Source organism: Tauraco erythrolophus, chromosome 13, assembly GCF_009769465.1.
Source record: "Tauraco erythrolophus isolate bTauEry1 chromosome 13, bTauEry1.pri, whole genome shotgun sequence".
NCBI classification, from domain to species: Eukaryota; Metazoa; Chordata; class Aves; order Musophagiformes; family Musophagidae; genus Tauraco; species Tauraco erythrolophus.
Genome location: NC_141477.1, coordinates 1,881,814 through 1,942,761, shown reverse-complemented (window position 1 = coordinate 1,942,761; position 60,948 = coordinate 1,881,814). Strand labels below are relative to the sequence as shown.

Sequence of the window (60,948 nt, the reverse complement as noted above, 5' to 3'; positions counted from 1 at the left end):
ACAAAGGTGGTTTATAAATAATTATAATTTCCATGCTTTAAATAGTCTGGTCTCAGAAGAGCAAGGCACGAGGCTTGGCCCTCCACCGCCCTTCACCGTGATGCTGCGAGAGCGGTGTCGTGGGTTAGGCTGAGTCCGGCAACCAAACCCACGCAGCTCTCCCAGTCCAGTAAAATGGAGAGGAGAGAAAAACGTAATAAAAGAGCTGAGGATCGAGACAGGAACAGAGGAGCACCCACCAACCACGGTCCCGGGCAAAAGAGGCTTTTTTTCTTAATGCAAAACTATTTATTAACAGCTACCTAGAAAGAGAAAAGCACACAAAAACGGTTACTTAAGAGAATAACAAGAAAACAAGGCCAGGTCTTAAAAAACAACACCACTCCCCCCTCTTTGCCTCTTCTTCCCGGCTCTACCTCCTCCCCCCAGCGGCGCAGGGGGCAGGGAATGGGGGGGTGCAGGTCAGTTCATCCCACGCTGTTACTGCCGCTTCCCTTAAAGGAGCAGGAGTCCTTACACCATTGTCCCTTGCTCCAGTGGGTCCCCTACTCACGGCGAAAGCGTGAATCCTGCCCGCTGGGGGGCAAATCCTTACCCCATCGGATTTGCCCCAAGTGCGGGCTTTACCAGCCCTGGGCTTTTAAGGAGCTGTAGCCACTCGCCCTGGCGTGGGTCATCAACAAACTTTAAATGCGTCCGGCGTGGGGCGTCATGTCGACCTTAAATGCGTCTCCGTACAGACTTTAAATGCGTAAATGTGTCTCTACCTGTGCCCATGATTCACAATAGGCTCAGGCATCTCTTCCCGACGTGGGTCATCCACTGGTTGCGAGTGGGTCTCTGCTTGCCCCACCGAGGACTGTTTGCAAAGGGGCTGCTCGCAAGGGGGGCTCAGCCGCGGCACACGTTGTTCCGTCCCATCTTCACTGACCTCTGATCCGTGTGGCCGTTTCTCTCAGATTTCAGCCCTTTCTGGGTGAACTCGGCCCGGTGGGCGCCCCGGCAGCGGGGCTCTCCCGAGTTCCCCAAGCGGCTCCGCCGCCGCCATCCTCGACGGGGCGGGCATTCGGCCCGGCCGGGAGCGGGGGCCGTGCCCCCCTCCCGTCTCCTCGCTCCTGGGCACAGGCACACACCTTTCCGGTTCCTTTGTCCGACGTAAATAGGGCAATTCGCAGAGGCGCCGATTGGCTCAAGCCCCGAGGGGGACGGGAGTCCGGTCTGATGGGCAGCTTCTGCCACCCGGACCTCCCCCCCCCACTTCAAACCATAACAAGCGGCGATGCTGCAACGGGCTCCACGGCTGATGTGGAGAGAGAAGTGCCACTGCAGATCGTTAAACAAAAAATATCCACGTCTGGAAATGCTCGGGGAAGCCTTGGGGCAGGCTGGATGCTCCGGCACACAGAGCTCATTTCGTGTCCGGCCAGGCTGGAATTTCTCCTGCTCCATCCCATCCATCATGATTTTATCACTGTAAACTTAAAAGGAGTTAGATCGCTTCCGAATCGATCCCAAATTAATTGCCTATGTGGAACATCATGCAAAGGACCAATTTTTAACCTCGTTCTCTGCCCACGTGGCTGACAGGATGGTGATGGGAATCTTTGCCTGCAGGCAGTGTATTCCCTTAACAACAGCAGCCAAGTCTTCCACTGCCCATAAAACTCACAGAAACTCAGAGATATTACTTATGTTTCCCCATATTCTTTTATATATATATATATATATATATATATTTCTGCATCCAATCAATCATAGCAAATGTCTTCTCTAAGTTCCTTGTATATTTTTTAAAGGTCTGAATGGTGAAACTCCTGAAGGAAGCAAAGGGACCATGACTGTAAACTGGCAATTAGTGGGAAGCAACATTCACTTATGATTTTTTAATAATTTCTGTGAAACATTAAGAGTCATATTGCTGAAACCCGCTTATTTGTCTTGCACTGAGAGCTCATCAGAGGCACTTAAATTGCTAAATTGACCAGCAAGCCACATTTATTGGAGTAATTTAAAATGAAAAATATCAAGTGACTTATAAAATGCAGATGCTCTTGGAGAGGCTTTTACGTTTGTTAGATTTTCATCTTGCTGACACTGAAATCAAAGTTAAAACCAACAACTTTAACAGCAGCAAATCATAACCCTGTGGCTTATAAGGTTATAGCAGACAGAACCAATTGGTCAGAAGCCTGAAATACTTGTGGTATTGTGAGGGACAAAAATAGGACTTGGTCACCACCAAGCCACGACCAAGAAGGAAGGGACGAGGAGCAGCCCTGGTCCTCCATGCGTGTCTCCAAGGGTCTTGTCCTCCAATCAACAAGACTCTTTCCACCAAGTGAAAGGAAATAAAATCACTCGTAAGATGGAGAATCTTGGCTCTCCCCTGCTTTTCTGAGTCTGCTAATGAGAAAGCTAATTATTGCCAATATTAGGGTACCGAGACAGCAGATCGAGGAGGGCATCTTCAGGGCTTCAGGTATTTCGTGAGGCATCCCAGTGAAAACCGACCAAAACCAACTTGTCTGTCTGGTCCCAGCTTGTGGCTGTTCCCTCAAGGCTGTTTCATGCCCTCGGTGGAGAAATAAATAGTGAGAGAAACTGCTACAGGTTCACAAGTCCTATTATTTATTTTTCTGGGGCCCTGTAGCCTCCCTTGATTCGATGAACTCCGTGTAAAACAGGGATACAGCCACTAGCTTAGAAGGGTTGTGAGGCTTAATTAAGGGTCTTTGAAATGCTCAAATAAAAGATGTTGAAGAGCAAACCACTAATGAATGTAGATTATTTAAGGATTACTGAACACATCCTGGTCTGGAAGATCAGCTGAAAGTTGAGACCCTCATGAAAAGAAAAAGGAGGTGACTTTACCACTGATAAAGCCAAAGACAGCTAATAAAAATTAAAAATAAAAAAGAGACCTTTGGATAAGGAAAGAGGAAAAAAAAAAAAAACCACAAACCAATGCAAAACAAAAAAACCAAACCACCAAATGATTCTGTGTTGGCATTTGCAGAAGTCTGGGGACATGCCCAGAGGACTGGCTGTGCTTCAACGGCAGAAGAGCGTGTTTGGGTTTGCTCTTTCCTCCTGCCTGGGCAGGGCTGGGCAACCCCAGCCCTTCCTGGTCCTCGCTCGTCCTCCTGGCTCGTGAATAATTGAGTTGTACAGAACAGTCAGAATTTACACACATCTTCCTAAAGCTGCAGGTATTCTCCACTGGAAAAACCAGTTTAATTGCACTTCCATCTTATTATTTGATCTCGTTACTGTTTATAGTGTAAATAAGGAAGATTGGGATTTTGGATCAGGCTCCCGAAAACCTCAGTTAAAAAGCCACTGCTTCAAAAGCAATGTCTGTGAATTAAGATCTCCAGAAACATAGTTATTTTGCTCGGCTGCTGTGAATACTTTATGGAAATGTCTACTCTGTCAAAGAGAATATGAATTTGCTGAGTGTTGAACGTTGCTGCAGAAATGCCTATTAAAGATTCACAGACCAGATCGCGGGCTTCGTTCGGGGCAGTCTTCCTCAGGATTTTTTCAGTTAATAGTATGCTTCGCGGGCATGAGAAAATGTGTGTGTTCCTTTGACTCAAAAACTGATTTAAAGCGTAGCCCGATGGTGTCATTCGAACAGACAGGGCTTTCAAAGCCGGCAATTAAGAATCCGGGATTTTGGCAAAGGCGTCGCATCCCCACTCCTGAAATATTCCCCGCTCCGTGCTCGTGCTGGGGTTTGTCTCGCCTGCTCGGAGCGAACACTGGATGTCAGCTCTGCAGCTCACCCCAAATGTCTCGTGACGGGGCCATGTGCAGTTGTGGGTCAGCACCCAGGGGGCACCTTTATTCCACATCTCCCTTCTTGAATATAAAATAGAGTGGTCTGGAAAAGCTTGTATGTACATGGAAAAAGTCAGTGCTTTGGGATGGGTGGCCTGCAGGTTATTGCATTGTTTCCACGCCCTGTGGCTTGCGCCGGGACGTGGGACCGCTCGGCCGCGCCGCTATGGGGTGGGCACCTTGTCCAGCGCCAGGGCTGATGCCAGGGCTGGTGCCCGGGCTGCTCATCCGCAGGTGGCAGCGCTGCTTATCTGCAATGCTGCCGTTTTAGATGGTGCATGGGATTTTGAGGTGTATTCTGGCTATCTCGGGTGTTCCAAAGGTGCTTATTTTTACGGCAGCTAAGTGCAGCGATTCCTAACGGCGTGTGTGTAACACAGCACATGCATCTTCTGATGAAATCCTGAATGCTCTTTGTTTTTTGAAGACTAAGCTATAGCCGTATCTGATTTTAACTTGCCTAATTTTTTTCCCTAACAAAGCATGATTTATTTGAATGGATCCTGCAATCAATGACTCAGGGCAGTGTATCCCTCTGCAGTCGTTTGGACTGTTCTGTGTTTTACTGCACTTGTATTTTTTTTTAAGGAAAATGAAATCCTCCACATGTATTAGCATAATTTCTTGTGAAAGTGACTGTGCTAAAGTCATTGACTAATGCAGTTTGCAAAGCAGAATATTCTTCAGGGAGATTAGTTCCTTCTGGGGAGATATGCAAATCCAGTCTTCTTTTTATTCTAATATCTTTGGAATTATCAGTGGGAAATTAGTTTGTGATTGTTCCTGAATTATTATACAAACCTCTTGTACACTGACTGCATATTAAGAGTAGTTATTTATAACACTTAATAAGTCAATTCAACCAAGGTCAGATAATATAAATGGTGCTACTGGATTCACGCAAACGTAATTCGTTAAGGATTAACATCTGTGTAGTAGTAGAGAAACACGAAAGTAGCTACTTGTCCATCACTAATTTCTTCAGGATAAACATCCTCTAGAGTTTTGTGATGTTTTATGTATCGTCTGTGTAATACGGGTCCAGGGAGATACCAAGTATTGACTGGGGTGGTTTGGGACTTTTATAGAGCACCAGGGGTTGAAATGTGAGGAAGCACAAGCCCTCAGCTCTCTGGCTCTGCTAAACCTGGCAGCCCATGGTGATCCAGGGTCCAGAAAAGGAAGGTGCCCTTCTCTTCCTAGAGTGTTTCTGGCCTGATCATTGTTTCAGCAGGTGCTTTTAACATATTCCAGAAAGCACAGGATAATCAAAAGCCAAACCCAGCAGCCCAGAAACAAGGCAAGATCCCAAAGGGTGCAGAACTGGACCATGAGTAAAACAGGAGATGAGCTGAAGTGATGGCTCTTCCATGGATGGTCCTGCACTAACACAGAGATCTGGGAGCTGGAGAGGCTTTTGGATGAGAGGATAAGGTGCTTCTTGAAGAATCATGGTATACAGCTGGTTAAACAGTGGTATCTGATGACAAGATGACACTGTTAAAGTGAGATAAATCCTGGCAATAGGGAAGTATTCCCAATGCGTTCCACAGTACACAGCTAAATAAAGTGAAACGTGACAATATAAAGATATTTTCCATGATCACCACACTATACACTTTGCCACGTGGACAATGTCAGCCCTGTAGCAAGCGTGAGCCAAGGAGACTTGGAAAGAATGGTCCATGTCCTCTCACTTCATACAGCCCACGAGTGACAGGTGCCCATGGAGGATCTCTTTGAGCAGCAGCACTCCTGCTTTCCCATTTCACCATGTAAGATCTGCTTGTGCCTGGACTTTTCCCTCTGAGTAGCAAGAAAAATCTGGTTTCTTGTTGACTTGACAACATCCTTTTAAAATTCAGTTGGAGATGCATCCTGCTTAGGTAAGATGCTTTGCAGGCAGCTCACCCCCTTGGGCGTATCTCTTGTAGGATGGACATTCTCAGGTACAACTAAAGAATAAGATCTTTATTACTACAGACAAGGTAAAAGAAGAAGAGATAAAAAGGGAGAGAGAGGTTGTAGTTACAGGCTAAGCACAGGAGAAAGAAATATTATCAGTGCCTTGAACGACCTGTCTGCCCAGGACGTTGGAAGTCCACCAAAATAAACACTTGGCCAAGGAGATGTGAGCAAACAGACAACGTAAAATTTGTGTTCCTGCAGTTTCTTCGTGTTTAATGAACGTAGTGACTGGACTTCACGAACAGGTTGTTTTGGACACTGTGTTCAGCAAAAGACGTCAGCTGGGCTGCTTCGAGAAGAACAGGTGGCAAAGCCTGACCTGCTGCAAGGCTGCGGAAGCACTTCTCTGTCCTCGCGGGCCAGCAGGACACACGGCCTCAGTACGGGATTTTACATTACAACAGAAAGTTCTTCATTTTAATGCATCGTTACAGTGGTAGAACGGAGGAGCTGTGAAAAGCCACGTTCTGGTTAATATCATGAAGAAACTGCCCCGACGCGCTGATGTGAGCTCATGGTATTCGAGCTATTGGGGGAAAAAGGGTTTCAGTTTCATCGTGAAGGTCAGGAAGGTCAGCGGGACAATCTCCATCCGTTGTTCGGCACACTGATGTCCTGCTGAGTCACGGGTTTGCCATGTGGGTGAGCAGAGCTGGTGGCAGCTGGTGGCACAGGGCACGGTCAGCAGTGCCAGCTCAGCCCCGGAGCACTCTGCCTGACCTCTCATGTCCCTCCTCATGATTTTTGTCTGGTTTTCTACTTTTTTTTTTTAACAGTCAGGCGTAGGGTTGATGTGGCCAACTTTTTTTTGGCGTTTCTTGGCGACAAAAGCCAGCTCCTTGTACGTGGTTGAGAAATTACCTCCATGCCTTTGTCTAACGGACGTACAGGCATGCGAGAGCCATACTGGTTTGAGAGCAGAGGAGCTGTGCAATGTCATTACCGTGGCTGTAAATCTGAACACTAGACTCTCGTATCCCAGTCAGCACAAAGCCTCATCCTCTCAACGGCAGCCAAAAAAACCAACGAATGTCAAGCCCTGGACTGCGGAGCTGGTGGCAGGACCCACCACGGGCTCCTGGCCAAGCGCTGCTGACTCAGCGCCGTGTCCTACACACCGCAACGATGCTCCCGAGAACTCCTGCTCCAGTGCTGAGGAAGATATCCATTAAGAGCTGGCTTTGCTTCCCTGGATGGTTTCCAGCCTGCGTCTACTATCCGCCAGCACAGCTCAGGAGCACCAGGGCTTTCAGGAGGTGCCTTAGTCCTGCTGGGGCAACATTTAGCTACAGGAGTGAAGGATCGTCTGTGCAGGGAGGTCGGTCCGGGCCAGGGAACTGCATGAAGGAGCCACAGTGCAGGTTTGGCTGGTGTCTGCTCCAGCACCACTCAAACTGTGGGAAGTTTTTAGTCCTGTCCCGTGATTAGGCTTCTCACCTTTCATGTTTTGTTCTACAAAATAATAATCACAGAATCATACAATGGTTCAGGTTGGAAGGGACCTTCAAGATCACCTAGTTCCAACCCCCCTGCCATGGGCAGGGACACCCTCCACTACACCAGGTTGCTCAAAGCCTCATCCAACCTGGCTTTGAACACTTCCAGGGATGATGAGAATCCTGACTCTTTGATCATCGTGGTCAAGCAAAAAGAAAATTCCGAGTCTGTTTTAGAAAAGGTTTCCCTCTTTTTATTTAACATATGTGTCTTCTCAGGTGTGGCAAAACCCCCCTGGAAACCATCAGCTTCGTCACTCAGCCAGTGCGTCCTCTGAGAAGAGGAGCCAGGCTGGTGTCCAGCATCCTGCTCTGGTCACCATGGCAACATGATTGCACAGGACAGTGAAAGAGAAATCTTTCAGAAACCTCTGGAGCTCAAGAGGAATCTAAATAATTATCACCCCGGACTTCTCCTGTCTCCAGGGACAACTGTGAAGGACCACAGTGACGCATGCTCTGATGTCAGCTCAGAGCCCCAGCGAACCCACCGTAGGAGTTCGCCGTCAGTGCCGGCTTCTGGCCGCGTCCCCGGCGCCGTCGGTGTCACGCAGGGAATGACGATGAGCAGAGGACAGGTTCACTCCACGTTAGGACCTGGAGCGCTCATGAATGTTAACAGCCCGTGAATCCCGCATGTTAATAACACACCCGGAAAAGCCAGGAGGGATGGTGCAAAAGAAACGATAATCGCAATATTTCAGGGAAAACAAATAGATCAGCTAAAGTGAAAGTTCACTTCATTTGCAAGGCAGAATTTTGCTTTTTGTCTCAGCATGGGATATGATGAAACGCGGGATGACGGAAAATGCGTTTTGCTCTTGCAAAATATCCCTGACATTCCTAGCACAGGCGGCAGACCCGGGTTTAGCTGTGAGGAGGACCAAGGATGAACTAAATTTGGGGACAGATGAGGGCCTGGCATGGCAGATGTCCCCGGGATACATCCACCATCCCTACCTGTGTATTTTTCTCCCCCCATCACATCTGAACACCCAACCAGAGTATCTAGAATAACACGCCGAGTCAACGACGACACGTTCATCGGTCACAGCCAACAGCAACCACCTGTCAACCTGACCTGGCAGGACGTGATGTCCCGAGGTATTAAGAAATTATCTTGCATGGCATTTTACATCAAATAGTTATTTGTTATTCAAACCCTTAGTGCCTGCTCACGCGGTTTGCGCGGTAGCGTTACATTATTGTGGTCGTTTCTCTGTGACATTTCAAGGAAACCACTAGAGCTTTTAAAGAAGCCTCTGAGCAGCTTTTGTGATGCTGATATTCTGGGTTTCTCCCATTCAGAGTGAATTTGTCCTTGCCAGCTCTGAGATACACATTACATTTTTAGCTCACTTTAGGAGAAATCTCATCTTTTCTATCACTCAGTTACCATCGGGGCATATTTCTTTTATTTAAGGACCAGATCAACCAGTGGCCGTGCCAGCCTGAGCAGAAGCTGCCCAGAGAAGGGAAGGAGCAGACCCCAGCGTACACCAGGCGGAGCTGTAGCTGTGGATGCTCACAGGGCTGCTCTTCCAGGCTTGGCACAATTCTCTTTGCCCTTTTTGAAGGGCCAGGGGAAAGGTACCATCCCCAACAGCAGCCATGCACGTGTTTAAATAGTTATTTTAATACAAACCTTTTTTTTTTTCCAGTCCGAAAAGTAATTCTTGCTGAGACTTAAAATGGATGCTTGACTGGAACTAGCAAAGTTCCTCTGATGAAAAAACAAGCTGCAAGATCTAAATCAATAATATGTAATTCTCCATCTTTCTTTATCTCAACAAGATGTTCCTCTAAGGAGAAGGGATGTAGCCACGGAGCGGGTATAAATGCTGTTTCATTGCCAAACCTTGCACAGTGGGGTAAATTTTGCCCAGTAAAGCTGATGGGGGAATATTTCCTCGATAACATGGTTTTATCTGCTCAGTAGATGTGTATTGCCTCTGTCTAGCATGAGGTTGTATTTTGTTTTACATTTCTTTTCTGTCCCTGTGCTGTTACAGCACAGGTCACACCGGGTTGTACTTACCTGGCTCTATTTTTGGGGAAAGGAGGACTTAGGAAATACCTTTTATTTTGCATTGTACATAAAATTTAGAACTTCTTTACAGGGAAACCACCTGGGCACTTCCAGCTCCTGGCATGTCATCTCCAGCTCAGACCATGCTCCCCTTCACACTTGCCGCCCACCTGCACCCCGGACAGCCCGTTTGGAAATTTCCAGCTGGGATTCATCCTACACCACTTCTCCGGGGATCCTCCGGCCCCAACACAGTCATGCAGGGATTTCCTGTCCTTCCCCCAGGCGAAGCGAAGCCTGGGGAAGTGCAGCAGGTTCAGGCTCTGCCAAGGAGTGTTTCTGTTCCCGGTCGGTGCCGCTGAGCCACTGCGCTGCTGGTCGTGGGTCGTGCCTACCCAGATGCTCACCAGTGAGAACCACCACTTAGTGGTTGCCCCCGAAGGGAGACGTGGAAGCTTTTAAAGTTTGGGTCAGGAATGGAAGGAATACATCTGTCCTTGTGCCAGCACACGTGTGCCCTCTTGCAGGAGAGAAGAACACCTGAATCGTTCACGCACCACGTCTCATGTCCTAAACGTCATTCTCGGGATGCCTTGAAGTGGGATGTCCGTTAAAACTGGCAGTTTCAACTGTGCTTTTAGCAAAAGCAGCCTGGAGTTTGTCCTTCCATGCATTAACGTCATGTGCCATTAACGTGTACGCGCCAGTCCTCGCCCGACCCCGTAACGCATCAAGAAAAGGTGGGTAAGATTTCAGTTTACGTAATTTATTGGTAGTTTCAGATGCCTTTAAGCAACACATTAACTAAATTCTTCATTATTCTGACTTAAACAGAAACCAGCAGTCATTTCTTTCCTTCGAGTCTGGGAGCACGAAGTTTGTATCTGCTGTTAAAACCCAGCGTGGACTTGTGGGTTTCGTTTTCCCGAGGGGTCTGTACTCGGTGACTGAGCACCCCAAATATTTACCGGCTCACAGATGACGAGGTGGAAATGCCAACCTTGTTTATTTAGCCTAAATCCCCAGGCAGTGCACATCATGGGCTGCTCTGTTGCCATTTAAATATTTATATAGAGCTATCAGCTGCTTGACCCGTTTCCTCCTGTATTAAATACATCCTCCTTGCGTAACGAAACGTGGCTTCTTCCATCGCTGTTGTGATTCAGAGCCAAATCCAACAGTTTGCTGTGGTTTGTGGGGTGGCATTATATTTTGCCATAAATAATCCTCTGGATATGAACTCTTCTCACCATCTGATGTATCAGTATTCCAATGAGTGTTGCCTTTTCGGAGCGAGCGCCCACGGTCCCTGCCTTGCTTTAATAGCCCTTTGGGAAGCCCACATGGGAAGATGAAAATTGTATCATTTCTTTGCCTTCATTACATTTTAATGGATTTTTTTTATAGCTTTTCTGATTGGTTTTGAGTGGGTTTTTTTAATACACGTTCCCTCTGTCATTTTTCACATCTGCCTGCAGGAAGCAGACACGTTCTGTAGCCTCTACCCCGGCTCTGCCCTCGGTCATTTTTCATTCAGCTCCTCGAGATGATTGACGGATCTTTTCAATTCGGGGTTATTAATGACTCGGCAGGATCCCAGTTAGCGTTTCCACAACAAACTCATAACAAACCTTCTCCCTCTCTAAGCAGAGCGTGGCATACGTGTGTTTTTTTTCTTGTATATCCTCTACTATATTACATCCTCACACCTTGACTCATACCTTGGTGAGTATTTTTGTTCCCATGATGATGCACGTCCGGAGGAGGCAGGTTTGTTCCCACGGTCTGTTGCCTCCAACTCTTGTCCTTTGCTGCCTCCTGCTCCCGAAAAACCCACTGGTGGGAATGTCTCCCCTCTTTACCACCCGGATGGGTGTGCTCGGGTGGCCCTTTCATCTGTTTGCACAGCCTGCTCCAGCCTCAGCTCACCTTCCCCACCTGCTCAAGTGTTTTCCACTATGATGAGACCCAATGCCCGGTGACTCATTAGGTCAAGATTTCATTTATTTACTGGGAAACATGTCCTCGGCTCTGGACGTGTGGGTTTATAAAGCCTTCTGGACTTCTGTAGCTGTTCTTTGGGGTTTTTGATGCAGTTGGTTTTCTTTTTCAAGTAATTTTTTTTTAATTTATGTTTCAAAACCCAACAACAACAAAATCGTTTGCAAAGTGCTTTGAATTAATTTTTTTTTTTTTAAAAAAGGCAAAAATTAAACAAATGGTGACAATTGTATTTCAGGAGACTCAACTTCATGTGTTGCCCTGGCTCACAGGCAAGGCTTTCCCATCTGCTCCTCCGTGGCTCCGGCCATGTGGACAACTCTCCTCAACCTCACCAGGAATCGCACAGCACCTCCAGCTGGACCTCCAAGACAGACCTGCCTCTCCACAGGCCATCAGTTGATGTCTCTTTGGATATGGACTCCATGCGGCTCTGCATGGCCATTTAAAGCTCCTCCATGCGGGGTGTGAAGGTTTGGGGAAGACTCGCTGGCAATCACAGAGGTGCTCCCCACAGGTGGGGAGAAAGAGTTTGGTTTTAGAGGAGAAAAGGCTTCTGGGTCCTAATAAAAAGATGCAGTGATGGTTTGGGTCAAAGAACTTTGCTGAATAGTGCAACTCAGGACATGGAGCCACTTGGCTTCTAACCAAGAGGGTTTGAGTTAGGGATGGCTTCAAGAACAGGCGCCTGCTTGTATTGAACTTTCCATGGATGGTGAGGGGGAGTGAGAATTAATGGCAGCACAATGTTGACAGTCTGTTGATGGCTCTATGGCACAACCTCGATGCTGCAAAAGGCACTTGGCCTTTCCCCAGCGTTACTAATTTCAGCTCTGTTGAGTTTGGGTCTCTCCTTGCTCGCGCGGGGCTGCCTGCCATGTGCCCCCACATCGTGGGGGTCAGCCACCTCCTCTTCCGCTGCCCCGGGGGACACCGGCAGTGTGTTCTGCACTTTTGGGGTTGACCCTGGGCATTCGACCCAGGGGGGCAGTGGGACACCCCAAAGGCGTTGGCTCGGTAACGCTCACGGGAGCGTTACAGCACCCCAGCTCCGAGAGCGAGCTGGATCTCAAGTACCATTTTCCCAGCTCGATGGTGGACTCCAGCCTGAAAATCACCAGAAAATTGGTAAGTGCGTACGTTCGTTACACAGCCATTAACTAAAAATAGCCACTTTGTAACCTTCATCACCAGACTTTGGGAAGAAACAGTAATACGTACCTGTAATAAAAGTGCATCGTGCTGGGCTGCAGCTCAGCTACATCATGATCAGAGGAAACAGGTTTTATTAATCTTGCAGGAAACGTATGGTAACCTCTGCCTAATGAATACTAATAGAACCTTTAAAGCTCATTTACCAAATACATACAATTAAAGGACAATGAGAGGCATTACTTACAGAGCACATTCGAGCGCTACTGAAATATCCCGTTTGTTTATCGGAATAATTGCAAAATAAAATACATCGATTGCTCCATATTTATAAATTCAAGAGCTATTTGGGTCTGCGCGCTCTCTTCCTAACGTGTGATGGAGGTTATAAAAGGAACAAGCATCTTAATGCAAAATACCAGGAAAACTCTAAAACTGCACGAAATTTGAGAAACAAGACACTGTGAGTCAGTCATTTACTCATGTTCTCTCCCACCAAAGCACATGGGCGATGATGCAAACAGGACGGGGGAGGATTTGGGGATATTTATGAGCAGGTGCTCTCCAGCTGGAGTCAATTTTGAAATAATTGCTACCTGGGGGCAGAGCCTGCCCGGGGGATTGTGATGAGCAGCAGAGATGTTTCTGCAAAGTGTCTTCAGATTTACACCACGCTCAGGGCCAAATTTGTCTTCTAGCTTTATTTTTTCTTTTAAATGGCCCCAAGAAAGGTGTTGGCTGGGTTGCATCTATGCCAGTGTTGCTCTGGGCATGGCACTGAGCAGTACATGGAGAATAACAGCAATGAAGAGGTTCTGCTGGTGTGCTGGAGACCTTTAGTCCTACCTTCCCTCAAGGCCCTCTTTATGGGAAGCTGGTGGAAGAGCCCATGCTGCTGAATGGGTTATGGTCCCCAACCTCCCCTCCTTTACACTAAAAGAAAGTAGATTTCCATTAGATATAGAGAAGAAAGTTTTTACAATGAGGGTGGTGAGGCACTGACACAAGTTGCCCAGGGGAGTTGTGGATGCCCCATCCCTGGAAGTGTTCAAGGCCAGGTTGGATGAGACTTTGGGCAACCTGGTGTAGTGGAGGGTGTCCCTGCCCATGGCAGGGGGGCTGGAACTGGGTGATCTTGAAGGCCCCTTCCAACTCAAACCATTCTATGATTCCTGCTGGCGTTCTCAGGGCTGGGGCAGAAAGGGACAGGATGGGTGCAGGAACAACTGTCCTTGAGCCCCAACCTTGCAATAAAAGATTTCCAGTCAAAAGCCTCCTGCTTCCTTTTATTTGCAGGCTTGAGTCATTTTCCATTGTTTCATTGACAAAAAGATGTATCATTGGTTGACAATTTTTTCTGCTTTAGACCAAGAAACAGCTGCAGCACAGAGCAGTTAGTGAGGTCCTGAGGACTTCAGTGGTTGGAAAGGGGTGCCAGAGGTGTGTGCATGGCTGGGCACAGGGACATCCCGTGCGGCGTGATGGGCAAGGGGTGAAATGTGAGCATCACCAGAAGAGTAAAAAACCCCTTTGCATTTAAACGGTGGAGCTGCACCCCTAATCCCCAGAAGAACAATCCAAAATTACACTATTTGTCTTCTGCTGGAAAACATCCAGCAGGCACTTGGATTTATTCTTGGGGCTTTGGGCACATCTCAATGACATCCATCTACCCGCTAGTTCACACACTGCCCCTCCGAAGCCGTGCCGTCCCACCACGGCAGCCCCAGCCCTGCTGGATGCTTCGGTTGTCAGCTGCTGGTGGAGTGATTCGCCTCTCCCAGGTGTGGAAAAGCTGAGACACGTGGTTTCCAGTAGCAGTTTAGTAGTTTTCTTTACTTTTTAACTGATTTCTCTGATTCCACAAATACTATTTGCAGGTTTCTGCTTTAAAACCCCAACTCGCCCAGCCATCCCTCATCTTATTTCAATAAGGTGGTTCAGAAACCACCACCTGCCATCCCGCTGCTCTGGGGGGGATATCAGCCTCTCAAAACTCACACATCACCCCAAAACCGCTGCCAGCCACAGCTGGGCCACAGTGACAGCATCCCTGTGAAACAGCTGGATCGTGAGGAACAGCCTGAGACCCACCAGCCCGTCCTTAACGCTGCTCCTGGGGCAAAATGACTTGGTAAGTCTGCAGAGCCGATGCGTGCAGGGATTTAATAACTTGGCATTTTTTTTCTTCCGAGGATCATTTATTATCTCATTACAGAGCTCTTTGCTTCTCGCTCAGAAACTGAAGCCAGCTTTCTTCACACGTGTGTGTGTGTGGTTATAATGCCATTAAATGTCACGAAACCCCATCAGCGACTATTTGGCCCCAGGTATGGACAACTGAGGAGGAAAGGTGCGACATTTTCTTCCTTGCTTGTGGACCTTTTTTTGTTAATTTAACGAGTTCTTCTGCTTCAGTAGATTTTGAGGTGGGAAACGAGAGGCTGAAGTACCGCACATAGGGACAGCAGCGTGAAATGTGTTCGGGGCAGAGTGTTTACAAAATTTGACTGAATTCATGAATGGTTTCTTGTCCCCCAAATAGTACTTTTTTAGCAAATGCAGAACTTAGATTAGCCAGAAAACCTGCCCTGGGACGGGTGGCAGAAAGCTGTGACACCTCACCGTGGTCCTGCCGCATCTCGTGCACATCCCCGCCGAGGCGTGGAGCCGGGTCATTCCCATGGCAACGTTGGAAGGTATATGCCAGTTGTTAAGTGGTGCTGACACTAATGATATAATTAGCTATGTTAAAAGTCATGTCTGGTAGCATCTACTTTGTTTCCAGGGTGACTAAAACACCATAAATAATGATGCCCAGCAGAGTTTCCATAGAGCTGCTGTCCCCAGCAGGAGCGGGGCACAGGGTCCTTCTTCACGGTCAACAGGCAGGAGATGGACATGGTAAAAGTCTCTGTCTTGCCTCCGAAACCAGCGAAGCCCAGACAAACAGAGCATCTCCAGGCTGGGACCCTTCTTCCTTGGCTTTGCACAGATGGGTGCTGTGTAAATACATCAAGAGTTTGGTCACCAGGAACTCACGAGCAGGAGCCCAAACCTCAGCTCTTGCCCCCATCCCTCCCCAAAGCCGACATGGAGGAGAGGGACATTCTCCAGCAAAACCCACTTATTTTTCAAAATGGGAAAGAACATGGTTTTATCCTGCTCCAGCCAAAGCTTTCTGGTGGAGAACCACTTCTTTGGCAGCTCACTGCATGGGCAGGGGAGCTCAGACATCCAGATCGATGGGTATCATCACCCCACCACGCGTCGCACACGGCCCCCGGGGACCACCGACGTGGGGAAATCCTTGTGGTTCCCCAACTCCTCGCACCTTTGCCATGAACTCACCCCTGGCTGTTGTCTGTCTTCCCAGCTGTATTTTTCATCTTAAATTGCAGGTTGTTTTCAGAAACGTGGAATTTATCATGGATCTGCTGTCCTGATGGTCCTTGTCTGGGGGATGCCCATGCTTTAAGCAAGCCAGGGTTTGGGAAGGAATCTGTCCACAGGAAAACATCACTTGTGTGCTCGTTTTGCCATGTTTCCAAGAGGTTGTGGTTTGCAATTTCAATTATTTCGACTTTTTGCTGCAGCAGAGGCCTCGATGGGGTTCAGCTGCTCCGCTATCTCCATGAACGCTGCGTACTTCATTTTTGGGTCGATTAAATGCACATATCCCCCTTCTCATTTTAACAGCCAAGCAAACCAATTCGCATAAGGAGATAAAAGCAGGTGACTGCCAGCCACGAGCTGCAGCAGCCGGGGTTGAGTCCTGCCCACGGTGTTTGCACAAGGCTGAGCTGCTGGAGGGGTCATCGGCGTGGGCTCTAACGACCAGCCTGGAGGAGGCTGGAAACAGGGAGAAGAGAGGAGGAGGAGAACACGCATTTTTAAATGAAAAGCAATCTCAAAATCTCCCATTCATGTTAAATCAGAAGCAGAAAGACACGTGCACAAGGCTGAGCCTGATCCAACCCCCATCAACATCGAAGGGAGGATTTCTAATGACTTCCAGTGGCTCTACAATTGGCTTTCACAGTGTCTAGGATGCAACTGCCACTGAAAAAAAAACCCCACAAAGCCTATATCTTTAGTCCAATCTTCTTACCTACTTTTTATTGAGCTCTACAACTTAATACTGTAAAACCATTTAAAAAAGGAAGTAGAAGAGGGAGAAAAAGCAGGGGGATGAAAGGGAAGTGCATGAAACAAAGCAAGCAAGGAGCGACCGAAAAATATTTTTAATCTAAAGACACTAAAAGCAGGTTTTAATAAGGACAAATCACTTGTTTTTTACACCTGAAGAACAAAACCACTTCTCATTTTAAAATATTTTCCCTTTTAGTATGTTTTATTGTAGCTCTGCTTCATAGTCTAACTTAATAACCTTGTTGACTTAACAACTCCTTGTTGACCTAAAAACGTGCTTCTCCCACAAGTTTTCCATAGTTTTTGTACTATAACCTGTTTCCTTGTTATGCCCTTACTTAGAAACCATGCAAAAATCTTCACATTTCAGTTCAGAAGAGCAGACAAACGTGCCCCTGGCTGTGTCTCCAGGGGTGGCCTCCGTGGAAGCCAGATGAAGCCTGTGCCTGGCTGGTGGGCGGGCTGTAAAGACTTCTGACGCTCTGGTTTCCTTTAATAAGAGCTGAGAAATTCATTGACTTGAATACATTATTTAATGAAAGGACTAACTGATGCAATAAATTATTTAGAGTTTAGTATTAGACCAGCTGTGCTTGTCCCACACTATTAAATTCAACAACTACGACGCTGTTTCTTACGGTTGTCTTTCTGCCTCTTGATTGAAAACATGACGGAGTGTTTGGGCTGGAACTTACAGTTTAATTAACTTCTAAAGAAGTGTAACGAGTTGTTTGTGCTTCAATACAAGAAGTTCACAGCTCTTTTTTCCGACCTGATGGGATATATAAACTGTTCGAGGCAGGCAATGAACCCAGACTCTTGATGGGAAGATGTCATTACCTGGGGACGGTCAGGGATAAGCAGGTGATCCAATAAAAAGGGAGATATTCCAACATCTCTTTTTATCCTTTAGGCAAAGCTACGAGCTGCAATTTCAGCCTTTTGTCTGGAAAACGTCAGGAGCTGACAAAAAGCTGGAGGAAGAAATTGTTGGCATAAACGGTGAGAGCACCATGGGGTTGCACCAACGTCTTGAGCCCAGACTTGTCGTGCTCCTGCCTCTCCTCCACGGGGAAAACGGGAGGGCAAAGCTGGCACCGGGCAGCTGCCGCGGATGCTGAAATGCCACCGGTTGTGTGTGCGCGGAGATACGGGGACACACGGGCAGCACCACGGTCCTGTCTATTCCGGGAAGCAAACCAGAACGAGTGCGAAATAAATTCGTATCAACAACAGGATGAGAATATTTACAGGAAAATGAAGCACAGGATGGGGAAAAAGAGGCCCGTGTTGGAGGGCAGGGCTATGCGAGGGGGCAGGGCTGCGTCTCGGTGGGGTTTGCTGCGCTGTCTGTATTCACATACACCCAGCATAAGGGGAAAATATAATAAAAAATACATTAATCTGTGTGCCTACGAGCACACACTTGCCCATAAACATATACGCAGGTGATCTGGATCCAGTTCACTTGAGGAGGTTTTTTTAATTTTTATTTTGTAATACATAGCAGAGCGAGCTGCCTTCGAGTGTATTTATTACGGTATTGAATTGCTTTCCATGGTAACTAATTGTGATTTCAGAAACCACCGGTTCTGCAATGGTACAAGATGAAATGGAGCTGAATATGGAAGCAGCTGGGAAGAAGAAAAGCACTTGCTTATGAAATAGTATTTAATGATGGAGACTGATGGAGCAGAAAAAACGGGAGGTGGCAGGGACTAGAAAACGCGACAGCCCTCCGCTACCTTCGTGTATTTCCTGAGGTTTTGAATTCCTCAGGAAAGTGTCTGGTGAGTATTTAAGGAAAGGAAAATCCCCTATGTGAGCTGCCTTCCCATTTCCCCACTCACTGCTTTAAGAGGCAGACTACTAAGAATTTGGCTGTATAAAAGAAAAGAAGCAGTCAGGAAATGAAATTATGATTAAGTGGTTATCACTGGTTAAAAAAATAGGAAGGCTTTTACAAAAATTGATCCATTCTAGTATGAAAAACAGGTGAAAGAACATGTTTTGAGCATTATTTAAGGAAAAAATAAAAAGAAAAAATGGTATCCCCATTCCCCTTCCCATCCCTTCAATCTCATCAGGTGTTTGATAGCCAAGGGGCTTTGGGGCACAGCTCGAAGGGGCTGGCGAGGGTGAGGGAGCCTCTCCAGCATCCTCAGGCTGCTGGGGCACCCTGATCCTGGCAGCTTTTCCTCCCCATTTCCATCAAACAGCAGCATCTTTGCTAGATGTGAACTACAGCGAGTCTCGATACCACGCAGCCAACACCGCAAGCGGCTAAAAAGCCATAAACACCCAAGTCAGGAATTTCCGAGCTCTCACATGCGGCTAAAACCTCTGGCATGTTCCTTCCCCTCCTCTGCAGGGCACTGGAGGGTCTGTCGGATCTAACAGTGTATTGACGCTCTTAGGAAGAAAGAACAATATTGCCTTGTCCTTCCTTTAAAAATATGATGGAATTAACAAGCAGTAGTCCAAAACCCAGCCCATGAAACAAAACAAACCCAAACAAACAAACAAAAATCCCAAAACCAGAAAATCCAAGTAAGCAACCAGAAAATCCAAGTAAGCAACCAGAAATCTAACTGTCAACGAACATGGCGATGTCACCCAACTGAAAACTCAAGAGTTTGAAGGAGTTTCTGTGACCTTGGTCTGATGTTACTGGCATTGGCCATGTTCATACTCGACATAAATTCCACAGCTTGGATAAATATGTATTTAGATTTATGGGAAAGTGCATTCAGAGGAGGCAAAATGCATTTTTAGGCATATGTAAAGTCAAATCATTTGTCAAGTTCAGTATTAATTTTATTTACTCAACAGACAGTCATGTTTTTATTATATAAATATATACCTAGGCACTTAAAATGTGAATATTTGACACAAGCCTGTTTGACAACTAGCATAGAGCCATTTAAATGTTTCAAAAATATTCACGATACTCAATCCAGTCGCTCTGTAACCTTCAGCGTAGGTGTGACAGCGGATCAGGGTCAATCCGAGCCGGCGGTTGATTGACCTAACGAACCGTAACCGAATCTTTACCACTCCAGTTAGAACACGCTGGTTTGGCTGCCAGAAGGAGTCTGCCTGCTAGAATTGACGTTCCAACCAGAATAACGAGGGCATTACAAGCAAACCATAGGTTAAACAAGAAAATTATTTTAATGATCGCTCCCCAAATACCCAAAGGCACTAGTCAACACAGCGGACTAATGACCTACAAATTAGTGTGATTAGTGCACGTTTTCAGCCTTACAATAGTTTTTCAACAGCTTCAGATGGCACATTAAGTGAAATACTTCTGCTTTCACTCCTAACTTTGTCCTGAATACCCTTCCCTTGGTTTAGTTGAACAGAAAAACGTATCAAACAAAAACCGAGCTGTAAGAATCCGAGCAAATCCTTGCTGTCCCTTCTCCAGAAATTTCTGCCAATCCTATCGGCCACACACCTGCATAACTCCGAATTTTATGTTGCTGGAACTCCCCTAACATCAGTCGAACCACACAGCTAGAAAGTTGAAGTGAGGAGTGGTAAATCAGATCCAGTACGTCCCAGCTCTGCGGGCACGGTGTAACACGACAGACAACAGAACATCTCGACTGAGGACAACTGTATATTTCTTTTATCCATTGCAAAACTCTGCAATGTGTCGGGTATAAAGCTCACAAATTACATATTAAAGGAACTACCATAAAGTATATGCTTCAAATAGACCTTTTACAATAGAACACAAAATTCAACTGACATTTTTTCGGAAAGCACTTGTAACACTTAGGTCCTGACAACATGAGATTACTTTAAGCTGTAAACCTTAGGAAGTTTTATGTGATTAAATAAAATCAGCATTACAATTTCCAGGTTATTATAGTTACTGAACAGATTGTAACAACAAGATATAATTATAATGTAAACATGAAGCTCAGGAGCCTGGGACTGAGGAAACTCTCTCTGTTCTTTGTAGATTTATATCTGCACATAGTGAAATCGATAACAACTGGAGAAGAGGTTACAATATTTTGTCTTACACATTGATACCAGTATTTGCAAGCAGCAGTCTAAACAACATCGTCCCCTTTTCAGTAACAGTTTACAGAATCACTACTACCTTACAAAAACTCTCCAGGTCAAATGCTGCTGCCAGGAATCAATATAACATTTGGAAGGAAACATGGAAGGAAATACTGAAAACCATCAGATTTTGTTAATTGCCTGTGTATGTGTAGATATGTGAGGTTTTATATATACTTGTATATAAGCCTCACTTAACCTTCAAGATTGAACTACCTCTAGGTAAGAAATACAAGACCTTTTTCAATAAATTTAAAGGGTTTATTTATACCTGAGACATTTTTTTGCATATTGATATCTTTGTACCTTTACCTGTAGGTACTCCTGTGAGTCCCTTACTCTTTTCCGAGGTCTCACACAAAGCCCATTACAGTTAGGTGGATTCTTCCCACTAACTCCATGGACTTTGGCTGAGTCCTTCCTTATCTAACCTGGATGTATAAACAGACAGGTAACAGAATTAAACATATATATTTTAATAGACGGTTGCTGTACAAGTGGATAGGCTGGTTTATACAAATCGAGAGCTAGTTCACCATTCCTGACGCTTTTCACAATGTCTGGTTCAAAAAAGAATTATAGTCCTTTATACAGGGCGATACATGTTTCTACTTGTTGGTAAAAAAAAAAAAAAACACCACCAAAAAAACAATAAACGACCAACTTTTTGAAATATTTCTCCAGGTAATGGATCATTGGCTGTACAGGACATGTTGAAAATGCTCCTTCTTGAGTGACCTGTTTCCTGGTTCTTGAGAAGATCAACCCATTTCTCCACCCAGCAAGCAAAGAAACCAGGAGTGGAGGAGGACTACGTTGACGTGGCTACATTTCATTGACCTGCGGGTCAACGCAGGTGGACTGAGATTGTCAAACAAATTTAGGGAGTTTAGGAGCCCAGTTCCTCCTGAAACTCAAGGCATAGGATGCCTAACTCCCACAGATTCATCGGGAAGTCCCAGCTGTGCCCAGTCCAGCTTTCGGCTCTCCAGCCCCGCAGATCACCTGTGCCGTGTCGTAGCACAAGCATTAGCAGGGATGTAACCTACATAAGGCTCTTACAGAATTTCACAGTGCTATTTAATTTGGTAAATACCAAACTAAATTTAAAGGTTCACTTTGTAATCTAAACAGCTCAATTAAAAAAAAAAAAAAAAAAAAAGAAAATCCACCATGTTTCACTCCATTTTGCTTCCAACAGGGGGAATTCCCTAGAATTACATGCAAATATAGTGTTATCATATCTGATAACGTAGCAATTCAAATTGATAATTTTATTAAATATAGTTTAGCCAATGGAAAGATAGGAGTGGAGGTGAAATAAAGTGTGCTTTTAGACACGGAATTGGACATACTTGAAAAATCAGCAAAAATAACAGTACTATATTAATGAAAGACATCAGAAAATGAATCAGCTTCCAAGTAGATTAGTATACCCTTCTTATGTTGCAGAAACACTGTTTTTTGCACTATATTTTACAGAAAAGAGTTGACTTTAGTGATGATGGTCAGCAAAGTCGTCGTCTTTAAACAGCACTTTGTTCTACTGTACAGGCATACAATGGGAAAAAGGAAAGCTACATTTCACTGGCAACAGGATTTCACAGACCGTAGAAATTTTAAAAGTTCAATTCAACACAGTGGTGTGTAGCGCATTTCCGTGTAAAATAAATCAAACACTCTTTCCCAAGGAGCAGAAATGTCTAAGACCTGACACCTATTGTAAACAGAAAAAATGCAGTCAGTGTTTTTAAAGATGACAAGGAGGACACTCGGTGACGTACCAGCAACGAGCTCGTCGTGTGACACGCTGAGCATCAGACGTGAGAAACTCCACCCATTGCATTTCCAGTTGGCTCTTCCAACTTTACAACCACCCATTCTAAATCTCATTTTTATTGCTACTCCTCCTTTTACCATACTCAGCATCTAAACCGGAGGAGTTCCGGTGAGAACACCTTCCATCCGTCTGTCCCACACCTGCTCGCGCTGCGGCAAACGGTGAGAACCTCTCCGACCCTCCGTGCCCCCGACACTTTGTGACCCACCACTGGAGCACCGAGGGCGTACGTTTCCCCTTCCATAACTCAGGAGCTCTCCAGCACGATAACCAACAGCATGACGACTTTCATGGAGCAACTGGCACAGGGAGGCACTTATGTGACATGTTTAAAACTTATCTTTGGTAAACACACGCACAAACACTTGTAACTGATGTTTTACTTCCTGATCCTAAGAGAAATCTGCTTTTGCTACTAGTGTATGTGTGTGGGCATCTAAACATGTGCAGGACATTGCTAGTATAAAACACTTTTTCAAATGCCACTGCCAAGGATTTGTTTTAATTCACCTAAAAACAACGCAGTCCTGGGCTTTTGGTTTGGTTTGTTGTTTTTTTTTTTTTTTCCTGACTCTTTTTATTATGCATTAAAGCATCTCCAACTGGTAACAAATCAGGAATAGAAAGCAAGCCCTACGTGCTCAAGTTGCACCTTCTTTCTCATGCTACTACCTTGTTTTTCAGGACTAATTTGATCAGAATAGTTTTATTTTTTACAACTTGTGCTATCTGTGAGGCAGATCCCGGGGTCCTACGCTGCATTACTTCAGCAGCTAAATCTCTCACTCAGATCAGCAGAAATTTTGGATACCCAAAAATGCTGAGTCTGCTCTTGTCAGGGATGTTTCCTGCTAACCATTACTAAACACTACTCTGGTGAGGAGAGGGACCTCATGTCTCTACTGGGACCTGAAGAGTGATCAGACCAGCTCCTCTAAAGCAGAGCTCAAACCACCAAGAGCCAGCCCATCAATGCGTATTTTCAAAAGGTGCTGCAAATAAATGCTGCTGGGACTGCACGGAAATAACTGATGGATGATCTACTTTGATACACCCAGACCACTATCACTTCTAAAATCAGATGTTTCTACTGAGAGGTATTTTATTGGCTTAATTTTTCCTTTGCCCTATTTAAATTTTGCTTAAGAATTTTTTAGAACCCCGAACGCAGTGCATTTCATTTTATAAAATTAGAATAATCTATATCCTTCTCTTTTCATTGAAAAAAAAAAAAAAAGTATAGCCCAAACACACGTAGGAGTATAAATACTTCATGAACAACAGCCGTTTCACTTATTTCACAATCTGCTTAACGGTGATTTAGACATTGATCAACCAAATAACTTTGGCAACTTGCACAAAAATATGTCCTTAAATCAAAAGTGATGGTAAAACTTGCTTTAATGAGGCCTTTATTACGGAGAGAACTGGAGAGAGGAGTGTAAGTGCTGAGGAGGTTATCGTGTTCCTAAACCATGCCACTCTGCATTTGTATGTGAAATGGGTATGGCTGGTAGATGATGGGTGGTTGTCCGTGAGCAATGTAGTAACTGCTGAAGTTTCTGTCACTGATATATGGAGCAGGCTGGTAATAGCACGTTACGTTGGCTGCGTTTGGGATGATATTTTGTTCTCCGAGCACTTTTAGAGCCAGAATTGTGATCATATTGAGAGTTTGTCTTCGTTCGTGTCCCATGAGACAGACTGTGCTCTCGTTTACAACTCCGCGCAGAGTCATCAAGTAGTCATACTTGCTTTTCTCTTCCCCAATGAAGTGGTTGCGCAGATATGACTCAATTTTCCTTTGCTGCTCAGCAACATCTGGAAAATCAATGAAGAACCTGGAGCACATGTAACGTTCCAGAGATTTAATTTCGGCTTCATCCGCCGGCTTAAAGTCACGAACCAGGAGATTGCTGTACTTCAGGAGCCCACCTCCTCTGATTTCCTCCGGGTTCCTTGTGGAAATCAGTTTGTATTTTAAGTGATCCATAGCTTCGTTGAAGTCTCCGTACATACTCTCGGCGATGACAGTGGGGTGGGAGTCTTCTGTCAGTTTGCAGTCCGTTGCTCTGTAAACATTGAGGATGGAGTCCAGTATGATCTGGAAGGAGTCCACACTAAACTCAAACTGCCGTCTGAGCGAGTTGACAAACTTTAATTCTACGTTCTTGCCGCTGTTGTTGGACAGCGAGATGAGACTCCAGCGATCGTGGTCGGTGGAGACTTTGACCATCTTCTGCACATAGGCATCTTTCATGGTCTGAGCAGTGATTTTTTCCTTATTAACACATTTTGGCAAGAAGTCCAATAGGCAATTAAGAACTGCTTCCTTAACAACCTGGAACTCGAGCTCGCTTGGAAGTTCCACCCCAAAAATGATGTCTAGGTCCTTGTAACTGGTTCCGTTCTGCTTTACTAGGATGTGACTGGCTGTCGATCCGTTCAGGCGGGTATCTCTAACGTTGATTTGCTTTTCAATGAGCTGTTCCTTTACCATACGAATGATATCTTTCAGCTTTACGTCCAGTGTTGGAAAATTTCCTCTCCCATGAATAGGTATGACCTCAGCTAAAACTTGATCCAGGATTTTAATCTGATCCCAGGTGAGAGAGCTGAACCTGTGGTCCAAGTCCTCAGTCATTGTGATGTCGGTTGGCTAACTAGAGAGAAAGAGAAATTAAGAAAGAAAAAGTTAGAAAGAACTTGCTCAAATACAGGAGAGCCTGACATTTCACTGGGTTGTAACAAACATGCATCTCCCTTCCTTGGCATGGTGACAAACCAGTTCATTTTACAGAGACACAATCCCAGTTAACGGTCTGAGTCAACCACTGCACTTGTCACAGGCTTTTAATGGAATTTTAATGTACTCGGGTTTTAATCCTGCTGAGAAACCATTGTGTTATTGTGTAATCCATGACTCAAAGTAAATGCACTAAACCATATAGACTTCATTTAAAACTACTCAAAGGTTAATAACATGAAATACTTGGTGGTTATAATGAAACTCCAAATAAATTTCACTGTGAAGAGCTAAAATGAGCAAAATGAGCCAATTTATTCTTTCTGTCCTGCCTAGAATCTCTCTCTGTCTATCTTCAGGGACTCGAATACTTAAAACTACTGAAAGACCAAGAAGTTTCTTTAAACAGCAGGAATGATGCAACATGCTCATGGTTTATCTAGCTGCATGCCTCGGATGTACTGTAGGCTCTATGGATCATCTACACGCCTGCATTCTTTGATCCCACTTTTTATCATTTAAGAACTGGATGTCCAATAATTGTTCACACTGTCTCCACTATGTTTCTTAGACATTTTTTTTTTTCCTTCTAACCTGTTAACCATGTTCCCACGCTGACGTACCAATGCTGCACCTTACTGTTTGCAGAACTGATAGGAAAACCCCTTCTAGTCTGCACTGGTACCCTAAAACCCCACAAGAAAGCCTGTGAAGAAGCACCTATAGAATACAGGTGATAAAGCTCAGGCTCTGGAATTCCTCAGTTTAAAATCATATCTTGTCTTCAAATCATCATAGTTAGCAAGCAGATAGACCTCAGCATGGATAATTTATTTATAATGAGAAAGAAAAAGTTGCAAACCCCGCAACGTTGGTTTTAAAATTTTTCTAACCGATCATATGCAAACTTTATTTTAAATAAATTTTTGTAATGGGAATCTGAATGCTTTATTTTTTTAATTTTATTTATGTACATTGTGAATATTAATTAAACACAATTATTGAATTATATAATTAGGTTTGATTACAGCAAATAACGAATTTAAGGAACTACAGAAAAGAAAAACGCCATTGAGCATTAGGTGTCCAAGGTGTAACGACGTTAATGTCAGTGTTACAGGAGAGAAAGAGTTCAGAGGGCTAAAAAACTTCCAGAATCCATGGGCACCATTTCATCCCGTGTCCCCTCTTGCCTGCTTACACTTCCTCAGTTCCTTTGGGGCAGTTAGTGCTCAGACCATTGGTCAGAAAGGTTTATTGCTGAATGCCAGCACACCATTTCCCAATCCTCTTCCCCACGTTGGATGGTAACTCACAGGCACAGATCGTGATTTACTGATACCTTTCTGAATAACCCCAGAGCTCGGCTGCTGTGGCTCAGTGCGTGGAGTGTGAAGCTGTTTGCTGCTCTGAGCTACAGGTGAAGGAGGAGAACATTTATGGACACAGCAGGACCTTTCTTCATTGCTCAAGAGGGTAAAAATTCTTCAGTCCATACAGTTACTCTGGGCATTTCTTTACCCTCCTGAGTCACATGTGGATACCCTCAGCCCAGGGGAAGCTGCTGTTTAGACAGTTTATAGCTGGAGGTACAAATACTGAAAACAACTTTGATTACTGAAAGGAATTTCTTTTTTTTGCACAAAGATTACGATTTCGCTTTCTCCTTTCGTGTTGCATGTGTTAGCTAAGGCTTGTTTTAAGAATATGTCTGTTGTGTTTGTGCAAGCTTAGTTCAGAGAGAATTCAGGGAAACTAAATGTAATTTTAAAATAATTGCAATAAAATATTTGTTACATAGTAAGGGGGGTTCGATCATCGTTGTTGAAACACTACCTGAGCACGTAAAAAGAATATAAAAATAAAGATCACTGTTTTCCTCAACACTGCACACAAACAGGATGGGAATTATACCATGACCCTGAACTTCATCATCTATTTCTCCCAGAAAAACTAGGAAAGGCCTTGTAGGCAATCGGGACCGCTGCCCAGACAAAGCTGGGTCTCCCAGCAGGCGGGTGCAAAGCTGGAGTTTGGAGGGACGGAAGAAACGCGACTGGAGACGCGACGCTCAGGTGGTGCTCAGGTGTGGCATGAACTGGAAGGGCACGGTGAGTCACTGGCCACGCGAAAGAAACGGCTGTCGGGCATCTGCCAACTCTGCAAACGTGCTACTGCAGCATCGAGAAATGTTTCTGCAGACAGATGGCTAAAACATATTTTTTTTTCAGCGAAAGCTCAAGAATAAAAATAAAGTAAAATCATACTGAGTAATAACACTACTGAAAAGTCTACACTGTTGTTCCTTAATCAGTAGTGACTACATATGCATGTTGTCATATATTTCCCGTGCCTTCAGACTCCACGTTCTGTATTTCAGTAATTTCAAGTAACTTGTGAACCGACAAATGGCTTGGGAATATTACGGAGCTATTTTTCACATACTTCTACCAGAATTCCAGCTCCAAAGCAAGCTAATCCAGGACATATGGCATTTCAAGCACCTTTCTGGCCTCACTACAAAGAATGGAACTAACCATATGTTTGAAGTCAAACCCACGCTTTAAAAGTTGGCTAAATCAGGACTCAAGTTGGGAGTTTAATTGCCACTGACTTGACAGTGTGAAGGTCTTGGATTCTGTCCTACGGTTCTGGCACAACCACGTTGTTCCTGGCATTGTTTACATAGTACATAACTCCCTATACATAACATGGAAATATATACATATATTTGCATACACACATTCCTGCAGGCATTTAGAAGACAGGACATTTGAAGGGAGAGAACTTGCAATCCATAGTACTGCTTGCTTTACACGTCTACGACTTCACCATTAGCTATTTATTATTGTGATTCCATGCTTATTCCTTTATTACCACAAGTTATTATTATTAGGGAAAACTTCTATCCATCCTTCATAGCCTTTATGACATCCCAGGGCATTTTTATCATCAAAAATAGCTGTTACAGAAAGCCACTGTGAGTTTTGGAAGTAGCACAACATTGGGTGGAGCAAGAAGTTTGGAAGAAGAGGTTTCTGTACAAACTTCTTTGCTGCCGTGTCCATCTCCTGTGTTATGGAGACACCAGATTATGGTGGACCAGCTCTAATGACCTTCTAGCAAACTTGTAGTTGTCAGAATTGTTGTACAAGCAGTAGTTTTTGTTATGGGATTTGCCTGATATTGCAAAACTTTGAGAGAGCTTTTCAAGGTTAATGCTGTGATGTAAAAGAAAGGGCTTAGAGAAGGGAATGTTGAAATTCAATCCCCCTTTTTAGCAGAGGGACCCTCTTCAAGCACTTTTGAAAGTCAGAAGATGGAAGCTTAGAAATCCTTCCTTTATTGCTACATGTTTTCAGTGATTTTAGGTTTTATTGCAAATACTAAGATTTAAAAATGACAGGAAAAGGTAATGTCAGTAAATATCTCTTTTGTGTTGAAGAGTCCTACCTCAAAATGTCATTTCTCTAAAGTGATTCCTGGAGAATCTGGTGATGCTTTCTTAGTTCAGAGCCTCAACATTGATAGACATCTGAGAAACGTCTCAGGAAAAATACTAAGAATTCTGAGCTGAAAGAATACCTTCAGCTTCGACAAGTAAGGAAAATATCCTAGGAAAAACAAGAATTAAGTTGTCAAGAATATAATTAATTCACAGATAGACCTAGATAAACTTTTTTTTTTTTAAATTTACTCATTTGCTACCAGTTTGCAACTCAGTACACAACTCTGCACTTTCCTAGAAGGACCTGCTCTTGTTCTTTTCCTTAATTTTGTCTGGCAACAAGAAAAATTTCCAGGCAATTTTACGGTCATTAGGAACCTTATTTCTTAAGGCAGTGGCAAATTTATTTACCGAGGTGCTCAGGCTAACATCAGGGGTTACTATTAATGCAAGCAAGCCTCGGTTACGACAAATCAGCAGCAGTACTGGGGCTTCATTTGTAGTGAAAAGAGAGGGGTTTTTCCTCACTTCAGCAGTATTTGTAACTTATTGAAACTCTCTCGTGGTGATTTTTCTTAGTTTTTTGTTGATGGGATTTCAAATGTTACTAGAAACGGCACTAGACCCCGAATCCCGCCTGATTTAAGATCTCTGCCAGATAAAGCAATGAGGAAAAATGGTTTTCAGGGTGTTTTCTTTTCCACATACTGGCTAGAGAAGCACAGAAGAAGATGGATCAGACCTAGTCAAGTGTTGCAATATATTATCCTTATTATAAGCTTAGAAAAATATTTTCCTGATTCAAGTTCCCACTTGTCCTTGAGTGATCACCTTCAGCTGATGAAGTGGTTGCAATGTGGAGAAATGTTTAGTTACTGTGGGACCATTAAACATCACTTTGCTGATTTTTATTATTTATTTTTTACATTGAAATTAGGAGCTGTAGTTTTCTTCAGCAGCGTTTGGACCAAAAAACTGTGAGTTTGGGTTTACAACGATGCTAAAAGACTTAGTTAACCACCTCTTAGCATTCTGCCATACGTCAGCTTCATCAAAAAAATTAAAGCTGATCTGGCTTTACATCTGAATGAAGAAAATCTGCCACGCTAATGAGAGCTTTCATGTTCCACACAACTTTCACAGAAACAGATACTTACGGCCTAGAGGACAGTCTCATCAAATTTAGCTCATATTTTACCGATAAACTGTTTAAGATTCTCTTTTTATATACTCTATAATGTTGCCTCAGTGTATTTTCAAAGGGTTTGCAATGTGCTGGCATTCTCAAGCAGAATAGATGTGAAATAGTTTTTGTGCAGCTGCATTAGCTCCGTTCTCTTCCCTCTGCTTTTATCTGCTCCCCGATTTGTCTGTGTTACAACAATTACATGGAATACTTTAACGCTCACATTGTCTTTACTTTGTTTACTGTACTTGAAATCAGCTGCAAAGGGACCTTTTACAGATCAAGAAAAAATGCCTTGTCAGCTGCCAGAGCCTTGGTTTTGGGGGTTACCCCAGAGATGCTCAACGAAACTATTGCAATTCTCCCCTTAGATCTCTGTGTTGGCTTTGCTGCATGCACATCATATGCAGCACTAATGAATTCCATGATATCTCGTTAGAGCTTTACTTTAATTGCAAGATACATTTCTCTATTAAGCTGGACATTTTAAAGTACTTTGCATGCTCGCTGACTTAAGGACTGCAGCTGGCATTAGCTCTGAAGGCAAGAATGTCAAAAGTGGAAGGAGTCCCAGTCACAATTTAAATGCGCACGAGACAAGTAGAAGCAGTAAAGAAGCATCTGGGGCAGCCTAAATGGGGACATATTTAAACTGGTTTGACAGTGTTTTTCATGAGTTTTCCTTTCCATTAATGTTAATGCACGCAGTGAAGATATTGTTTATTTATCCTGTTATCATGAGATAACGCATGAGTTGCCATAAGTTTTCGGTACAGTTACCATCTAGTTACCCTGAAATAACAAATAATAACTCAAGGCCATATGCTTTTCTCCTGTGAGATAAGGTTGCACGATGTGCAAAATACACTTAAGCAGAAAGCAATTTGCTTGGACTATGCCACAGAAAATCATCTTCAAGGGCAGAACAAGTAAGCAGAAAAGGAGGAGAGACTTTATTGAGAAAAACATGTCCTACCTTTTCTCCAACCCAACCCAAGGACCAGGGAAAAACAACAGTCATGTACCAGCCTGCACTGCCCCTTCTCCCAAATGAAAACGACTTGCAGAGCAGTACAGCCCAAGGGCAGCCACGCTCTCCTAGAGCACAAAGCTGGGAAAAGGAACGGAGCAGCCTCCACCTCTACTGAAACGTTACGGGATAGCGGCTCAATGAGCTGGGAGTTCTCAGGAGGTGCAAAATAATGAGTTTACTTTGGGCAACCAGTACAAATGCATAATCCACGTTATGTCATCTTGGAGATTTGGGGTTTTTTGGATGTCAAATATTTCCATCGTGACTCACGGTACACTTGATCTTAGTTGCATGTGGATCCCCTCGCGGGGCAGCATTTCCAGGGCCAGATATATTATGCCTTTGTACCAGTTCCCACAACACACAAAGTTCCTTCTTACATGGTCTCCAGGTTCGAAGAAACCCAGCCCTTGTAAATAGCATGGTATGAGGCACAGTCAGCCTTCTCATTTGCTCTAAAATACTTTAATAACTTTAAAAAACAATAGGTGTGGTCAACATGCAATATTTGGTCTATTTGGGGCTATGGTCTTCACTGAGAAGTCACTGCTTTAGGTGAAGATTATTCATACCATAGACTAACTTCTGAATAATGTTTCCAGAGAGAATGCAAAATCCCACAGACTTACTGTGGCAGGACGATTGGCAAGCATGTATTTCAGCGGAGTTAATAGGATGACTCACTGGATCCTTTGGTAAAAATACGAATTGTCATCTTGTCACTGACAAAAACAGGAACCTCGCAGGGAAAGCTGCAGGAAAAAAAAAAAACAACAAACAATAACATTCACTTTGAGATAAATGTTAACTACCAGTCACCTGCTGTACGTAATAAATCATGCATTATAACTTGGCAGTCCTGCAGTCGTAACAGTAGCCTTTTAAGTCAGAAATGATAAAGGAAAAGCAGTGGGAAGGCACAGAAGTGCTTCTAAAGACTCTGGGTTTCAGGTCATACTTAATCCTCTGTGAGGATGGTAACAAACTTGCTATTTTCTCTACGGGATTTTGAATAAGAATTTAATACTATTAATAGACACGCAAATTAGCAGGGAATCATACCAAAAAAAAATGAGAACTCGTAACAACTCAGCAAAATTAAATACTACGAATTGTGTAGTGGCTTCATATTCTTTCTAAAAATGAGTGCAGACGACAGGAAGGTCTTGTTTCCTGGCAGACGAGGTTGTTGGTTCATTTACAGGAAGCCCAGGATTCAGCCCGTTACTGGAATTTCCACGCACTGAATGGCCCATTGACTGGCCATGCAGAAATTACAACTATTTTTGTAAATATTTGTACGCTATCATAATGGCACTTTTAAATATTTCTCGTTTCAAAGACGTGCTGACAGCTAGGTAGCCTTTTTTAGGCTTTCCTTCAAAGACCTCCATTCCAGCACCTCATCCCACGAAGTTCAGAACACTGACGTAAGATTCCTTAATCTATCCCGGGTAGGACCCTGTCCATTGTATCATTTGATACACATGTGAATTTACTCCCTTGTTACTGACTCGTGCTCCACAATCTCATCTTTTATGCTGAAAGTATATATGCTTCTGAGTAAAGCTAACTTTGCAAGTATGACTCGAGCCTAAATACATGTGCAAGTTGCAGGAAAAGCTGAAATAATAGCCCGAGGAAGTATGGGCTACATTATTCTTTTTATTAAGAATATTATGGTTTTTTCCTCCACGCTACAGCAGTCAGATTTTTGTCACTCAATGTGCTGGTTTTACAGCTGCCAGAAGTCCAGCACTTGGCTTCCTCACTCTGCGCCCTGCTGTGCCAGGACCTGTCTGCAGCTTCCATTTGCTTTCCAACTCATGATGGACTACTAATCGAAAGAATGCATGTTCCCCAGCTTGCTCCCCAAATCCGTGCAGTGATGGCTCATGTTTGCAGCTGGGAATTAAGGGTTAAGTCTGGCCAGAGCTGAGCTCTGGTTAGTCTGAAAGTCAGAAGCCAGTTATGTGACAAGGAAAAGACGTTCTGGACTGCTTAGAGAAAAAGAGTCTCAGCGTGTAGAGTCTGGCCTCCTGGAAGAAAAGTCAGACAAACATATAATCAGTTACTTAAAAAAAAAAAAATACATCATTTAGTCTTTTTAACAATGAACTATTGTTATTTCTTTCTGTGCGAGGGTGGAAGGTTTAATGGATATATGATATCCATTAATGGATATATCATCGTGATAGAATAGATTAACACTAGAGTAGAATTAATGGCTTCCCCTTAGGGGAAGGAGAGAAAGACCTTTATAATTTTCTGTAGAAGAACACCCATTATTATATAATATGTTCATAAAAGCAGCAGCTGAGATTGATGAAGTACTTTGGCTGTTGGGACATTATTCTCAACGGCTGCCTTTTATTGGCCCCATCATTACAAGAAAAAGTGCGCTTCATTATTTTGTACTCGTGGTTTCTAGGATTTTTCTAACTGAAGTAAAAACAAAAGTAAAAATTACTGTCAAAATTACCTTGTATCTCAAAGATAATATTTCCTATTCCTGAATTCCAAATATGAATTGGGATGGTACACACCAACAAACCCATTTCAAAGTCTTTTCCCCTTGGGTCCCTGTGCATAATGAGCAAAAGACTATGAGAACCAGCAAGGTCCAGGAGACCATGCATGACTCTTGCCTTGGGTTGCCCCCTCCAACACAGCCTGCCACGAATGCTGCTTGAGAGCATGTCCCCAGTCGGTCACTGCTTCTGGGTGCCCCCACTCCCAGGTCCCACCATGAAGCATATTGACCCTCAAACCTATTGGGCGCCTGCATCTCCCATGGGCTTCAGTGAGCGTGAAGGTCACTCGGACACTTTGTCAGCTGCCCCAGAGCATTTCAAGGTGATTAATTCATCTCCCTGGCTGGCAAGAATGAAAGCCAGGGGCCCTTTCCCCTCCCCAGAGGTGCTGGCCTCCCCCTTCTGCCTGCCAGCTCCCAAGAGCAGTGCGTGATTGCTCTGCTTAGCTCCTCAGACTAATACCAAAATCTATTTGCTCACTCGAGATACCAGTGACTCAATCTCAAGCTCACTTATCAAAAACTCTCATTATTATGACTAAACTGCAGCAAAAGCAGGCAAGGTAAAGAATGAAACAATCCTCCTTTTCCATCTATTAACCATCTTCATAATTATCTCTCCTCTTCAAATGCCAGAGGAAGAGGGATGAGTTATGCAGCGTGCCATTACAGTCCTAATTCTGGGCTGTTTTCAGGGATAGAGGGTGTTACAAAGTCAAGGTCCTCCTCAGAAACTCTCCAGAGGCTTCCTCCCCTCATCCGCACCACGGGAGACCTGGCGAGCTACAAAAGTGGCAGAGTGTCCTCAAGAACCTGTCTTGTGGGACGGCCTTGGCCATGAAAGCACTGGAGGACACCGCCAGGTTTGCAGCCATGTCTGTTTTGAGGGGGTTCCAACACAACACATACAGTAAATTGAACAGATTTCTTTTTTTTATCGATCATACCAAAAAATGCTGTGCCTTGCTGGAAGCTGCATTCAGCTCAGTCAATCAATGCGACCCTTTTTTTTTTTTTTTTTCTTTTTTTTCCTGAATCAGTAACGAGCCATTGAAATGTTGAGGGTGGATTTTAGTAGTAACGTAGGGTAATAGAATGGATTTGGAGAGTTTTCCTTGAGGTGAGCCAGAATGCTGAAGACAGACACACTCATGTTCCATAAAGCCCTCTCCGCATCACTCCTGCTCCGTTCTGCATAAAAGTATTTGCTATTAAGCAATTATCCCGTTTCACTCCAGAAGGATTTTCATTTTACGGCAGAAGACGTGAACTCTGGGCACAGGCTCCGGGTTGATTTGTTAAGCAGCCTCGGATCCCTCCTAATAAAGGCTCTTCGTGACTGCAAGAGCAAGTGGTGAGTTTAAATTGAGTTGGAAAAAACTCTGCCTCCTGGGCCAGGCTTGGCTGGCACCCACAGAAATGGGTCTCACAACCACTAAGAGGGCAGGCTGGGGTCCTATCCAAAGATGACTATGTCTTCTTCCCCTGTTTGTTGATATTACTCTTTGTGCTTAAATGTTAACATACAATTCATATTTTTATGAATTAATTTCCATACTTGCATTGTAAAGTTATTCTCTGACTACACAACACAGTAGTGGGATTTCTTTTTAATGCTATTTTCCCAATTTTATGAGTTACATTGTAAAAGTGGGGGGGAAAAAACATGAATTATTTATTAACTTCAAAGCACTTGCTGTACAAGAGTTTATTTTTAATTCTGCATCAGTAAGAGCTAGGATTCCCCTAGAAAATAGCTTTTTGAGAACTGAAATGTTTTCTAGAGTTCCGTGATAAAGTAGAAAAACTGCATAACTCCACTCAGACTACATCAGGAAAAAGGATTATGGCTGCAGCACCAGGACCAGAGTACTGCTGCTCTTCTGGCAGCATGAAACGTCTCTGTTGACATTATTACTAAATTGCAGAGAGAAGATAAAACAATGATAAACCAAAGAAAAAGGCTAAGGCCCTGCAGCAAAAACGTGGGTATTCATGACTTTTCCATCACTATCAATAATGCATAATGACCATCATGCGGATGACGACACCAATCTTTGAGGAAGACTGAGTCAAGCTTTCTATCACCAAATGTGAGAAAACATTCAACATGACATTGGATGTCAAGAAGACAGGACCTGCTGGATAAGCAAAGATCCAGTAGAAAGGGCAATGGAGAAGAAAATCAGCTGATGTTGACATAAATTGACATCTGCTGTTCCAGTCTGTAGAGTTTTCTGGAGGAAAACCCTTTGTTTGTTAATAGGTACAGTTTTTAGAGCCACAAAAATATGTTGGCTAGAAAAAAAAATGAAATAAGGGTTTATCTGCGAGCAATTCTGCAACATGAAGAAGCCATGTTCAATATTATGCTCCAATTTTGCAGCTGTCTGTGGTCTCCCTTTATGTATGCACTCTAACTCTGCGTGGCGGTGGGTGATAGGTATGTTGCTGATTCCTCTGGTACCTGTACTGATGCTCTGAATCATTATTTTTGCATGAAGATGGTGGTGGCAAAGGGGAAAAGCCAGACTGTAAATTCCAAAATATTTAATTTTTTTTCAGGTTTGAATCTCAATGATGCAAATTCAGTTCTCACACCAGAAATTGCTCTGGTGTAAATGACAGCAGAATCTGGCCCAGTACGTGCATGGCTATGCATCTTACTTCAGTGAGATGAATTCTGAGCTCACTTCCACTCTGTGTGGACCATCCCTCACTCCATGTCACCTAGAGTTTGATGGTGAAACTTGACGTGGAGTTTGCCTACAAATCTTGTAACTGTTCCTTGGGAATCCAACAAACACTGCCAATAACCCCAGGGTGACCCACAAGGGCTGCTCAACACGAATGGAAGAGGCAAAGCAGAGCACAAGCGACCAACGCTTTCCCCCCTTGCTGTGGCCAAGCACTGATGGCACAGACCAAACCTGTCCAGGAGGTGAGGGGCCCTGATTCACATCGAGGAGTCCCAGAGCTACAGCTGAGGACAGCCTCTGATCCTTCTGGATCAAGATCAAGAGGCCAGAACTAGGAAGGCCATGAAACGAAGCTGGATTAGGAGCATTTTGAATATATGGATGGAATTTCATTCCTTCAAGCAGTGTTCATTAATGAATGAATTTCCACCGCCAGCCTGAACGCTGCTTAACCGAGTCTCCAAAATAACTCAACGTGATTTCAACGGGATCTTTCAAGGAACTCGGTCCACTTATCGCTCCCTGATTTATAGTGGATTTCTAAATTATCAGAGCATACTGAGTCAGCAGCTACTTCTGAACTTGAGCTGGTTGATACGCTCTCCAGGGCAGGAATTTAAGTTCAGGCCTTTGCTCGCAAGGGTCAATGTTAGACGTCCCCCCTTCTGGCAGCCGAGTCATTAGAGAGCACACGGTCCTTAATAAAGCGCTGTACGCCTGATGCCTAATGAGGCAACAAAGCTAAATTCACTGTAAAGTTATGCCTTTGATGCATCGCTGAGCAGGGACGGTGTGCCAGCACCACCGCCGCCAGGTCAAAGGTCTGCAGCGACTGCAAATTAAAGGAATTATTACTGTTCTCTTTAAACTGAGCTGTGGGAATGCAAGAAGGCTAAGACAGGAGGGAGTGGAAGGTATAATCCAGCCTCTGCTGCTCTCCCCTCCACACCTCAAGCCCTTCTTCCTTACTCCTGGATGCTGCAGCCACGGCACGCAGGAGGACGAAAGGGCAAGGAGATCGTTTTCACATTTCTGAATGAGACACACACAATTCAGAGCTAGTTTAAGAAGAACACAAGGGCATGAAGTGAGAGAGAGTCCCTGCTCTCGATTCACTTGCCTTTATTATTCATTCCTTGGCCTTTAACAGTGATCTACATCATTATTCATTCCTACCTTGCTGCTTTTTATGGGAGCCGTGAACAAACTATTATTGTTAATGCAGCACGCGGAAGACAATGTGTACGCCTGTGTAGTCAACCATGCTCCTTCTGATGGAATAATAAATATGGTTAAAGATTTGCAGGAACCGAACAGATGTACCAAAGAGACATGCTCGTGGATGGGAGAAGGCAGTGAGCACAGGAGAGCGATGTCCTGGCTGGGAAGACACAGAATACTGGCCCTGTGCTGATGGAAACCAGCTCTGCTTCGCACGCAGGCAAAATACTGATTTGAAGAGCACTTCCAAATAGTTTAGGGCAGAGAATCCCAGCTCGCTGTCTGCCACCTCCGGGCTCTGACCTCCTCGGGGAGCATGTCCGACCCTTTCGGAATACCTAAGGTACCAGGGCTACTTTTTGCCATCCGGATGAGATGATACAGCTTCTGGCACCTAATCGGGCAGCGAGTGGTGAACCCCACGCTTCTGCTACTTCCACTGTTAATTCGGTGAGGCAGGTCTTGCCCAAAATTCAAGAAGTTTTTAGGATTCATGCAAAACGAACGCCCGTAGTAAGCCAGAGCTCACATGCAACGAGGACCTCCCCCCCTCCCCGAAGAGCTGCCAATTTGCCAAACTGCTCTTTTTCATAAGTTTAGGAAGTTTTTATGGACAACACGTCGCAAAGGGACGCAAAAGGCCGAACCCGAGGCAACCATTCCAGGTCTGGCAAAGTTTTGTAACTGGGACCAACCGCTTCCAACGGACCCGCAACGGACCGAGCTGCGAACCCCCCGCTCCACACTACGGTACCCCCCGAACCCAGAGGCGGGGGGACGCGGGGGGTGCTCCGGCAGAGCGGGCGGGCGCGGATCGCGGCAGCGCTGCCCGGGCACCGCGCCCCCCACTCCGCGCCCGGGAGCCACCGGCGGCTTCGCCACCCCCGGGGGGCCGACCCGCAGGCCCGCGGCGGGGGCGGCGGGGGGGCGGACTCACCGTCCAGGCGACCGCTGTCGTCCGCCGCAGGCCCCGGCGCTCGGCCGGCTCGAGAGGCGCCGCCGCCGCCGCCACCGGAGCCGGGGCCGCCGCCGCCGCCGCCGCTGCTGTCCGCGGCCGCCCGGGTGCTGAAGCGGCCCGGCCCGCCCCTCCCGCCCGCCTCCGCCGGCCCTTGTAGCGTAAACCCGTGGCCATGGCAACGCGCGTCACTCGGCCCGAGGCGGGGCCGCCGCTCCCGCCCGCCCCGCGGCACCGGGCGGCCATCGGCCCAGCGCCCGGGGAAGGAGGGTCCCCTTCGCTGGGGGGCGGGCGGTTGCATCCTCCGGTGAGGCGTTTCTCAGCTCGTTACCCCCTCCCCCCGCCCCAAAAATGTCAGCACAAAACTTGTTCGGTTTCAAGATCCTTCCACAGAGCAGCCCGTGGGTTCGGCCGCGCGGTTGGCGTCACTGGAGCAACTGGGAAGGCTCAGCCGAGGCCGGCCCGGTGGTACCACCGGAGATACGCTGTGCGCCCAGACACACGCGCAGCAAGAGGATGCAAAGTTGCCGAGGGAATCTCGGCACAGAAATCTGAAGAGGTTTCAGGGATGCAAAGACAAGAACTTATTCCCAGTAAGGGTACCAGAACACTGGGACAGGCTGCCCAGAGAGGTTGTGGAGGCTCCTTCTCTGGAGATGTTCCAAACCCGCCTGGACGCGTTCTGGTGGGATCTGATCTAGGTGGTCCTGCTGCGGCAGGGGGATTGGCCTAGATGATCCTTTGAGGTCCCTTCCAATCCTTGATGTTCTGTGATTCTGTGATTAAGGTGATTTAGCTAAATTCAGGCAAGAAATGCGTGAGGTGGGCACCAGCACCCACAGTCGGGTCACTCAGATGCCCAGATTCTGCCCCACGGGCAGCACAGCCCTTCCCACAGCGGAGAGCAGCCCGGCTGTGGCACAGCATCCAGCTGCCGGGCCAGGGTCTCCCTCCAGGAGACCGTCGCTCCATACACATTCCATATGCTCCTTTATGTGCAATGTCTGATGTTACTGGCTCGGCTCGAGTGTCAAATGGCAGATGTAGGAAACGAGGCTTTCCAACTGTGCGCTTCTAAAATTTATTATCTTTGATCACTTACTTAACTGGCTAGACAGAATAAAACTCTGAGGTTATGGCATTTGTGCCTTTTTTGGCCATTTCCATCCCACTGCAATACTAAATACCTTACATTTGCCATCGTGCAGTGTCTAAGTTTGCTTTTTGCCGCTACAGAGAACTGAAACGAGAGATAATTTACTGTTCTGAGAAACGATGCCGAATGGGTACGCCGTGATTATTTGTGATAAAGTGCAGATTTAGTACTAGGGTGACTCAGAGCGATGAGCGTACCTTGGCAAAAGAAGGTTATGAAAGTATCCTAAGCTGCCTTTTATCATGGGCAAATATCTCTAATAACCTTAAATAGCCACGTCTGTACTTTCACTTACAGCACCCACATTCTTCTAGGCTGGCTCCTGGGTATCACACCACGGCAAGATTTTAACCTTTTATCTCAAAAGAACCTGCAGCAATGAAGTAAGACTCTTGTTTAAACGTAAATACCCCCAAACCAGCTGTTCATTTTTAGGGCCCTTAAAAACGTCTTCAATGACTCTTTCCTCTTGAGAACAGTTTTACGACTCCAGTGATAAAGCAATCGCAGCGATTACAAAGCACTTCGTAATTAAAGAATCCCGCTCACGAGCCGACTTCATTTTATATCATAAACAGCAAGTTAATATTCCTAGTTGTGAAAATTATTTATATTTAGTTTATACTATTACGCTAGCTTATTATTTTCTTAGTTTATTATTTCTTTTCTTCATTTATTATTTCTTTTCTTCATTTATTATTTCCTTTCTTTTCTTATTTCTTTTCTTGCTTTATTATTTCTTTTCTTGCTTTATTATTTCTCTTCTTGGCTTATTACTTATTATTGTATTAACTCATATTCCTAGTCATCAAAATAGAAAAAAAAAAAAAAAGGTGATAGGACTTTTGTAACCTGCAAACCCCCATAAACTCCAAACTCAAGCCAGTTCTCAGCTCCAACAGGCGTGTTTTCCAGTTGCCTGGTGCTGGGCCACCGCAGCCGAGCCGGAGGCCAGTGGCCCTGCCCAGGTGGCACGTTGCCAGAGGGATGAGCTGGACTGGAGTGCGCACGTTCAGCCTGTGCCAGGATGAAACCCACAGCTCTGCCCAACCCTGGTATGTAGCTATTGAGTGATTCATTGGGCAAATTAATTAGTTAATGGTTCCACTGCACTTGGAAACAGTGAATTACTGGGTAAAAGCTATGTATCGTTCTTTTTTTTTCTCCCAGTCTATATCACCAGGTAATTGCCAGCACCCTGGCACGGCTGGGGAAGGGGATAGTGTTTAATATACAGAGAAAAGCTTATGTTGGATGGCTGATACACCTAATTTAATGTCAGGCGGGGAGAGCTGGATTTTCTTGGAATTGTGCCTTTGCCTCTTTGCGCATTTTCGAGGAGGCGGATGTAAATCTGTGCCACCGTGATGTCACCAGGCTGCTGCGAGCGGGCACAGGGGACGCGATCACAGCGCTGGCAGCAATGTGGTTTCCAACGCGTCGAAAAGTGGCAGGAGACTGAATGAAGGAGAAGGGCATCTGTATGGTGACAGGGCCACTGAAGTCGCTGGGGCTTTTGCTACGGAGGCCCAAAAAGCTGGGATTTCACCCGGAGCACTCCGTTTGGTTTGGAAATGAGGATTTCAAAGGTAAGCTCCGAGGCCAGGTCTCCTCTGCCGATGTGATGTACAAGAAAGGCTCACTAAAGCCTGGACTCCTGCTGCCTCCTCCTACTTTGGCCCCAATTCAAGAAAGCACTTAACATATACATAAATACATCTCTCATCAGGAAAGCTTTGGAGCAAACACCTAGTTTAAAGATTCGCTTATCTCTAATTCATTGGTTAAGAAGTAAGGTATTACTCAATAGGAGTAAAAAATGGGATAATCTAGCTGTAAATCCTTATCGTTTATTTCATTTATAACCAGAGCTTAGTCATCTTTTGACCAGTGACGCACAGCACTGATTTCTTGCTGAATAAAATTCTAGAAGCGCAGCCAATTTTTCACAGAGGCTTGGAACCGTGCCCCGTGTCGGGTTTTATGAATGCAACGCTCAAGGTCCACAGCATGCAGTGGGTAACCTAACGCAAGGTCACGTTTCGCTCGAGTAACAGCACCTAAATCCTCAGCTGCCACGACGGGACCCAGGCCTACTTTCAGATTTTATCAAATTCCATAAGGATTTTGATGTGCAGAACAAGTTCAGACTGTGAGAGCAATAAACGCGGTTGCAAAACGCTGAAGATTACCAAGCTGGAAACTGTAAAGGTCAGACCCTGCTCTACACTTCCCCACATCTCATGTGTATTTAGATCCGAGATATCCTGCACATTCAGCTCTCCACTCTGCGGTTCAGCGAGGTGGAAGAAAATCACCTGTACCTTTGGAAAATTCCATCGCAGGACTACGTTTTCCTTCCAAAACTCCAGAATTTCAAGTCATGAATGATGCATATTCTGTCTCAAAGGAAACCATCTGAGAAAAAAAAAATCCCCATGGCCTTAGTTTTAAGCTTCTGAGACAACATGGAGGGGGACAGTGCACGTTCCAGGTTAAGTGGGCGCTCCCTTCTGCACGCACACGCAGAAGGAGAAACACAACCGTAAGGAATTGTCCTCTCCAGCCGGCCGGGGTGAAGCCAGCGGATCGCACACGTGACTGTCAGAGCGCTGTAAGCTCCTCCTCGCATCACTGGGTGCCTCGTGTTGAGTGCTTAGCCAGGTTTTGGAAGGAATTTATACCATCTCAGTTGGTTTTTTTTCAATTTAGTAGCCATAGCAAGAAAATCAGATCTTACTGAAAGTACTGAGAACTACTTGATGTGCAAATTGCTCTTAAAAGAAGTGGAAGGAGAGAAGTCCACTGAGGTCAGAGTTTTTACAGCTCCTGCTACCTTCTGTGGAGTTTCACTCTTCAAGGTGAAGAGACTTTTCAAGTTTATTTATTGCCTGAACCTAGAAGCAGAGAATGCTTTCATTCACCCTAAAAGGTCTCTCTGAAGACAGGGCGCAATTCACTTTTTCTTCTGCCATTGCTGCTCAGAAGGAAAATTAATCAAAACAATCAAAACCATGAGATTAGTCAGAATTAGCTCTTTTCCTGTACTGATGCTCATGCTCTGGTCTGTATGAAATAATTTCTTGACCTTTGGCCGGAGAGGAAAAGGTTAAAAAGTGCAAAATAAGCTATAAAAATGACCATTAAAACATTTCCTCAGGAAATCTATTTAAATGCTGATGTCATTTTCTACAGTAACTACTTCAATTTTTAATAGCTTCTTTAACTGTGGGAAACTAGAAGGAATCCGAAGGAGAGGGAGGTTTGCAGACACGCTGGGAGACACCTCGACGGGGTAATGCATGTGCAAGGTCCCACGTGAGAGGGATGAGAAGAAGACCCTGCTCCAAGATGGAGCAATCAGAGGAGAGAGGTGTCTCCCTACTCCGTAATTTGAGTGCGGATCCTGGGACATTCAGCAAACTTTGCTCCAGCTGTCCCGTTTTGGAGAAGCCCACGTAAGCACAGAATTTAAATAGAGATTTAACAGGCCAGCAAGTGAGAGCCTGCAGAAAACCCACTTGGTATCATGACTACATAATGGAGTGAAGAAGAGGCTTCTAATTCAAGACACAGAGTGGTGGATGTCTGGTTTTTGGGGAGCCAAGGGAAACAGGAGAAGATGTGGCCTTGTAAATCTCGTTACACTTCCAAAAATATACCGTAGGAACATTAGATGCTGCTGGGAACACACATCGTAGAGCTAAGCGCTCAGCAAAGCATGCTAACCTAATTTCACCATTACATGAAAGGAGAAAATCCTGACTCATATTTTATGAAAATCGTTATGGTGAATCAGCAAATTACTTGTTTATCTCCTCCAACGTCAGCACACTGAAGTCTGGAGCAACTTGAACGAGTCTCAGGGCACTTGCAAATAGAATATACTCAGAGCAGCTGAAGCTGGGCTAAATGGAAACACGCAGTAATTCGTCACTGACGGACAGCTGGGAAGCTCAGAAAAATGCAATTTCCTGACCGTCCTGCCAGAAGGAAAGACAAGGTCTGTGTGTGCCTTTCCTCTCTGACTCCCTCATCGTGCTGGATCCCAAATAAAAACGTTTATGCTTAAGAAATATGTGGCCAGTATAACCCGATCTCCCTGTATGGCAAACGCTGGTGGTTTTATAGATGTGCCCCTTCGTACATATCCCTGTGGTGGTAGGGAAGAAGATACAGCTGCACAGAAATGTATAACCTGATGTGGCTTGTGGAGCTGCTAATCTGATCTTCTCTCCTAGTAAAGCTCAAATAATTCGATTGTGTGCGTAGGGCATTCTGCAGCACCTGAGGGATGAGAACAAAATCCTGCCTAAATACTGTCGATGAGCGGAGAAGATACTGAATTGCTTTCCTGCCTCAGTGCTCGAACTACATCATGACGTTTCTGCTGGTGACCCTCAAACTCTGGTGATCTCCTGCTGCAGGGCTTTTCCAGCCATCCTGGAGCCCTTGGGAAGACATCCCTGAATGAGGTCACACCTGGCTGCACATCTTGCTGTAGATTTCTTGCATGTTCCACTCGTTGGTGCCGTCATAACAGTGTTAACTGGCTGTAAAGTCACATTATCCACTGAAAGATTTCTCTTGAAAAAAAAGAAGATCCTTGGGCATCACAGGATGTCAGACCATCTCAACCTTTGCTCATCCTCTGGCACGAAGATTAGGAGCAAGACTAAAGGTTCCGTAAAAAAGCCTCAAGGACCATGACTTCTGAAGCACTGATGGTGACTTCACAGGACCTGTGGGCTCACGACCCTGGAGTCAAGCAGCCTCTTCAAGTTTTCTTTCTGCAAGACGGACAGGGGAGGAGAACAGGATACAGCCCCAAAGGGTACCCGTGGAAAGAAGCGATAGTAAAGCAGGTGGGGCGTGTGGGAAGGTATACAGAGAAATTTGGAGGAGCGAATGGGAAGGAAGGAAGCATCTGCTGGGTTAGAAGAGGACGTGGAGCCAGATTTGCTCCCACCCAAGTAATGCGTGTCCTAACTGCTACTTTCTATGGAAAGGGGAAAAAAAAGAGTCGAGACGGCCTTTCCCAGCTCGTGCCCCGGCCCCAGCCCTGCTGCAGCGGCCGCGGGTGGCGATGGCACCGGTGCCCGAGCGACTGCGCCGTGATGGAGCCGGCGGGCAATGGGAGGTGGCAGGTGTGCAGCCGTGCCGCACGCACCCGCCGCAGAGCTCCGCGGCCGCGCCGGCGCCTGACGCCAGCAGCAGCGCGTGAGTCACCCGGGGCAGGCAGGAACAGCACCAGTAGTTCCCACGTTGGCAAAGTGGGAAAAGCTTAGGTCGGATTTCAGGGTGTTTTTAACAGAGAAACGGCTCGGCGAAGCAGCCAGGCTCCTTAGCGGCGTTCACGTGCTGCAAAGAATTGTTTCATGGGCTTTGCATGACAAGAGCTGTGTCGGGGCTGGATATTATTATTGACTGTGTTGTGCAATATTGTAGCAATCAAAAACAATGGCAAACACAGCACGAAAGCGATTCCTTTAGAGAATAAACCATTCCGACAAGTACTGCACAGAGAGCAAAGATCTGTTTTGATCATCATTGGAAAAACATCTTTTAAATACTCAGTAAAGCTGAGTAAAGGTCTGGTAGCAAAACTCTCTTAAGCCCTGGAGCAAGAGGGCCGTCCTGTAGGCTTCTTGGTGGTACCTCACAGCACCCTAACTTGCAAGGCATCGGAGCTGGCGTGCCATCTGCAGCAGGGCCAGTGCCAGCGTGTCGGGGCTCCCTGTGGGACAAGGAAACCACCAGCTCAGCCCTCAGTCTGGGAGGAGTTTGGTAGTTTCTGCCAAGATCTAAGATATATAGCATCGAGCAGCGAGGGTCACATTTGCTGTGACATACTGCTCTGCTGGGGAAGCTGGGAGAGGAGAAGGTGAGGTTCTTCTAGGCCTCCAGCTTCCCACTGGCTTCTGCCTGCTGCAGATGATAAGGAAATGAAAGAAAAGGTCTTCTCCTCCGCCCTGGCCCTGCAGGGATACAACAAACCTTCTCTTTCAGGGCCACGTATTTATCTCCTCCTGGAACACAAGAGGATCACGGAACTCAGGAGACCTCTTGCACCAGGACCAGCCCCTACATAACTCCTTAGAGAATCATCTCTTGGGCAGTTTGGATCTTTTAAAATTGGCATAGCCTAAAAGGGGCAGCAAACACCAACTTGCGTGCCGAAGTGGCAGAGGATGCCCAGAGTCATCTCCAGCTTAATGGGGCACTTCGAGCTGCAGGATGGGGCAGGTGTAGCACAAGTCAGGCTACACCTTTTTCTTCCCTCACCCTCCCTGGTCTTTTCCCAAACCATGAGATGTCTAAGCAGGGCTTCCTGCTCACCAAGGCCTCCAAATCTGAAACTAATATACTGCATCCTGCAGAAATGAGAGACCTGTTACGTTTGCAGGCTACTTTCACAGCTCTTTTCTTACAGGCTGCAGCCTGTTGCAGTGAAGCTGACAGAACTGTAAAATGGATTTATTGCTTCACCCACCAAGAAAGAACCCAACCATCAAAACTTAAAAGAGCTTGAGATGGGAAGAAAAGTCCAGATGCTCTATCCATTCACTGTAAGAATTCCTATATGATTTCTGAGACTGATCTCACAGCAATTGCTTTACGGGCCAGTTGGTTTAGGATGTTCTTCTTTGATTCATCCATAAAGATTCACGCTTTTCATCGATCCCCACCGGCAGCTGTCTGCACATAACAGAAAGCTGCAGCTTCCTTTAATAAGCAGAAAGATCCTACAAAGAGGCTACGACAGAATGCTCGGATCAGTTAAAAAATGATTAAATGACTGCTAAGGAATGATGCTTACTTCTAATTGGAAAAGGCTGATCAGAATGATGAAGCTATCATGCCATCTGTGAGGAATTTTAGGAGGTGCTGGCACAAGCCAGGTTGACCTGGGCTGTTTTGTCAAGCGGAGGTTGTGTGAAGCATCGCTGACCGGTCAGAACCGTGATACCACCGTGTGCCCCGGGCCGTTCCTGAGCAGGATATTGTGTTCTGCGGGATGCGACGGGCGTATTTGTTCATTTGTTCTTCTATTGCCTTCACCTCCGTGTTTTCAGAAACTCTTATGAAAAAAGAAACTCCTTTGGAGGGAAATTACTTCCAGCAAAGGAGCTGAAGGGAGATGATGTGAGCGGCATCGTGTGAAATACCTGTTTGACTCCTCAAAATAGCAGTTTCAATAGCTTGGAGCATCTGAACAACCTCCCAAAGCTGAAGAGGCACAATTGTACCACGAGCTTTCTAATAATACAACAACATAATCCTCAGGCTACTGAGAAACGGTGTGGTGGTGTTTCCTTAGTCACACTTGCTTGTTGAGAGCCTGCACTGGAGGGCACCCACTTTGCTAAATCCCGTTGTTGTAGCTGCCTCGCCAGCCACAGCCATGTAACACCTCTGTGCTGCTCACCAGAGGAGGGAACGTAATGATCTACTGAACATTTTTTACCTTTTGGTACAGCCTTCCAGCTAGAAACCAGGTGACCACCAGCAAATGCTTCATAGAAAGCTGAAGCCCTTGGAGTATTGTTTAGGAATGACTTGAAACGAAGGTTTTAAAAGCTGTTCTTCAAAAACTAGTGGCAAACACCATCTGGTGCATAACCTTCTATGTATAAATAAATTTGCTTTTTATTACCACTAGGTATTGCTTTTCACCTGTAGAGCAAGCAAACATGAAAGTTGATCAAGAGAATCCAAAAGAGCTCAACGACATGGTGTTGTTGACTGTAAATCTGCAAAATGAAGGCTTGGGGTTTCTGGCTTGGGTATGGTTAGAAATCTCCAGCACCGTTTGAAACCACTCAGCATTTGATTATGCAGGAAGGAACCACTGATATTAACACCAGTCGTGTTGACGTTGTCAGACTACACTTTTGTTTTCTTCATGTAGGTATTTTCTTCCATAAGGGATTGAAAAGAGAAAGGTTGATGAAAGAAAGGATCAAAAGTTAACGCAAGCTGGATTGTGTAGGTTTGTTCTTTCCATCACCGTGACACCAAGGCTGCCTCGAGGATGAGAGAGGCACCGAGCACAGCTCTGGTCAGAGGTCTCTCCCCATGGTTACAAAGCAGATTTGTAATGGCAAAGTCTGGGAGAGTACAAGATGAATAAACTATGAACGGTGCTCTCCATCCCACCCTCGAGTGATCAGATCCGCTTCAGGTCCTGAAGGATCTTCGGGTCTTCTCCCAGTCTACCCTCTGCTCTGTCAGTCCTACTTCTGCTGCAAAAACAATGGCTTTTTTTTTTTAAGGCAACCAATGTTAGCTGGTTTAAAACTGATTTTAGAAATACATAAAATTCTTTTTTTTTTCCCCTGAGAAAATAATTTAAAATTACTGAAGCTTCAAAAAACTTTGGCTAATTTTGTCAGCCTAGCTTCAGTGTCATGCACCTTGCAGAGGAGACAGCTAGTTGGGAAAACGTAATTTCAGCAGTGAAAAAAAGGGAAAAAACCCTAAAAGTATTGCATATAATTATTTCTCAAAAGTCACCCATGATAAAATGTAAAAATGTAAAGCAAAGACATAAAAATATCTTTTCCATTTGAAAAACTGTGCTATTCCAGATTAAAGCTTTGCAGTCTCCATGAGCCTTTGGAGGTCCTCGTCTTCCTCCAAGGCAATGGTTGAATTTTATGCAACCTGTCAAGCTGGTAGGGCCAGTCCTGGGTGTTGTACTGACTGGCTATTGAAAGGAGCATTCATTTTTTTAAATAAGTAATTTTGTATTTTTTTATTTCTATGCAGGTTCTTCTGACTGCCTATCTCCTCTAGTCTTTTTCCAGAAGAAAAATCATTTCCCTGCCACATTAACCGAGTTTAATGTTCTCCTTAAATCTGTCCCAGGCTTCTCATTCGTTCAGTGGTTGACAGAGTATTTTCAAAGTCTAAATATTAATCCGTTTAAGAAAATAAATGAAGCATTTTGGGGAAGAAACAAACTTTCAGATCTTTGTCAGAACTAGCAGTCTGTTTTCTTCAATCTGTTTTTTATTTGAGTGAAACCCCATGTCCTGATTTTAAATTGACTATCACCATCCCATTACAGCACACAACCATTATAGCTCAGTAGATGGTTGTGTCAGTCTTAATGGCAGAGATAAGCTGGAAATGAAGCTTATTCGGTTAAACTCATGGTAATAGAGCAGAGGCAAAATTTATTCTAAAAGAATCCAAGCCCAGTGATGTAGAGCCCTTTGGTTTTCACTGCAGCATCGAATTTCAGAAAGATCTAGTTCAGATTGACACCAGTCCTTCTGAAAGCTACACGATTCGTGAGCATGAAACATCTTGATTGCAATTATCATGGCAAGAACACACATCACACACGCCGCAGGCGAGCACGGCTTGTCTCGTTACACCGCCGAGGTGACCCACAGCAAGCTCCTGCAGCTGGAGCGAGCCGTGGAACGAGCTCTGGGGAACAGCAAGTGGCTCCCAAGGGCCTGAGCAGCCTTGTCAAACGTTAGCAGGCACGTTGTTCCCCCGTCAGTCCATTTCCTATTAGATTTTACCTTATTTCCACCTTTAAGGGAGTGACCTGCTTTCATTTTCCAATCAAGTGCATTGCTCTGGTGGACCTCCGAGGTAGAGAATCAGATAATTAATGCCAGTATTGGAGAGTTAAATGGTTTTATGGAACCAATTCTTTCATGCCCTCTGGCTGCCTGCTTTTCAGATCTTGCCAGGTTAGGTCTGAATACCTAAACAGTCCATCCAGTGACAGAAGTTTTACATTCCTAATTCCTTCATTGTTCTCCAAAGAGACAGGAGAAATCCCTCTGCTACTTCATATAAATACTGCCCGTACTGGAAGAAGTTTTCTTTCCATGAGACTTTGAAGGAGAGGGTGACACTTCAAAGGACAGCCAGAAGGAAAGAGAAGGAGAAGCTGGCACAGAAGGATGTCGGGAAGGGGCACCAGGCACCTCTGAACCAGTAACACAAGGTGCTGCTTTAGCACCTACCATAAGCATGTTCCCGTATCGTGTTATTCCCGTCCCTGAGCCATCACCTGTATGAGTTATCCAAGTGATATGGGATCACTGGACATTACCAGTCCCAGCGCTCACTTTCTCCCTCCTCTAGCCCGGTGTTAAAGACAACGGACATAACCCCATCGGGGAAATCACAAGCTGGGCAGTATAAGTAGATAAATTTCATTTCTCAGTGTTGATCCTTGGCTATATATTGCTTCATGCCAACAGTGCCCCGAGGAGAGAGTGGATTTCTCAGGAGAAGCCAGAGATTGCGGAGCCCACACAGGCTCCCACAAGGGCTTCTGGGCACATCCCAAAGGGAGAAGTGCCCGAGCAATGGTCAGCCTGGGCCTATGACCAGTGATTTTTGCAGGCTTGAAGGACAGAATTCTTACAGGCACAAAATCCTGGTATCTGTAGAGTCTCCTGATTGTAATTTTGCAATTTGTTCTCCACTCGCAAAAACACAGTTAAGCTGTGTATGAATTATGGATCCAAATGAAAAGGTATTTACGGTGTGTCACGTAAAAAAAAAAGCTATTTGTTGTCACCAGCTCTGTCAACAGCACTCTGGTCTTCCAGAAGAACCACTAAACAGCAATCCAGGGATTTGAGAAGTTATTTGTTTGTTTAGCACTGATGCTACGTACTCCAGGGTCTTCTGAATAAATTTATGCAGCTCGTTATTAAATTAATACCAGCTGTGACAAAACAAAACTCTGCTACATGATCAATCTGACTCATAAAGCACAGAAAGTTCTCCTGTTCCCAAATTATTATTTTTTTTTCAGTTCTCTGTAATTCAGCTGGTGCAGAAAAGGCCAAGACAGAATGACAAAAGACCTCTACGCCCCCTTCCACCTACAGTTCTTTTTCCTCTTGAGCATCATCCGGCAGAGCTCAGCTGTCCAGGGCAGACACTGCTGCCTCCTCCGAGGCACAGGGTCACCCTTCCTCTCTCTTCGGCCACGCAGATGGAAGGGAAGCCAGTGGCTGCGGGCACGTTCCTTCTTCAGGTAGCTTTTGGTGTTCTTTGTGTTTCCCTCAACAAGAAAGTCTACAATGCTTTAAGAGCATGAAATATGACTAAGAGGAGTTTTTCAAATATATATATAAAAATACATATATTTAAAAATTAAAAAAAAAAACAAACCACAACCAACCAGAAAATGAGCTTTTTCTAAAACATGAATTGCTGGGACTCTCCTTTCCATGGAAAATGTCACAATTTCTGGTTTTCACTCTAAACAGGAACAATTTTTGGTGAATTTTCTGTGGAACAGAAACGCTGAGTTTTGTCCACTTTTAATGGCATCTTTTAAGTCAAAATACTCCAGAAGTATCTCCATGAAAGAAGAACGAGTACTTCAGTACTGAAAGAAGCAATGTTCATACCAAGCCACCGTCACTGGCAACCTCATTGTCTCCTGTTGTTGTCTTATACTAATAGTGACTGTGTTGGATCACAGAAATGCTTATTTTGTGATTTATAATCACGCACCCTGTGGTGCAAAAAGTTGCCTAGATTAACACATCTTTTCTACATGGTCCCCTATAGTCAGAACATCCCTGTTTACCTGTATAGGAAGTGGGCAGACCTGTATTTCGCCATCATCTCTCCACGCTGAACCAGGACTAACTGCACTTTGTCGTTAACTCTTTGAACTTGACTCGCTGCAGTTGCCAACCATTCGCAACGGAAATCTGGCGCGTCACCAACGTCTCGGGCCGTCGGGAATTCTCACTGTTCCACAGTCCATCTGCTGTGATGAATATTGCTGCAAGGAGAAGAGCAAAGCAGGCAGTGGGCAAGGCGTGCGCGTTCCTACGCCAGCGTTCCTCCATTGGGAAAGGCCGAGGAGGCCAAGCCCTGGCTCATCCCGATGGCTAACGTCATCCATCCTTCTGCAGCCAACTGCTTTGGCTTCAGGGATGTATAAATGCATTGGTTAGTGCATACCCCTCACTCCCTAAAGTCTTTATCTCTTTGATTTCTTTCTGCTCTATGTAGACTTTAAATACAATCATAGAATCATAGAATCATAGAATGGTTAGGGCTGGAAGGGACCTTCAAAGGTCATCTAGTCCAACCCCCCTGCAAGGAACAGGGATATCTCCAACTAGATCAGGTTGCTCAGGGCCTTGTCCAACCTGGCCTTGAACGTCTCCAGGGATGGAGCATCCACCACCTCTCTGGGCAACCTGTTCCAGTGTTCTACAACTCTCATGGTAAAAAATTTTTTCCTAATATCCAACCTGAATCTACCTCCCTCTATTTTAAAACCATTACCCCTTGTCCTATCACAACTGGCCCTCCTGAACAGCCTCTCCCCATCTTTCTTGTAGGCCCCCTTGAGGTACCGGAAGACCGCTATAAGGTCAATGCGAGTCAAACCCTTGTATTGCTTTTACTTGGCATCTGGTAAGAAAATTGTGTTTTAATTACAAGAGTGTTCTCCACAGCGTTACTTTCTAAGTTCTCAGCAGTGTTTGTATCACACCTAGATGTACTTCTTCTGATGTTCTACCCCCTGAATTTCTTCTGAACGTTTCTTCAGCGCATCATGCGTGACCAACACTAGGAATTACTAAGGGTACAGATCAATTATTGTGATTAAAATTGATCCTCACTGCGATGCACTCCTGGCGTCAGTTCGCAAACCAGCGCACACCAGCTCATTTGGCTTGGTCTTGCAATGGTTACACATGGTGCGAATCCCACTGAGCAGAGCAGAACTATTGCTATGTTGGAATTACAGTATCTCATCACCAGGGGAATAAAAAGCAAGCTGTGTTTATGAACTTGACACCTAGTCATAAAGTTGTATTTGGTTTTGAAAGCATTTTAGAAATGTGCCGTTTTGTTTAGGGGGTTTATGCAATATGGGACCTCAGGTGTCAGGAAAATAAAAGGTACCTTTGTTTCCTCTTACAAAACACTAAGAGTAACACCTATTTCCATAGGCGTAGCTGAAAGGCATCAAACAAATGCTAACTATTTGTAACACTTTGCATTGATGAGCTCATCAGGAACAACTAACCTGTGACAGAGACTGTATTGGGCTCTGCCTGCATGTTAAAGCACATAAGAAAGGGAAAAAAAATAGAAAAGGGGCATGATGAAGGAAGAATAAGAGCAAGAGAAAGACTGAGCTGAAACACCATGGACAGAGGGGGAGAATTTTGTTTTCGTGTCGAACGTTTTAAACCTCATTGCCTCATCCCAGTCCTAAAAGCCATCACTACCTGTAAGTGTATGCATTTAAATGGCAAATCCATATACCTGCATCGTGTCTGGAAATTGAATTACATTGCAGTTCTTCAGCACTCTTATTTAATAATTCTGATTTTTTTTTTCATATTTTCAGTTCACTTCTTTTCTAGCTCATCCTCTTGTGCAGCTTAGTTTTTCAGTTTTATTTCTCCAAAGTGCTATGGAGGGAGCAATGTATAATTCACAACTCAATAAAATTTAAGGAAAAATAAATGTTTGCTGCATCAAAGATGAGATGGAGACTGTGTAGGAGAGAAGGTGAGGGGAGGAAGCAGGAGGTAGACTTCAAATTGCTTCTTTTGGAAGAGGTTTTAGAATTGAGAGTAGGTAACTCAGAGTACGAAACGGCTGAGGTTCTAAAATGGACTTATCAAGAATTCAAATGCAAAAAGCAGGAGGAAAGCATTCAGAAAGAGCGGCTGTGCAGGGTGATTTCAGCCAAATGAGAAGTAAGCAGTCAGTGCTGGAATTCTGTGATTCGTTTGAAGCAAGGTAAACCAATTTGCTTAAAATTTTATTGGCTGGAAAAAGCCAACAACTGCATCTTCATCTTTCAAAAACGCAGGATACAGCAAACTCCTCCTCATTTCACAGAGGCAGAAGGTCTGTATCGACAGTTCAGAGATTAGTCAACAGCTTTATTCCTTTCAAAGAGGAAGTCATTCAGATGCCAAAGAAGTGACTCAAATGACAAAATTATCACTGTTCCTTTCTCCTAGATGAGACAGGCTGGAGGGTCTTAGCACTGGGTTGCCGTAAGCGATGTCTCATTCTGCTTCTGGCCAGCTGAGGAGTTACTAAAATGGAAATGAACTGGAAAAGCCCAAAGGCAACAGAGCTGCACAGCACAAGTATTCTGTTTTGGTGTGTTATATACAAGGCATTTACACTATGGTAAAACTTCCCAAAGTAGGGCCATTAATTAAAAAAGAAACAAAACAAAGAAACCCACAACAAAACCTTAAACAGTTATGAAATCCAGGAGCAAATTCTCAACTCTGTAGCTTTTGTGCAAACACTCCAACTGCAATAGCTGTGGCGGACAGCAGTGCAAGGAGAAACAGAAATTGCCCCGTTTCTGCTGAGGGAACACATATCCATCAGAGCAGAGTGAAGCTGGATGGGGTTCCCCCCGCGGAAGCCAGGGAGGAGGGGAGATGAGGTACCAGCTGCTAGCAAGAACTGGGGGAAGAAGTCTCCTTGTCTTCATATGCCACGAAGAGTTGTGCTCCCCTCATATTAGTCTCTGCACTTGGACCTTTAATGTGTAGAACCGAAATGGTTCAAACTTGGCTTCTTCCATGGGCAATTTTCTGCAGGAACATCCAGGTGGAATGAGGACCAGAATTATCCCTACGCTCCTGGCAATTGTATCTGCAGCTTCCCCCAAGCTGTAAGATCAGCATTTTAAGAAGTTTCAGTTGATATAATTTACTCTGCAATATTTATTCCCTTCTCCATGAAATAGTGAATTTCAAATGAAAGCATGCAGAGAATACGCAATTTATATATTTTAATGTACTTTCAGTATGTTATTGTAATGAAAATGTTTACAAATACAAAAAATACGTAAGTTGCAATCTTTAGTAACATCTTGGTATGTCTCTACATCTGCATCCACAGTAGACGAGACATTTAACTCAGGTTGCTGAAGATAAGTGCTGGGTGACGCACTTCTCTTCCAAATTTCTTTATGATTTTTTAGTCATGAAAATTCAGTGATGTCAATCAAAAAAAAAAAAATCAACTGCATTTCCCTAGTAATGCTGCCTGTCTCTTAATCACTGCAACGCCGATGGGATTTGATAATAAACAGGCCAATAATCCCCAAAATCTGCTCCGCAGTTTAATCTCCTTAAAAGCAACAGGACTCTGTAGAGAATAAGCCCCACCACCTGCAGATAAGCTCAAAAATAATAGGTGGATGAAGGAGTGGAGACCACCTACAGCGTGTATTTTTGCAGTTAAACGCTGTACTTAGCACAACTATCCTTCATGCGGTGCTTGGGGTGAAATCCGGCTCCCACGGAATCAGTACAAGTCCTGGCGCCCCACACACGGTACACAGGCACAGAGCCCACCAAGTAACTGTGAAGCAATAAAATCTGTTTTTCCTGGGAAACAACCGCAACCACAATGTTGCCATGGCAACGATTGAGCTTCGTGGGCAATACTTCACGTACAGTCCTCCTGCCACTGAAAGGGGTTTTTCCAAAAAATTGAATAAATGATAGTGTGAGTCAAAAACCCAACAGGCTACTTCCTTTAGACATTTACTATTTTAAAATCAGAAAGCAATAATTTGCAATTTTTCACAGGTGTTATGCCTGGTTAAGCTTTTTCTTCACACTGTGCACCTGAGCAGCCCTCTGAACTTTGCGATGTAAAATCTCACTCGAACTAACACCCACCTTTCACAGAACATCTTCCCTACTCGCAGGGTCATGGTACTACCACGGTTTTGGATCTGCGAGGGTTTCACAGCTCCATTACATCTTTCGACATTTACTCTGGCTCCGTAACAGGGGAAGCCAGCAGTGAAGTCAAACAGGCTGATTTCCTGGGGGTGCCCATAAAGTCCTCTCCCTCCTGCCCTTATTCTTCCTTCTAATGGCCATGGAGGACGTTAGACAAAGGATCATAGAATCATAGAATGGTTAGAGTTGGAAGGGACCTCAAAGATCATCTAGTTCCAACCCCCCTGCCATGGGCAGGGACACCCTCCACTACATCAGGTTGCCCAAAGCCTCATCCAACCTGGCCTGGAACACTTCCAGGGATGGGGCATCTATGAAATAGTGTCCAAGTGTCTGTGCAGCTCTGAAAGAGGTAAGAGAAAAGGAAGGAAAGCAGTTGCCATGCACTGGTTTGTAAGCGCTCAGCTTTGCGGGAGGTTTGCGTCCCTGAGAGAAGGGCACGGGCGGAGAGGAGCCCACCACCAGTAGGATGTTCCTTCAGCAGCCAAAGGGAAAAGGGATTTAAGTTGGAATTTGGCTCTGTCAGCTTCTGTCCTGAGCAGCACGGAAGAGGCTGTAGCCCCCCTGGCTCCCTCCTGTGTCGGCTGTGTGAATCTGATTTCTACTTTTTCGGGTTTGACGGAGGTAAAACATTGTATGTTCCTATTTCTGAGCCGGTTTTGCTGCTTTGTTCTCAAACATTGTCGTGGATAATTAGGTCAGTTTTGCTCCTCTTTGACATCACTGAAATGAATCACTTTTTTTCAAAGCAGATGATCACTCTAATAGCTCCTATCTAATGTTGCTGCCACCTCCAAATCATGTCCTAATTAATGAGTTCCAGTAATATTATGGAAAAAAAATTGTGGGTATTCAATGATCTAGTGTCTGTTTCCGACCCTGGAAAACCTTATTCATTTCAGCAGCTATTACTCACGAGAATTATTGCACGAGCTTCTAGGAGGCTGATTTCAGCAGGACTGCTCACGCAGGAGCAGCCTGCTCACAGTTAGTTTGTACGAAATACATTAAATCTCTGCTACATCTCTCCACAGATTTGGGTTTAAAACCAAATAATAGACAATAAAACTTGCTTCCATGAACTAGCGATATTGCAAATTATCTTCCAACGGGGATCAGATTCCGAAAATCATGCCCCATCATTGTGTTTTTTCCCCATCTCCTGAAAAGGTACTGTACACAGACCTCTCCCATGAAAAACACGGAGCGGTGCAGCTGCCAGTCACCGCACATCTGTCACCGGTAGCTACTGCACAGCTTTTACAGTCAGGATTCAGTGGCCTTTTATTGTTATGAATTCCGACTCCGGAGACACACACTGGAACAACTACTGTTATAGCTTTGCTCAAAAATGTCTTCTGCCACTCTTATCACCGATCTTTCACCATAAGAACTCCTACATTATCACTGCACCTACAAGCTGTTCATCTACGAGTTTCGCACAGAGGGGGGAAACGAGGAAGCCAACAGCTCGAGAACATCCCTTTATTGGGAGGGTTTTGCCTGAGGTTCTCCTGCAGAACACAACATTACAACATGTCTTTCCTGGCGCTGCTGTGCCGGCGACCCGCCAGCCGGGCCATCGCTCCGGCACTGCCCACCCAGAGGCTCCCACCTTCACGTAAGAAGGGAGGGCAGGTAAATCCTCCGGGCTGCTTGACTCAATCTCAAACTGCGTGTTCTGGCCCCAAGTCCAGGAACAAACGGTTTTCATTTATAAATGTTTTCATATGGTGTTTTCAGAAGTAACAAAGTGAAGGAAGTGATTTATCTCTGCTGTCTTCCCATAAAAACCAACAGCTAAATAACATTTACAGGCGCATCTAAGAAACCCTATTCACTGTATCAAGAATTTAAAAGACATATAGATTGAGTCTAATAAATATATACAGACTTGAATTATCATAAAGCAGGATTAAATTTCCTGTTCCAATAGCTTTTCTGAACACTCTATTTATGAAGAATATAGATATCCATGTTTAGGACCAAGGGAAAAGTTCATTCTCATGAAGAAAAAATTTGATTTCATGTTTGAAAGCTTTGCTAGCTATGAAGTAATAAATCAGCAATTTTTCCTAAGCATTCTGGTATCTGAAGAAAGCCTCCTCTGATGGAAGACAAGTAATGAAGATCAACCTCCTTAGCATTGTCCAATTTTCACCGCTTCCAAAAGCTTCCAATTACCAGCCCTAAGACATTAAAAGACCATATACAGTTTGGAAGAAAAATCAGAATCTTAATATCTATTTGTCTAACAAAGAGATGGCTTTGCATTACCGAGGACTATTGGTACACTGTGAAGAGTTTTATACATTCCTTTTGAAAAACGCAGTCGCTTCGCTGTTCTGAAGGCTAATGGCACTCAAAGGGAGTCAGTCAATAAACCCGCAAGAACGTTCTTCAGGTTTTGCAGGATTAATCTAGTTATATCAGCTAGAGAGATTTGTTAAAGAAAAAAAAAGCCCTAGTCTGAGAGTTTATTTCATCTAAATTAAATGATGAATGAAACCTAAAACCCTCCATGGAAGACCAGGTCTTGAAGAGAAAAATATCTTGACCTAAGCCTAACTGCAAGCGACACTCCTCTAAAATACGGCGCATTTAGCTCTGAGAACCATCGTCACGTCTACCCTGTAGCAAGCAAAGTGTGACGCTGAGGAAGGGAGGGCTTGAACGCCGGAGCGGGACATGTTCGGTACGAGCAACGACAGTTTTAGCTTTTAGGTTGCGTAGCTGTCAGTTTTGAATTAACAGCCACGTGCTACCAGAAATTAAGCTGAAGACACTTCTGAGACGTGGGATGTCAAGACTGTTATCACTTTCCGTCACCAGAGAGCTGATTTTTTGTCAGATGAGATGAGAGTCAAACAGAAGTGATGGCAACTGTGCTTCTGGGAATGGTACCGAGAGGGTTATTAATGTCCCAGTGTTCTTCTGGGACAGGGACACACATGGACGTTTACTTTACAGTTGGCTGAAAGTTAATAAATGCATGACTCGAGCTCTTTTAGCATCATAAAAGATTAGAGTCCAACTCCTCGGCTGCTGTAAATGGCTGACGTGCTGTTTGCAACACCGGCAGGGGAGACTCCAGCCCTACTTCTCTAAAGAAATAAAAAGCAATGAAAAAACAACTACATCTTAAAACATACAACCTGTATTTCGTATCTAATCAGGATGTATAACGTTTTACTAAAAGTAATCATTTTACTTCCCCCTGTTAAAAATACTTATTTAATTAAAAGCTGGAGGCCATCAGAAGTACATTCTCCTAAAGTGATTTCAAGGGTGAGAAAAGCCCTTCAGCTTGTGGGCTGCACTTTTGGAAGTTCTGTTCCTACAATTATGTTCTATCTCACAGTGAATTCCAAGGCAGAAGATCTTATTTTTTTCACTTTTCCAGGTGTTGAACAATTTTATTAGACATGACGAAAGTCGCTGTCATTTTGTTCTCTCTTTTTTGGAGAGGTGGGGTTTGGGTTGGGGGTCTTTGGCTTAGAACCGAGGTCTGTGCTGTTGTTAACACACAATGCAATAAATGAGAGTCCTACTCAGTTCATTCAAAATTATCGGTTCCGACTCTTGATCTTTTAACAATTAGACAGCACAGCACTCACTTTTAACAACTTCTGCCCGAAAGATTCACCATCAGGAAAAAACCTGCACCTCAAGATATCAGAGTGACTCAGCAAGGTGACTCAAGAAAACAATTCAATCTGCTGGAGGAATTACCAATTATTAAAGCAGGCTTATCAAATGTCATCTGCAGCCATTCAGCACTGAACACAACTCAGGTTTCATCTCTGTGTTCCAAGTGACCGAAGAGAAACGCCGCACGCTCAGTGGGCTGCCTTCCACTTAGGTACACTGAGGTATGTGCAATAAATGACGGAATTTTGGAACTTTTTGATAAATACGTTTAAAATACAGTTTGGTATCAAATGCTTGTACTAAAGGCTTCATATAGGTCATCCTTGGTGCTCTGAAGAAGATTAAGGTCTCTGTTCTTCCTAACATTAACTTGGTTCCTGTGAACATCTGCCCTAACTGCAAGCCAGTGAAAGTTCTTCTAGTAACTCCAGTGGGTGTTAAATCAGCATCTTTTCCAGGTGATTTCTCTTTTTCTCAACATATCAAAATTCTGCAGCTTAGTCTGGTTCTATTCTGCTCAGCCTCAAAGGGAAGAACAGAGACTGCTCTATCCCAGAACAGCCTACAGCTGCAGGTAGGACATACCGCAGGAAATTCAGTGGAGGGACACAAAATCTATGGAAATATCACGTGGGATTTATAGCTCGTTTAATTAGCTTAATGGGAAAACATGCTGCTTCCTTTGAAAAGTAATTCCACTAGTTTCCTTTGCTATTGGAAGACAAGAAAGAGCAGCAACAAAACCAGCTGATGCTACAAGTTTTCAACGTCTTCCTCAGTGCACCTGAGTTTTACGTTATTTGCTTGTCAAGTTTAAAATTTGTTATCACTAAAAAAGCATTCCACTATATTAAGATTACAGTTCGTTATTTTCCAAATGAAACTTAAGAGCACCTTGTCAGAGGAGATAATTTTAAAAACGGAACAGAATTTTTTAATGAAAGTGTAAATAAATTGTAGGTAAGGCCAATACAAAACGTGAGTCTGTGTTATCCTTCCCCTACATATGTCAAGATGTCACGTGTGTGCACGCGCGTAGAGACACAAATGCACACGTATGACCTGCTGTGATCCCATTTTCTTTTGGTTTAGGTTGTATTTAGTGGGGATATTAGGATGAAACTGGGGATGAACAGTGACTCTGCTCAGGTTGGTGTGTTCGTGGTAGAAAGGCAGGACGTGATTGTCAAGAACTGCAGACAGTGAGTGACTGGCCAAAAAAATCGCAGACAAAATTCAGTGCGGATCTATGTGCAACGATGCACATGGAGAAAAGAAACTGAATTTCACAAATAAAACAAAGGTTCTGAGCTGCCTGTTACTATTCAAGGACAACTGTTGGGTTATGATGAAACTAGATAGACTATTAGGAACCTCTGTGAAGGAATGGAGAACGAAATGGAAAAAATATTACTATTATCAACAAAACCAACAAGATTTTCTCTGAAACCATTTCTCTGCAAGAAATGAAGCACAGAAAACGCTTGTAATGAAGCAAGACTGAAAAAGAAATGGCTAAATATGTTTTCTGGAAATTTCTACAGTGTCACCGAGAAGGCGAACAGGGAACGACTCCTTCCTGCCCCTCCTGATGATGAAACGAGGTGCCACAATGCAACCAGCCAAGCGTAAGCTCAGCGCTCACAACGGCACTTCCCGCTACGCACTGAAACCGTCAGACGTGCCACATTTAAGATGATGGAATTTTTTTACAAATCAGAAGCTCTGAGTGCAAAACACACCACGCCATTAAATTTGGGATACGTCTGGCTCCGGAGGTTCCTGTACCACCAGCCTGGGGGACTCTCCAAGTCACCCCACGCTTGCCCCGTCCTCACGCTGCTCTCCGACTGCGGGCGCTGCCATGCCTTGGCACACTCGCTCTTACCTCCCTAGTGTGTTAATCACCACGCAGAGGTACACCTCAGCTGTTACAGATTAAGTTTATTGATCTCCAATCTAGATTTGCATCCGTACCTCCCCTCGAATTACCAACGTCCT

General features: G+C 44.7%; 1 protein-coding gene across 1 annotated transcript; it reads right to left on the bottom strand.

Moving 5' to 3' along the window:
- Nucleotides 1-24,032: 24,032 nt before the first annotated feature.
- On the bottom strand, nt 24,033-30,516 carry TENT5D (terminal nucleotidyltransferase 5D). The gene is made up of 2 exons (XM_086619722.1): nt 30,457-30,516; nt 24,033-25,223 (listed from the first exon to the last, which is right to left on the bottom strand). Exon 2 carries the CDS (start codon nt 25,206-25,208, stop codon nt 24,033-24,035), a length of 1,176 nt encoding a protein of 391 aa, XP_086475848.1. The 5' UTR covers nt 25,209-25,223; nt 30,457-30,516.
- Nucleotides 30,517-60,948: the final 30,432 nt, after the last annotated feature.

Coding starts and splice junctions, on each gene's coding strand:
- TENT5D (XM_086619722.1), bottom strand. CDS start 25,208: ATGACTGAGGACTTGGACCACAGGTTCAGCTCTCTCACCTGGGATCAG.